The sequence below is a fragment of the Miscanthus floridulus genome, chromosome 1 (assembly GCF_019320115.1).
Source record: "Miscanthus floridulus cultivar M001 chromosome 1, ASM1932011v1, whole genome shotgun sequence".
In the NCBI taxonomy this organism is placed as follows: Eukaryota; Viridiplantae; Streptophyta; class Magnoliopsida; order Poales; family Poaceae; genus Miscanthus; species Miscanthus floridulus.
In genome coordinates this window covers 202,272,965-202,324,441 of record NC_089580.1, presented here as the reverse complement: position 1 = coordinate 202,324,441, position 51,477 = coordinate 202,272,965, and the positions used below count along the sequence as shown (strand labels likewise).

The following is a 51,477-nucleotide window of genomic DNA, read 5'->3' as shown; positions in this document are numbered from 1 at the left end:
GAACTCGGATTCATGCATTTAATTAACTGCAGGTTTTTAGTTGTTACGTTACATAGACAATGCACGGCCTGTTCGATTGACTGGTTCATATCGTTACTGGTTCGTAAAAAAATACTACTAACTAATTTATATGAAAGAAAAATACTAATTTAGTTAAAAATTTACAATCATTTACAACAAGTCACAGCCTAACCAACATGCCGTTAGTATTTCTCACGGTCCACACAGTCGATTGATCTAGGCCCAGTTTATATCTGAAAATTTTGGCAAAATAAGTACGGTAGCGTTTTTGTTGTTATTTGACAATTAATGTCCAATCATAATCTAATTAGACTTAAAAGATTCGTCTCGTGAATTTCGTCTAAACTGTGTAATTAGTTTTATTTTTTATTTATATTTAATGTTTCATGCATGCGTTTTTGTATTCGATGTGACGAGAAATCTTGAAAAATTTAATGTTTTAGAGGGAACTAAACAAGGCCCTAGCTACTAGACGTGTGTGGCCAATATATCATATCATATAGTCCAATGCATGCATAGTACGGCTCTTATAGTACAATAATAGTAGGACGTGCTATATATACTTGCGTTGGAGTCATCATACGGCTAGCAAAGAACACACATGCACCACACGATAAGGTTAATTATATTGTGGTCGGTTTATGTTGGTAGTTAGCTAGTTGACGTTGGCCGCCCCAATGCTACGCTAGACCATGTTCGCTTGTCTTAGGCCTGTTTAGCTCCTTTCTAAAATGTCAAATTTTTCAAGATTTTTGATCACATCAAATTTTTAGACGCATGTATGAAGTATTAAATATAAATAAAAAATAAAACTAATTACACAGTTTAGACGAAATCCACGAGACGAATCTTTTAAGCCTGATTAAACTATGATTGGACACTAATTGTCAAATAACAACGAAAACGCTATAGTGTCGTTTTGCCAAAAATTTCGGCAACCAAACTGGCCCTTATAATTCGTACTTTTCAGCTTGTTTTTCGGTCAGAACAGTGTTTTTTCTTCCAACAAATCAGTCGGAACAGTATTTCGACTTGTTTTTTCAGCGAAACGAACGGATCTACGTATCAATGCCTATTATCTAACTTATCTATCTAGCTATCCGGCGGCCTGCGCATAGATATTTCGCGCGCGGAAAGGACTGCCAACGGCAATGTATACTAGGGCCAATCTTGGATATATATTTGGTTTATTGCCTGGGGTCAGTTCTCTAAACACAGTGTTATAATACCAAATTAGAAGAAAATTTTGTTGATATTAAAATTAAAGTGGAACTACATTTTGGAGTCTGCAAAGGTCGGAGTTGGCTTGACGACTGAAAGCACCTAGCTCCCCGCTAATGTATACTTGCATTGTTCAATTGATTGTTGCACACGTATATGAGGCCATGTTTAGTTTTACCAAAATCCAAACTTTGACACTATACAAAAAGAAGATTCCCCATCACATCAAATTTACGGTACAGGCATGAAATACTAAATGTTGACGAAATAAAAAACTAATTACACAGTTTGGTTGTATTTTGCGAGACGAACATTTTAAACCTAATTAGTCAACGATTGGACAATTATTATTAAATACAAACGAAATACTATAGTGTGCTACAGTGCCGGGGAATTCGGGCGGCGCCGATTCTGCAAGAAAACTAAACGCGGCCTGAATATGATCTCCTGGCACAGAGATCACACGTGGTAAGGGATTTGTCTGAATTGTGCCCTGGCAGGCAGCTCGCTGTCCAGGCAAGAATCTCAAGCGAATGGAATGAAATCGAGCGCCTGATAATCGTGGCCACTGGCCAGGCGGCCTTGCCTGGGGACACAACCAAGGGCCAGTTTGGTTGCAAAAAAAATTTAGCAAAACGTCATTGTAGCGTTTTCGTTGTTATTTGGTAATTAGTGTCTAATCATAGTCTAATTAGGCTTAAAAGATTCGTCTCGTGGATTTCGTCTAAACTGTATAATTAGTTTTATTTTTTATTTATATTTAATGCTTCATGCATGCGTCCAAAAATTCGATGTAACGGAAAATCTTGAAAAATTTAGCGTTTTGGAGGGGAACTAAACAGGGCCCAAAATAAGTCCGGGCTTCTTTAGGATGGTAAAGGCAAGACGTCCGGTTTTAGAAATGACATCCGGTTTGGCCAGACAATTCTTGGCAGACTTCTATTTAAGGCCTTGTTTAGTTTCTCCTAAACTTCCAACTTTGACACTATATAAAAAAAAAAGATTCTCCGTCACATCAAACTTATGGTACATATATAAAATACTAAAAGTAGACAAAATTAAAAACTAATTACACAGTTTGGTTGTACTTTGCGAGACGAACATTTTGAGCCTAATTAGTCAACGGTTGGACAATTACTACCAAATACAAACGAAATGCTACAGTAATACTATAGTACATTTTATCAACTTTGCACATCCGGAGTTTGACAACTAAACAAGTCCTAACCATCCATGCTGGTATAACTGCACTATCAAGCTTTAGATTTTTTTTTTGTCTTGCCGGTGCATATGCAGGTCTATTACCTAGGCTACATCGCACGAGCAGGCTTGGCTCCCACGCCTCCGAAACGTGCGGGCGTGCGCCACCACCGCCGCCGTGGGCTGGAGCTGGGGCCGCCGGCCTGGCCCGCGTCCACGTTGCTCGGTTTGCTGCCAACAGCCGTGCGCAGCAATCAAAGGCAGGCAGCCTCTGCCTCCGTCGTCGTCGTCGTCGTATGTGAGTCTGTCTCTAAACAGTTATTATTGCAGCAAGCACTCCGATCTTTGGTCCTCCTTCCCCTAACACTTTTTTTTTACCGTTTGTTTGGAGGAATTTTAGAGGAATCTGAAAGAATCTAGATGAATCTGAAGGAATTTGTGAGAGAGAAATATTATTCCGAATAAAAAAAAATAGATCAAGCTGAGTTTAAGGACACGTGAACGGGGCCTTTGTCAAAATGTATGCTCAAAATAGATTAAGCTGAGTTTAAGGACACGTGAACGGGGCCTTTGTCAAAATGTATGCTCTTGTTAGTACGTTCTCACATTCTCTTGTGATTGGGATGGATCAATAACCAAGAGAAGGGGAAGGGGGTCCGAATCCGAGGGGAAGAGGCCGGGCATAGGCAACATACATGCATATTTGACAAATTATTATTGCAGCACTCCGATCCTTCGTCCTCCTCGCTCCTCCCTAACATTTTTTTTGTCAAATATAATGCTCATGTTAGTACGCTCTCACATTCTGGACTGCTGTAGCGTGTATCCTGAAGAAAGAAAGGCTATATTATATTATATAGATAGATCGAGTAAAACTAGTGACGAAGCCAGCGGTGGAGCTATGGGGCTCTAGCCCCTATTGATCCTGGGCACGTGGAGCCTTCTAAACCTCTTCTTAAAATTTTATGCATATATATATTAGATAGGGGGACTAAAGTTAAAAAAATAAAAAAAAAATCCTCTATTTTTTTTGTTTAGCTCATCCTAAAATCTTTTCTGGCTTCGTCGCTGGTGTAAAACAAAACAGAGAGTCATTGGGATCGATCAATAACCAAGAGAAGGCCGGGCATGGGCAACATGCATGCATGTGTGTCACCCATCATTAGGTAGAGGAGGAATGTCTGTCGTGCTGTGGTGTGCTAGTAAAGTTCCAAAGGGAAGCGTCAAACCAAAGCACAGTGCACGCACGCATGACACCAAACTGGCTGAAAAATACTATTTCGACTGAATTACTAAGAAAAAAAACAGTATTCAAAATAAAAAGTTGAATAAATCGAATCAAATAATATAGGGTAAGTCGAACCAGGTCAGGATCGGATCCACCACCACCACCACGCGGCGCCCCCCCTAGCGGTTACTGTTGCTATACATACATGTCCCGCGTCGCTCTCGGCAAACACTAACCACCGTACCGTCGGCCCCTAATATAATAACAACAGTTTATTAACCTTAACCCGTGGCTGATGCATGCATGGTTCCATTCCGTTATATATAATATATATAATCCATATATAGGCTCGTTCGCTTCGCTCAAAAATAAATCCAAACACTGTTTCAGTTAATTTGTTATGAGAGAAAAATACTATTTTAAAAAGATAGATTATAAGAGAAGCGAACAGTACCTGCGTAGCACGAACCTAGTAGCACGAGCACCTTCCTGATTCCTAAATAATAACATTCTTTAGTATTACTAGCTAGCTACCGTACCACTGGTGTTTACTAGAGTACTTATCACATATTTATTTAATTTACAGCATACCATGCATGCATGCATGTTCATTGTACTAGCTAGCTGGAGTATTTCTATTCCATGGTCCATACCAAACCTGGAAGGAAGGTTTGATGAATTCATGAATCCTTGGAGCTAACTACTACAGCCAGAAGCTTACTCCTAAGCAAGAAGAAGAAGAGAAGAGAAGAGAAGCTTCAGTGCAGGGCGGCGGCAATGGGGGGCAGTTGCGTTGGAGGTGGAGTCATGTGCGTGCATGTTGCCGCCCCCTCCCGGCCTCCCCCTGCTTCTTTCTTTTTCTCGCGTGCGTGCGTCCGCCATAAGATACTATTTCACGCATCCGCTCTCATGCATGGATCAACGTAACCACCCGCGTTGTTTATTTCAAGGGTGCCTAATTAAGAAATTCATTCATTCTTGTAGGATATAGTAGCTATGCATGCTGATGGCACATAGCCTTATCATGTACCCATGCGTGCGTGCGCGCTGCTACTTGTTGGCTGTGCAAGTCATTGTTCGTTCCCTGAGATAGGGCCCGTTCGCTAGTGGGTTTCAGTCAAGGTTCTAATAATATTTTTTTTCTCACAATAAAACAGCACCAGTTAAACTTATCAGCCTAGAAATCAACCAGCGAACAGACCGATAGTATATACCTTATCCCTGCCTCATGTCGCCATTAGTAGGGAAGGGGAGTAGGGCACCGGATTGATCCCCCGCTGCTTGTATCTCCTTGATATCTCTCTTTATTAGGGTCTCTTTCTCTTTGGAACTTTAGGGAAAAAACGTCGGATTAAAGTTGCATTCAATTTACAATTCTATAGGAATTCAAAATGCAGAATTTTTTTATTTATCACATTTGGACATAACACAGGGAAAATATATGAATTCTATGGGGGTGGACGCAAAGAAAAATTCACACCAAAGAGCCACGTCGAAATGGCTATATTTTCATAAATCTCGGGAAGAACTACTTCAGTTTGTCCTGCAAAGCAGGCAGGTCGTTGCAAGATCATCTTTATTTGATGTCTTTATACTGACGCGTTTGTATTTATTATATGAGGTGTAAATGCTAATGTGGGGAAAAGAAGAAATGAGAGATGAAGGAGAGATTGACTCTCATGCAAACAAGCTGGCATGTGAGTCTATGCAGTGGTGGGTATAGGCAGTGGCAGATCTAGAAAATACATTTAGGGGGGGCTGGGAACTCATCTTCAACTCGAAACTCATCTTCAACCTCTGTCGGGTACCGCGAGAAGGGGTACCCTAAGCAAGACCCAAAAAACAACTGCTTAGACTTCGTAAAGATCGAAACCAGCTAAACGCTGCCGGCCTCGGCCGATTCTCCGACTCGCCCGAGGCTCCAAGGGCCTCGGCCAATTCTCCGACTCGCCCGAGGCCCATCGCCACGGGCCTCGGCCGATTCTCCGATTCGCCCGAGGCCCCCTCACTACTGACTCCGAGCGATTCCCCGCCAAAGGCCTCGGCCGGGCCACCGACCCTCCGTCTCGCGCAAGGCAGGCTCGGCAGCACTCCGATGCCTCTTCCTTCTCCCGTCCCTCTGACAAAACGTCGTGTCGCATCAACTCAGCCAACTGCTGCCCCTGACGACAACGGCATGCTCGGCACAGTACAGCAGAATGGCCGATGGGACAGGAGGCAGGACTGGGCAGGGGTTACCCGCCACTGTACTAACCACCATGCACATGGTTGACGCCCATGCCTCACTGTGCTGCCAACTCCTGCTCCGAGGACAACGCGGCGTGGGAAGCCACGTCTGGGCTACTGTAGCCTCGGAATCAGTACCCAGGACCAATAATTCCCTCCAGGGCCTCGGCAGTTTGCTTCAGGGGCTCGACAGCCTGGGGACCCATGTCCGCCAACGCCCCCCGCGATGGCTTGGCCTCGGCACCTACAGAACCACGGCCCCCTACGACGTCATCACGCGATGACCTGCACGTCCCTCGGACTGGGCAGGGGTTACCCGTCACTGTGCTAACCACCATGCACATGGTTGACACCCATGCCTCACTGTGCTGCCAACTCCTGCTCCGAGGACAACGCGGCGTGGGAAGCCACATCTGGGCTACTGTGGCCTCGGAATCAGTACCCAGGGCCAACAACTCCCCCGAGGCCTCGGCAGTTTGCTTCACGGGCTCGGCAGCCTGAGGGTCCATGACCGCCGAGCCCCCCACGATGGCTCGGCCTCGGCATCTGCAGAGCCGCTGCCCACTACGACGTCATTATACGGTGACCAGCACGTCGCCCGCCATGTCCTGCATCAAGCTGTACTGGAGCCCCACGACGCACAAGATCGAGTATGACCGGCGCGTCACTTCTGCACGACAAGGACGGGGCCACTCCGTCGACCATGCCGCAACAGTGGCCGGCTACAGGGCTCGGACACGCCACCCCCGTTTTTAGAACGCTATGTAGCAACATATGTAGGTTCCTGGTTCTCCCTTGGAGTATAAAAGGGAAGGACCGGGGCCATTTCTAGGGGGCGACAGAAAAAAGGGGACGAACACACCGATAGAACTAGACACTTCCGCTACGCTGGTGGAGAACAACGCCTCAAGCAGCCCGCACCACCCTCGCCGAGACCTGGGGCTAGCCCCCTCTCTCACCTAGCTTGTAACCCCCTACTACGAGCACTCCGGTGCAAGGAATACAAGATCGATCTCTCGGACTGGACGTAGGGCCTCGATTGCCTGAACCAGTATAAATCTTGTGTCTCTTTGCATCACCATCCGGGATTAGGAGCACGCAGCACAAATTCACTCGTTGGTTGAGGGACCCCTGGTTCCAAAGCACCGACAACCTCCGTCGAGAGCACTACAGCACCTTCTTTCCTGTTGTTAATGGCCGAAAAAATCATAGGGGGGCTAGGGGGGGGGGGCTCCAATGGAGCTGCCAGGGTAGGGGGGCTTGAGCCCCGACAGCCCCCCTGGCAGATCCGCCCCTGGGTATAGGCATAAGTGAGTGTGAGGAGGACTAAGAGAGAAAATGTAGGACACAGATAAAAGTAATAATAAAAAAGTTTTTATAGATAAATAAGTAACAAATATCGTATAGCTTAGATTCTTTATAACTTTAATGGAAAAAACACAAGTCTCTAATAAATCAAATTGTCCTCCAACTTATTCAAAACATAACTCAATCGAAGAGATCATATACAGCTCCAGCTTATGCAAAGCGGTCATTTTGTCCACCAGTTTAGGCTTCTTCTCGTGACTAGCAACTGCAGGTCTGAAAGCTTCTAGAATTAATGGTCCCTGTATTGTAGTACTGGTTTTACGTTTGTGTGCTCTTTCTAAATTATTAGGTTGGTAATTCTATTATCTTAGCCCAACGGCCTCTCTGCTCTGAGCAAAAAAAAAAAAAACTTAATTTCTTCATCTATGGATATATAATTAACTCATTCATCGGTATAGCGGAGAAAGAAAATGCTAATATTGTGACCTATTTAAAATTATCTTGTTGCTATCACACACAACACACCGGCCTCCGGCCTCCGGAGTAGACATGTGTCTGTAGTACCTCGCAGTTCTTTCTTTGGCTTGGTTAGATGGACGAAATTTAAAATTTTGGCTATGGTAGTATTTTCATTTTTATTTAGTAATTAGTATTTAATCATGGACTAATTAGACTTAAAACGTTCGTCTCGCGATTTCCAACCAAACTATGCAATTAGTTTTTTTTTGTCTACATTTAATACTCCATGCACGTATTGCAAGATTTGATGTGATAACTACTGTAGTACTTTTTAGGAAAACTTTTTGAAACTAAACAAGTCCTTTGCTTCTCATTTAGGGCCTGTTTAGAATCCAAAAATTTTTGCGCAGTAACCGTCACATCGAATCTTGCGGCACATGCATGGAGTACTAAATGTAGACGGAAAAAAAACTAATTACACAGTTAGTCGAGAAATCGCGAGACAAAACTTTTGAACCTAATTAGTCCATAATTAAACACTAATTATTAAATACAAACGAAATGCTACAGTGAGTCAAAATCCAAAAATTTTTGGATCTAAACGGGGCCTTACGCTGGTCATCAAGTGGCAGGGGCGAGGGGGACAGTTCTGTGGCCCACATCGCAGTCCCCCCTCTGAAGATTTGCTGCCCTTGAAATTAAGAGTCTGTTATATAAGCTGAAATTATATTTTTTTTAAATATAAAATTAATTTATAGTAAATAATTCACGATCGTTTGCGATGAAAATCTCGACAGCACAGTCCGCGTACCGTCACGCCTTTGCTGGACGAGAAATCACGATACAAGGCACTGTAGCTATATAACCTTTCCCGTTACAGAGCCGGCGTCACCGCCTTTGCAGAGCGACACTGTAGTCCAGTTCAAACTGTAGCAGCGCCTTTCTTTTGCACGCTGCCGTGCCCGTGAACGGGGAAAAGGCAGCTGCAGTAAAAGGCGCCGTTTGGGAGCAAGCGAGGGCAAAGCGCAGCGCAGGTGTAGTAAAACCGTAAAAAAGCGACGCCAGGCGGCCAGGGGCTAGGCTTTCCCTTCTTTTACTGCCATACTAGCCCACAGCTGACAGGTCACTGGCCAGAGGCTGACAAGCCCGCAGCGCGCGTGCCGGCTCCGCACTCCGTGCGGGCCCCACAGGCGCCGCACGGCTGCAACGGAACGGGGGACCGTGCGGGTACGGCCGCGCCCGCCCCGTCGTCGCTACTCCCTCCGTTCAGGAAAAAAAAACACGTGTACAGATTCAAAGCAGATTGCGTTTTTTTTTTAACAGAGGGAGTACCTGCGACGCCACCGCCGTGCACCGGGTCCAGGCCCACTCCAGAGAGCGGCGCGCGCGCTGGACCACGGCTCGGGCGCTGGAACGCCGCGCCCACGCCGCCCCGACGGCGAGCAGGGGCAGCCCCGTCATTCCGCCGCTGATTTGAGCGCGGCCCCCACCCCCACCCGCGCGCTCCTCGATGCGCGCGTCCGCTTCCCGGCAGCGCGGGGCCCGCGCGCCTTCCCCCACCTCCCACCCCACGTAGACCGGGCCTCTCGTACACCCTGGCGGACCCCACCGTGTCCCGGTCCCCGCGACGTGGGCCCCCGCGCGGTTCGATCAGCCGGGAAAGCGTAGCGCAATCACGCTCCACCCCCAGGCCAACCCAACCCCCGGGCCCGCCCCGCCGGTGCACTGCACCGCGTGCACCGCCTCCGCGTCCCGTTGCGCGGCTAGGCCAGCAGGCCAACCCATCCGGCCCGGCCGGCGTCTCTCTCCTCCGTCCTCCGCTCCGCTCCTCCTGTCCGACTCCGACCGCTGGGATATACAGTACTACAGTAGGCCGTCTGCTTCGGCAGCACAGTGCTTGGCAGGCCACTGCTGCGACCGAGCGAGCCCCAGCAAGGCTATCTGCGACGACGACACCCACGGCACAAGACTCATTCGATCTTTTAGGGGTGTTTGGGACTGCTCCACAAACTCTGCTCCATAAACTTCACCGTGGAGCAGCTTCACAAAAAACTGGAGTTTGTGGAGTACCTCTTTAGGTGCTCTCACAACTACACCCTTTTTTCTGGAGCAGAGTACGTGGAGCTAAAACCGTTTGGCTAAAAAACATAGAGCGGAGCTGAAAAACGTGGAGCGGAGCAGTCCCAAACACGCCCTTAACCTCGCTATAAATAAAAAGTTTAATATTTATTCAACGTGTTCTTTTGCAGCTACTCCCTATGTCTCGATTTAATGGTTGTTTTTGGTTTTCGTGCCATAAATTTAACTTGATTTATAAAAAATACTAGCAATATTTGTATCTCTAAATAAATTTATTAAAAAACTAGATTCAAAGATCTTTCCAGTGATACTAATTATGTACCATAAATAATAATATTTTTTAATATATATTTTTGTTAAAGTGGTTTCTCGGGAAACGAAAACGACAGATATTCTGGGACGGAGGGAGTAGACTAAAAGAGAATTAGAAGAAATAATATCCATATTTGAGTTACATAAACAACATAAAAAAAGGTTTATTTTATTAATACTTTATTAAAGACTGATTTTAGATCTCTTATTATTTTACATTTAGGTGACTACGTAGATTACTTGCCGTAGAAGACAGTCTGACCACCACCGTCTCCCTCTCTCTCTCTCTCTCTCCTCTCGTCACCTCCGTTGCAAGCTGCGACTGTGCACGCTGCTACTGCTGCAGCTGCTGCCGCTGTTCCACGTCTCTGTCTCCGCTTTAAGGCTGTCACCTTTCCCCATCCCCTACGCCCTCCTGCCCTCCCCCCTCAAACTCAATCAATCACGACGCCACAACCGCACCCGCGAACCCTAGCTCCCACCGCGCGCCGGAGCCCGGAGTAGGTGCCTGCTTGCTCTCCTGCGGTGGCCGTCGCGCTAGCGTCCGCTGCCGTCGTCGCCTGAACCGATCCACCCAACCGTCAAGCGCCTCCGGCGATCGATGCGCATGCGAGGCGCCGCGGGAGGCGGCTCGGGCTCGGGCAGGCTGTGAGGCTGTCCGTCCCCTCCCCTCTTCTGCGTCGTGTGCCTGCCTGCGCGTCTGCTCCGCCGTCCGCGCCGCGCCGTTCCTCGCCGAGGGGGCCTGCCTCTCACGGTCGGTCAGTCGGCCTCGCCGCGCGTTTGCATCCCACATCCCACCCACGCAGGTCAGAGCTCCGCGCCCCAGGATCTAGCTACCTACCTACCTCGAGTTCCCGCTAGCTTTTGCACCCAAGGCTCTTGTCTCGCCTTGCCTCTGCTGTGTGGATCTGTCCCGCTTTTGGTGTTTGCGCGTGTCCACTGACGCTGCCGATTTGATCGCTTCAGGTGTCTGCCATTTCCGAATCGTTTTGGTAGAATTTCGTCTTGTTCGTTTTGGCCAAAGTCCAGTTCTAGTTTTACTACTCCATTTCGCCTTCCCTCCGTTCTCGGAAGTCGTTTCCACGATTTTATCAGCTCAACCTGCACAATTTTGTTGTGTGCATCTCGAGTCTCGACCCCCAGCATTTGTACCTTTGCAGTGAAGTTTTGATGCCCACGGCTGTCGAAGCAAAATTCGGTGCCGTAGCTCATTGCAGTCCTCCATTTCCTTTGCCTCCCAGGGATCTTCGCGTGCTAGAAGTTGAAGTGCGAGCGGGGCCGAGCTAAGAGCAGCAGCAGTTGAAGGCGGAGAGAGGGCGACGAGATTTGTGAGGCTACGCCACGATTTTGCGTTGCTGAGGGAATAAGGGAACAATGGCTGCAGCGGTGGCGATGCGAGGGGGAAGCAGCGACAGCGGAGGATTTGATAAGGTTCCCGGGATGGACTCGGGGAAATATGTGCGCTACACCCCGGAGCAAGTTGAGGTGCTCGAGCGGCTCTACATCGATTGCCCCAAGCCAAGCTCCTCACGGCGGCAGCAACTGCTGCGCGAGTGTCCTATACTCTCCAACATTGAGCCAAAGCAGATCAAAGTCTGGTTCCAGAACCGAAGGTAACCAAATCCGACAAGTCGAAGTCGAGCCACACCACAGCCCACTAGTTCTAATGGAGAATGTGTTCCGCGTTTGGATTAATGTGCCTGTCCCTTCTGTAGGTGCCGTGATAAGCAGCGGAAGGAGTCTTCGCGGCTTCAGGCTGTGAACAGAAAGCTGACGGCAATGAACAAGCTTCTTATGGAAGAGAATGAGCGTCTTCAGAAGCAAGTCTCTCAGTTGGTTCATGAAAATGCGCACATGCGGCAGCAGCTGCAGAATGTAAGTCTTCGATCAATGTGCTGGCCTTGTTGCTTACAAATCACGCTATTGCTAAAAGTCAGTTTGCTGATGCCTCATTTGTACCATGTCTGTGAAGTGGAGTCCAGTTTCCTGCAGTATTTTGTACCTTATTAGTGTTGTACTGTACTAGCATTGGATGACTTTCAAAAGTTTATAGTGCCAGCAAATTTATGCCAATGAGATGTTAAGTCCACATTATGCTGTTATTTGGGGCTGGTGCATGCAGTACCCACTGAAACCTGTTGTCCATGTGATGGTGGTGTTGAATCTATTTAATATTGAACCCTGGGATAATATAATGCCTACCGGAGTATTCTATCGCTGCAATGTCCTGATATCATCTATTGATTGGGCACAGACTTCATTGGCCAATGATACAAGCTGTGAATCAAATGTCACTACCCCTCCAAACCCTATAAGGGATGCAAGTAACCCTTCTGGGTAAGTGAATCGTTCTGGCCATCTGGAGAAGGATTCTTGTTGCATAACCTTGCCATTTTAAGACTGTCCTAATCGCAGTGTCATTTCAATTCTTGTTTCAGACTCCTTGCGATTGCAGAGGAGACCTTCACAGAGTTCCTCTCAAAGGCTACTGGGACAGCTATTGATTGGGTCCAGATGCCTGGGATGAAGGTTATATGTCAACTCTCAATTCTTGTTCTTTGGCTTAAGTTACATTTTTCTTTCACATAAGTGCTAGGTGCTAACTACATTTTGTTTTCTGATTAGCCTGGTCCGGATTCGGTTGGTATTGTGGCCATTTCGCATGGTTGCCGTGGTGTTGCTGCCCGCGCCTGTGGTTTGGTGAATCTAGAACCAACAAAAGTAAGTATTTAAATTGTTTGGGACCTTGTGCTACCTTTACGAATGTACCCATTGTTTTCTTTGTTCTAGTCTGTAAATTTGCAAGTGATTTGTGTAACTTCTGCATATGATTAGACTCTTTTATGTGTCTAATTATTTATGACATACCTCCTTACATCTGAGCAATCTCGAACAAACTCATGGATCATTTATATGATCTTACAAAGGCCCTTGGATATTTTCATATTTTGCCTATCAATCATTGATACAAATTGTAGCATTTACTTTCAAGAAGTTATTTGATCCTGATATAGCTGTGTTATGCAGGTCATAGAGATCTTGAAAGATCGTCCCTCTTGGTTCCGTGATTGTCGAAGTCTTGAAGTGTTTACAATGTTTCCAGCTGGAAATGGGGGAACAGTTGAACTTATTTACATGCAGGTGGGAAATTTTATTTTGCTTCATTGGTGATGTTTCTTTAGCATTTCTGGCGAACTGCATGACTCATTATGTCGATGGTAATATTTTTATGTTCCTGCAGATGTATGCCCCAACAACTTTAGTCCCTGCACGTGATTTTTGGACGTTACGATACACGACAACAATGGAAGATGGTAGCCTTGTGGTATGTGGTCTGAATTGCAGTTTTGTTGCTTTTATCTTTATAACGGAGGAACCAGGACACTAATATTTGCTAATCTTCATCTCCAAGGTCTGTGAGAGATCCTTGAGTGGTTCTGGAGGCGGTCCAAATGCAGCCTCTGCACAGCAATTTGTTAGGGCTGAAATGCTTCCAAGTGGGTATTTAGTTCGCCCATGCGAAGGTGGAGGTTCGATTGTGCATATAGTGGACCATCTAGATCTTGAGGTCTGGTTCCCACCTTTTATTATTATTTTAATCTTTTGATGCTGTTAGTCTGTCTGTTATCCATTAATGATTGTAGTGGGTTTCATCTCAGGCATGGAGTGTTCCTGAAGTGCTTCGACCGCTGTATGAGTCTTCTAGAGTAGTTGCTCAGAAAATGACTACAGTGGTACGTGTTTTTTTTTTGGCCCTATGGTCTTTTTAGTTTACAACTTTTGATTTTTTTTTAATAAGGTCACCAATAATCGGTTTCTATTTATTCATGAATGAAAAGGTCTGTTTTATATGTTCTAAGTAATGACTGGCTGTATACTTGGTTGCATTTAGTTCTGCGGACGTGTTTGAATAGTTCATTCTTAGCACTATACTTCATGCTAGCTGCTCTGTGTATCCAGGCACTGCGCCACCTTAGACAAATTGCTCAAGAAACAAGTGGAGAAGTAGTATACGCCTTGGGAAGGCAACCTGCAGTACTACGGACCTTTAGTCAAAGACTAAGCAGGTGATTTTTATTAAACTTTAACCGCAACTTTCATGTGCATCTTGTTGTCCAGTTTAAAACATAAAAAATTATTGTTCTTCCATTAGGGGTTTTAATGATGCCATTAGTGGTTTCAATGATGATGGCTGGTCTGTAATGGGGGGAGATGGCATTGAAGACGTTGTTGTTGCTTGCAACTCAACCAAGAAAATTAGGAATAACAGCAATGCTGGGATTACATTTGGAGCCCCTGGAGGCATTATTTGTGCGAAGGCATCCATGTTACTGCAGGTAAGGGTGATCATTATTTGTAGTGCAGTCTTCATATTTTATATTTAGAAATAAAGGGGGAAAAGCAGGAACCATTACATATTGCGTTGTGCACAGGTAAACAAATGAATAGCAGAGTTTTGTTTCATTACATTGTACCTCTTAATAAAAAACATTATATCATCATTGTTTGATTTGCACTTTATTGAATACATTTCTGGCTGTGTACCATCTATGCATTGAGACCTAACGGTTCTTGTACCACAATTAGTGTTAAGCAGAAAGAGGCACAATAGATGTCTTTCTGATTGTACATAAACATTGTACACTAGAGATTTAGGAATTCTGCTTAAATGCGGTCGTGCGTGCACATTTGACACTAGAAATTTGAGTTTCACCCCTGTAAGGTGATTGGAAGAGCTACAGCCCATTTGAAAATAAAAAATATGCTACTGGTATAAACACTTTTAACATGAACATGTTTCTTTATTGGTATTTTCTAGAGTGTCCCACCAGCAGTACTGGTCCGATTTCTGAGGGAGCATAGATCTGAATGGGCCGATTACAATATTGATGCGTATTTGGCTTCATCACTGAAGACCAGTGCGTGCTCACTTCCTGGGTTGCGACCTTTGAGATTCTCTGGGGGGCAGATGATCATGCCACTTGCTCACACAGTGGAGAACGAGGAGGTATGTTTGTAGTTATTTTGTCGAAAGCCTGTGTCTTTGTGAAGCTAATTGATTTCGTTTCCATCATTCGCTCTCTCATTGTTACCTTAGTTATATTAGATGTACCATGTGACTTATAATTACTGTCATTGACTGTTGAATAACAGATTCTTGAAGTTGTCCGCCTTGAAGGACAACCTCTTACTCATGATGAAGCTCTTCTTTCAAGAGACATCCACCTTCTCCAGGTAAATATTTGAGTTCCATATATTCTTTTGTTTTGAAGTCCTGCATTGCCTCACTGAACCAAAAGGTTAGCAAGATCAATGTCTTTTAACTAACAGGATGATTATTCTATAACTCTTATGACGTAGTCGCTTCTCAAAGTTACGCTTATAGGCTCTTTGACATTTAAATTGTCCTGTAGGCTCAGAAATGAGCCTTGTTGATATTTGGTTAATTGTCTCGTTTTACTGTACATGAAATGAGATCTGGCTACTGATTTTGGTTTAACAACAGGCACATGTCTGTTTAACAATACTAATTGGGTTCTTGAATAAAGAAATAGATCAAGGTTCTAAAAGAGAGTATCTTGAGCAATTCGTTTTAAGACCATGCATTGCTAATCATTCCTTTGTTTCAATTTTCAGCTTTGCACTGGAATAGATGAGAAATCTGTGGGTTCCTCCTTCCAGCTTGTGTTTGCACCAATTGATGAGCACTTCCCGGATGATGCTTCATTGATTTCTTCTGGCTTTCGTGTTATACCACTTGATATGAAAACAGTTAAGCATTGCCAACAACATAACCTTTTCCTTTTTTTCCTTGTTTGGGCAGTTGCTTCATTTCCTTGTCTACTATGTTTATAATTACCCTTAACATGTCACTTGATTTGGATCGAGAGTATAAGTGTTCATCTGACAGTTTACATTCTGTTAGAATGATAGTTTGTTAGCCACATTATCATACATTCAGGACTTTTGTTTGTTTCTTTCTTTTTCCGGCACATCTTATTTTTCCCTTTTGAAACAACGCTCACATTTCCGTCATGGCCTACTGTATGTAGGATTGTGATATTTTTAACAAACATATTGCGTTCTGTTCTAGCTTGCTATAATTTGTTACCTAGTCATTTGTCTGTCTGCTGCTAAAATTTGTATTCTCAAATGCAGTTATTGACCATCTAGTCATTTGGCTCTCATGCAGGATGGTGTATCCTCTGGCAGGACGCTAGATTTGGCATCCAGTCTTGATGTGGGTTCCGCTGCACCCCAAGCCTCAGGGGATGCCGCGTAGCCGGTTGAGATGGAGAAGGTCCGGAGGATCCCGGCCACGTGCGAGCGACCAGAGCAGCGCGCTCCACGATGGACATGGCCGTGCCACCGCGTCGCTCGGTGAGGAACCTGGCGAAAACCGGTGAGCACCCAATAGAGGGGAACAAATTACGACAACCGGTGCCATCAATTGAACCTCTGCCGAAGGTTCAGACCTTGCCCCCCAACCGTGCTCTGTTCTAGAGAGAAACAGCACGGCGGCGACGGCTATGCTTCGCGCGTGGCCGCTGGTGGATGATTCCCACCACGATTGGCTACAGGGGTAAGCCTAAGACCTCGGGCACCAGGGCACGCGAGGAATTGGAGGGAAACGCTCTGTGCCCGATGAATTAGGAAGGGAAGGAAAAGCGGCCATGGCGACTGGCGACTACGAGACGGCTTAAAAACATAGAGCAGAGCGGGTCGGCAAGCCGACCGAGTGATCAGGGCATGGTGGGGGGGGGGTAGGACGGTCGTGGCACATGTGACCGACAAGGCACGTCGGCTAGCACGGATGGCACCAAAGGCAGTGCATGCGCACGGTCAATGGCAACAGCGCCGCGTCTGCCTAGCCTGCGCACAACAGGGAGCGAGTGTGACCTTAACGGGCCCGGCGTGCGGTCGACGTTCACAGACTGGCCAGCGAGGCAAGGCATGGCAGACGGCACCCAAGCGCGTGGGGACAAGCGAGGCAGGGGCATCCCATCGCCATTGATACCGGGCCCTCGACCAGCCGTGCTGCAGCAGCACATGCTAAAGGGCTTGACGTGGTTGCTAAGACAAGAGGCGATGAAACACCTTGCCGACCACACCACGGCAGCCACGGCCTCGGTTTGGACCTGCGCGTGGCGCCGCGGCCGGCCCCACGCGCATGACGTGCACACTACGGCGGGAGCCTGGCCGCAGCCAGTCGGGACTGACCAACACTAGGCTAGGGTGTAGCGCGGCACCCTCCCAGACGCTCAAGCCGGCCAGCGGCAACTGGCCTACCACGGCCTGTGCTGGCGACAGCGGTGCCCGCGCGTGGTGACCGGGCCCTAGGGGCCAAGCGGTCGGAACAGTGACCAACACGATTTTTAAAACGTCGACCAAAGCCAAACAAGTAAGACAACTTATTATATGTTTCCTATTAGGATCTCATTAGCATGTTTTCACATAACATAAACTCACCTACAATGTTCGTTTAGTTTTTCTTAACCGCAAAAGTGACTCATGTAAGGTTTGTTTTATCATTGCATGTGAGTTTAAAATTTAAAATCCGTGGAACTCGTGTTGATAATTTCTCTTAAGCCTAGATCGTGGTGCTAAGTAAGCTCGTAACACCAGAGGTGTTACAGCAGCGGCGTGTGTGAGAGGAGGTCAGGGCTTCCTTTTATAGGCGGAGAAGAAGAGGAGGGACAAATCGCGGTGAGCTCGATGGCCATGTCGTCAATGGCGGCCGAGATACACATACGGGGTATGGAGAGAGTGAAAGCTCTAAGTGAATATGAGATAGGTTAAGTACATTCCAAGTGGTAGAGCAAATGATGAAGATCTTGACGGTGGTGATAGCCATGGTGACGATAAAGAGCTCGGGCTTGGAAAAGAAGAAAGAAAAAAACAAAATGGGCTCAAGGCAAAGGTGAATTTGATAGGGCCATTTTATTTTAGTGATCAAGACACCTAGTGGGTGTGATCACATTTAGGATAGATAGTCGTACTATTAAGAGGGGTGAAACTCATATCGAAATGCGGTTATCAAAGTGCCACTAGATATTCTAACTCATTGCATATGCATTTAGATTCTAGTGAGTGCTAACACCCTCGAAAATGTTTGTGAAAATATGCTAACACACGTGCACAAGGTGATGCACTTGGTGGTTGGCACATTTGAGCAAGGGTGGTGAAGTTTGGAGTTGAGAAGGGGTTGTCTCGAGGTGACCGAACGCTGCTCTGGCGGCGACCGGACTCAGCAGCCGCGTCCAGTTAGTGGCTTGATGTGGAGGCCGCCCTCGGTCCTTTGACCAGATGATGAACAGTAAAAGTGACTAGGTGCGTAGGGCCTGTGTTCGGTCAGGTGGTGACGTACGCTGACGCAAACAGTTGAGCGAGGCAGTGAAGATCGGACTCACCGGTGCGTCCGGTCATGCGTGACCTAACGCGTTTGGTCATCTAAAAGCCGCTTGGGAACCTTACTATAAATGATCTGATGCTGCGCGGGCTCGGCATCAGGTGAGTGGAGCAGCACGTCCGGTCAGCGCTTGGTGGCATTGGCGTGAGCAGGATCGGACGCTGGGCGGCCACGTCTGTTCGGTGTAGCAGCGCATCCGGTCATCACTTGACCATTGTTGCGACTGAGCTAGCCGTTGGAGATTAGCAGCTGTGGTTGAATCTCATGGACGCGTGGCAGCAGATTAGCGACCGGACGCTGAAGGTGGTACATCCGGTCACATTGATCGGCGCAGCCGGTCATGTCGATCTCTGCCCAAACTGAGAGCCAACGACTCTATTTATGCGAGGGCCTTATAAAAAGCCCTTGGCCGACTGTTGCTCACTCTCTTAGCCATTTTTAATGACATAGCAATCTAGTGAGCTAAGCCAAAGCCCTCCCACTCATCTCTATCATTGATTTATCATCTTTGTGAGATTGGGAGTAAATCCAAGTGCGTTGCTTGAGTGATTACCTCTAGAGACATTTGGTGATTGTGTTTCGCTGCGGGATTCGCTTGTTTTTTTTGGTGGTTGTCGCCATCTAGATGGCTTGGTGCAGCGAGGATTGTCGAGCGGAGGAATGTACTTGTTTCTGGCTCCGATCGTGATGATTATGAGGGGTTTTTGACCTTTTCTCGATGGAGAGCCAAAAAATACTCTAGTGGATTGCTTACAACTTGTGTGATCCTCATTTTGTGTTGGTTGTGCGGCACCCGATTGTGGGTTAGGCGTATAATGCCTATAAGCGCGTGAACCTCTAAGTGAGTGAATCGCTACAACGGAGACTAGCTTATCGGTAAGCAAGTGAACCTGAGTAAAAAATCTTGTGTCATCATTGTCTCCGAGGATTTTATTGGTATTCATTGTGATTGATTGATTGTCACTTGCCACGGCGGTATAAACATCATCCCCTTTCTTGTTTTTATATTGTGTAGCTAAGCTCTTTAGTGTAATTAGTTTTGAGAGCTAGCTTGTGTCTTGTCTAGTGGTTAATGAGGTTCTTTAGTTAGTTTTTGAGAGCTCACTAACTTAGTGGTAGTGACATAGCCTCTTATGTGTGAATTAAAGATCATAGCAACTAGAATTATAGATAGAAGGCTTGTATTTTTAGTAGACTAGCGCAACACTTGCTTTGCTTTATAATTGTCTAACCTCTTGGCTTGAGTGTTGTTATAGAAACTTTTATAGGCTATTCACCCCCCTCTAACCATTAGGACCTTTCGGAGGGGGGAGACTGGGTCCTTGCGAGGGACAGGTCTTGCGGTGCGCGCGCTCGGTGAAGGCAACGACACCTAGTCCACGTGGTGGCCAGGCTGCAGCGGCCGACGGGAGGAGCTGGAGGTGGGAGGAGCTAGAGGTAGGAGATGATAGGTGGGGCCCATCTGTCTGTGAGAGGACCTGTTACTTACAAGCGGGGCCCACTTGTCAATCATCCACATCAGCATCAGAATCTACTTCAGCACGCCAGCAAGCAAAACAACTGCCACATACGCAAAACCGCCTAGCAAAACCACACCCAGGGAGTAAAATGACCGATTTTGTAAACTTTAATGTGTTCGATATCTAATTTATACTTGAGGTGGTTAAGTAGACACCTCTCCAACTCCAAACATTCTCTAGGGCTGTCTACAGCTGCCCAAACAAAGAGACCCGTAGGTTCACTCCACCTCCAAGGCGATGCATGACTAATTACTCCACCTTGCTAGCTGGGCGGCCTTTTATTTGGCAGTTTTTTTACCCTGTTTAATTAATCGTCGGAGCTGGATCAAATATGCTACTTTTGAACTCGGATTCATGCATTTAATTAACTGCAGGTTTTTAGTTGTTACGTTACATAGACAATGCACGGCCTGTTCGATTGACTGGTTCATATCGTTACTGGTTCGTAAAAAAATACTACTAACTAATTTATATGAAAGAAAAATACTAATTTAGTTAAAAATTTACAATCATTTACAACAAGTCACAGCCTAACCAACATGCCGTTAGTATTTCTCACGGTCCACACAGTCGATTGATCTAGGCCCAGTTTATATCTGAAAATTTTGGCAAAATAAGTACGGTAGCGTTTTTGTTGTTATTTGACAATTAATGTCCAATCATAATCTAATTAGACTTAAAAGATTCGTCTCGTGAATTTCGTCTAAACTGTGTAATTAGTTTTATTTTTTATTTATATTTAATGTTTCATGCATGCGTTTTTGTATTCGATGTGACGAGAAATCTTGAAAAATTTAATGTTTTAGAGGGAACTAAACAAGGCCCTAGCTACTAGACGTGTGTGGCCAATATATCATATCATATAGTCCAATGCATGCATAGTACGGCTCTTATAGTACAATAATAGTAGGACGTGCTATATATACTTGCGTTGGAGTCATCATACGGCTAGCAAAGAACACACATGCACCACACGATAAGGTTAATTATATTGTGGTCGGTTTATGTTGGTAGTTAGCTAGTTGACGTTGGCCGCCCCAATGCTACGCTAGACCATGTTCGCTTGTCTTAGGCCTGTTTAGCTCCTTTCTAAAATGTCAAATTTTTCAAGATTTTTGATCACATCAAATTTTTAGACGCATGTATGAAGTATTAAATATAAATAAAAAATAAAACTAATTACACAGTTTAGACGAAATCCACGAGACGAATCTTTTAAGCCTGATTAAACTATGATTGGACACTAATTGTCAAATAACAACGAAAACGCTATAGTGTCGTTTTGCCAAAAATTTCGGCAACCAAACTGGCCCTTATAATTCGTACTTTTCAGCTTGTTTTTCGGTCAGAACAGTGTTTTTTCTTCCAACAAATTAGTCGGAACAGTATTTCGACTTGTTTTTTCAGCGAAACGAACGGATCTACGTATCAATGCCTATTATCTAACTTATCTATCTAGCTATCCGGCGGCCTGCGCATAGATATTTCGCGCGCGGAAAGGACTGCCAACGGCAATGTATACTAGGGCCAATCTTGGATATATATTTGGTTTATTGCCTGGGGTCAGTTCTCTAAACACAGTGTTATAATACCAAATTAGAAGAAAATTTTGTTGATATTAAAATTAAAGTGGAACTACATTTTGGAGTCTGCAAAGGTCGGAGTTGGCTTGACGACTGAAAGCACCTAGCTCCCCGCTAATGTATACTTGCATTGTTCAATTGATTGTTGCACACGTATATGAGGCCATGTTTAGTTTTACCAAAATCCAAACTTTGACACTATACAAAAAGAAGATTCCCCATCACATCAAATTTACGGTACAGGCATGAAATACTAAATGTTGACGAAATAAAAAACTAATTACACAGTTTGGTTGTATTTTGCGAGACGAACATTTTAAACCTAATTAGTCAACGATTGGACAATTATTATTAAATACAAACGAAATACTATAGTGTGCTACAGTGCCGGGGAATTCGGGCGGCGCCGATTCTGCAAGAAAACTAAACGCGGCCTGAATATGATCTCCTGGCACAGAGATCACACGTGGTAAGGGATTTGTCTGAATTGTGCCCTGGCAGGCAGCTCGCTGTCCAGGCAAGAATCTCAAGCGAATGGAATGAAATCGAGCGCCTGATAATCGTGGCCACTGGCCAGGCGGCCTTGCCTGGGGACACAACCAAGGGCCAGTTTGGTTGCAAAAAAAATTTAGCAAAACGTCATTGTAGCGTTTTCGTTGTTATTTGGTAATTAGTGTCTAATCATAGTCTAATTAGGCTTAAAAGATTCGTCTCGTGGATTTCGTCTAAACTGTATAATTAGTTTTATTTTTTATTTATATTTAATGCTTCATGCATGCGTCCAAAAATTCGATGTAACGGAAAATCTTGAAAAATTTAGCGTTTTGGAGGGGAACTAAACAGGGCCCAAAATAAGTCCGGGCTTCTTTAGGATGGTAAAGGCAAGACGTCCGGTTTTAGAAATGACATCCGGTTTGGCCAGACAATTCTTGGCAGACTTCTATTTAAGGCCTTGTTTAGTTTCTCCTAAACTTCCAACTTTGACACTATATAAAAAAAAAAGATTCTCCGTCACATCAAACTTATGGTACATATATAAAATACTAAAAGTAGACAAAATTAAAAACTAATTACACAGTTTGGTTGTACTTTGCGAGACGAACATTTTAAGCCTAATTAGTCAACGGTTGGACAATTACTACCAAATACAAACGAAATGCTACAGTAATACTATAGTACATTTTATCAACTTTGCACATCCGGAGTTTGACAACTAAACAAGTCCTAACCATCCATGCTGGTATAACTGCACTATCAAGCTTTAGATTTTTTTTTTGTCTTGCCGGTGCATATGCAGGTCTATTACCTAGGCTACATCGCACGAGCAGGCTTGGCTCCCACGCCTCCGAAACGTGCGGGCGTGCGCCACCACCGCCGCCGTGGGCTGGAGCTGGGGCCGCCGGCCTGGCCCGCGTCCACGTTGCTCGGTTTGCTGCCAACAGCCGTGCGCAGCAATCAAAGGCAGGCAGCCTCTGCCTCCGTCGTCGTCGTCGTCGTATGTGAGTCTGTCTCTAAACAGTTATTATTGCAGCAAGCACTCCGATCTTTGGTCCTCCTTCCCCTAACACTTTTTTTTTACCGTTTGTTTGGAGTAATTTTAGAGGAATCTGAAAGAATCTAGATGAATCTGAAGGAATTTGTGAGAGAGAAATATTATTCCGAATAAAAAAAAAATGGATCAAGCTGAGTTTAAGGACACGTGAACGGGGCCTTTGTCAAAATGTATGCTCTTGTTAGTACGTTCTCACATTCTCTTGTGATTGGGATGGATCAATAACCAAGAGAAGGGGAAGGGGGTCCGAATCCGAGGGGAAGAGGCCGGGCATAGGCAACATACATGCATATTTGACAAATTATTATTGCAGCACTCCGATCCTTCGTCCTCCTCGCTCCTCCCTAACATTTTTTTTGTCAAATATAATGCTCATGTTAGTACGCTCTCACATTCTGGACTGCTGTAGCGTGTATCCTGAAGAAAGAAAGGCTATATTATATTATATAGATAGATCGAGTAAAACTAGTGACGAAGCCAGCGGTGGAGCTAGGGGGCTCTAGCCCCTATTGATCCTGGGCACGTGGAGCCTTCTAAACCTCTTTTTAAAATTTTATGCATATATATATTAGATAGGGGGACTAAAGTTAAAAAAATAAAAAAAAATCCTCTATTTTTTTTGTTTAGCTCATCCTAAAATCTTTTCTGGCTTCGTCGCTGGTGTAAAACAAAACAGAGTCATTGGGATCGATCAATAACCAAGAGAAGGCCGGGCATGGGCAACATGCATGCATGTGTGTCACCCATCATTAGGTAGAGGAGGAATGTCTGTCGTGCTGTGGTGTGCTAGTAAAGTTCCAAAGGGAAGCGTCAAACCAAAGCACAGTGCACGCACGCATGACACCAAACTGGCTGAAAAATACTATTTCGACTGAATTACTAAGAGAAAAAAACAGTATTCAAAATAAAAAGTTGAATAAATCGAATCAAATAATATAGGGTAAGTCGAACCAGGTCAGGATCGGATCCACCACCACCACCACGCGGCGCCCCCCCTAGCGGTTACTGTTGCTATACATACATGTCCCGCGTCGCTCTCGGCAAACACTAACCACCGTACCGTCGGCCCCTAATATAATAACAACAGTTTATTAACCTTAACCCGTGGCTGATGCATGCATGGTTCCATTCCGTTATATATAATATATATAATCCATATATAGGCCCGTTCGCTTCGCTCAAAAATAAATCCAAACACTATTTCAGTTGATTTGTTATGAGAGAAAAATACTATTTTAAAAAGATAGATTATAAGAGAAGTGAACAGTACCTACGTAGCACGAACCTAGTAGCACGAGCACCTTCCTAATTCCTAAATAATAACATTCTTTAGTATTACTAGCTAGCTACCGTACCACTGGTGTTTACTAGAGTACTTATCACATATTTATTTAATTTACAGCATACCATGCATGCATGCATGTTCATTGTACTAGCTAGCTGGAGTATTTCTATTCCATGGTCCATACCAAACCTGGAAGGAAGGTTTGATGAATTCATGAATCCTTGGAGCTAACTACTACAGCCAGAAGCTTACTCCTAAGCAAGAAGAAGAAGAGAAGAGAAGCTTCAGTGCAGGGCGGCGGCAATGGGGGGCAGTTGCGTTGGAGGTGGAGTCATGTGCGTGCATGTTGCCGCCCCCTCCCGGCCTCCCCTGCTTCTTTCTTTTTCTCGCGTGCGTGCGTCCGCCATAAGATACTATTTCACGCATCCGCTCTCATGCATGGATCAACGTAACCACCCGCGTTGTTTATTTCAAGGGTGCCTAATTAAGAAATTCATTCATTCTTGTAGGATATAGTAGCTATGCATGCTGATGGCACATAGCCTTATCATGTACCCATGCGTGCGTGCGCGCTGCTACTTGTTGGCTGTGCAAGTCATTGTTCGTTCCCTGAGATAGGGCCCGTTCGCTAGTGGGTTTCAGTCAAGGTTTCAATAATATTTTTTTCTCACAATAAACTAGCACCAGCTAAACTTATCAGTCTAGAAATCAACCAGCGAACAGACCAATAGTATATACCTTATCCCTGCCTCATGTCGCCATTAGTAGGGAAGGGGAGTAGGGCACCGGATTGATCCCCCGCTGCTTGTACCTCCTTGATATCTCTCTTTATTAGGGTCTCTTTCTCTTTGGAACTTTAGGGAAAAAACGTCGGATTAAAGTTGCATTCAATTTACAATTCTATAGGAATTCCAAATGCAGAATTTTTTTATTTATCACATTTGGACACAACACAGGGAAAATATATGAATTCTATGGACGCAAAGAAAAATTCACACCAAAGAGCCACGTCGAAATGGCTATATTTTCATAAATCTCGGGAAGAACTACTTCAGTTTGTCCTGCAAAGCAGGCAGGTCGTTGCAAGATCATCTTTATTTGATGTCTTTATACTGACGCGTTTGTATTTATTATATGAGGTGTAAATGCTAATGTGGGGAAAAGAAGAAATGAGAGATGAAGGAGAGATTGACTCTCATGCAAACAAGCTGGGCATGTGAGTCTATGCAGTGGTGGGTATAGGCAGTGGCGGATCTAGAAAATACATTTAGGGGGGCTGGGAACTCATCTTCAACCTCCGTCGGGAGCACTACAGCACCTTCTTTCCTGTTGTTAATGGCCGAAAAAATCATAGGGGGGCTAGGGGGGGGGGCTCCAATGGAGCTGCTAGGGTAGGGGGGCTTGAGCCCCGACAGCCCCCCTGGCAGATCCGCCCCTGGGTATAGGCATAAGTGAGTGTGAGGAGGATTAAGAGAGAAAATGTAGGACACAGATAAAAATAATAATAAAAAGTTTTTATAGATAAATAAGTAACAAATATCGTATAGCTTAGATTCTTTATAACTTTAATGGAAAAAACACAAGTCTCTAATAAATCAAATTGTCCTCCAACTTATTCAAAACATAACTCAATCGAAGAGATCATATACAGCTCCAGCTTATGCAAAGCGGTCATTTTGTCCACCAGTTTAGGCTTCTTCTCGTGACTAGCAACTGCAGGTCTGAAAGCTTCTAGAATTAATGATCCCTGTATTGTAGTACTAGGTTTTACGTTTGTGTGCTCTTTCTAAATTATTAGGTTGGTAATTCTATTATCTTAGCCCAACGGCCTCTCTGCTCTGAGCAAGAAGCAAAAAAAAAACTTAATTTCTTCATCTATGGATATATAATTAACTCATTCATCGGTATAGCGGAGAAAGAAAATGCTAATATTGTGACCTATTTAAAATTATCTTGTTGCTATCACACACACAACACACCGGCCTCCGGCCTCCGGCCTCCGGAGTAGACATGTGTCTGTAGTACCTTGCAGTTCTTTCTTTGTGCAATTAGTTTTTTTTTATCTACATTTAATACTTCATGCACGTATCGCAAGATTTAATGTGATAACTACTGTAGTACTTTTTAGAAAAACTTTTTGAAGCTAAACAAGTCCTTTGCTTCTCATTTACTAATGCTGGTCATCAAGTGGAAAAACTTTTTGAAGCTAAACAAGTCCTTTGCTTCTCATTTACTAATGCTGGTCATCAAGTGGCAGGGGCGAGGGGGACAGTTCTGTGGCCCACATCGCAGTCCCCCCTCTGAAGATTTGCTGCCCTTGAAATTAAGAGTCTGTTATATAAGCTGAAATTATATTTTTTTTAAACATAAAATTAATTTATAGTAAATAAGTCACGATCGTTTGCGACGGGACAGCACAGTCCGCGTACCGTCACGCCTTTGCTGGACGAGAAATCACGATACAAGGCACTGTAGCTATATAACCTTTCCCGTTACAGAGCCGGCGTCACCGCCTTTGCAGGGCGACACTGTAGTCCAGTTCAAACTGTAGCAGCGCCTTTCTTTTGCACGCTGCCGTGCCCGTGAACGGGGAAAAGGCAGCTGCAGTAAAAGGCGCCGTTTGGGAGCAAGCGAGGGCAAAGCGCAGCGCAGGTGTAGTAAAACCGTAAAAAAGCGACGCCAGGCGGCCAGGGGCTAGGCTTTCCCTTCTTTTACTGCCATACTAGCCCACAGCTGACAGGTCACTGGCCAGAGGCTGACAAGCCCGCAGCGCGCGTGCCGGCTCCGCACTCCGTGCGGGCCCCACAGGCGCCGCACGGCTGCAACGGAACGGGGGACCGTGCGGGTACGGCCGCGCCCGTCCCGTCGTCGTTACTCACTCCGTCCAGGAAAAAAAACACGTGTACAGATTCAAAGCAGATTGCGTTTTTTTTTAACAGAGGGAGTACCTGCGACGCCACCGCTGTGCACCGGGTCCAGGCCCACTCCAGAGAGCGGCGCGCGCGCTGGACCACGGCTCGGGCGCTGGAACGCCGCGCCCACGCCGCCCCGACGGCGAGCAGGGGCAGCCCCGTCATTCCGCCGCTGATTTGAGCGCGGCCCCCACCCCCACCCGCGCGCTCCTCGATGCGCGCGTCCGCTTCCCGGCAGCGCGGGGCCCGCGCGCCTTCCCCCACCTCCCACCCCACGTAGACCGGGCCTCTCGTACACCCTGGCGGACCCCACCGTGTCCCGGTCCCCGCGACGTGGGCCCCCGCGCGGTTCAATCAGCCGGGAAAGCGTAGCGCAATCACGCGCCACCCCCCAGGCCAACCCAACCCCCGGGCCCGCCCCGCCTGTGCACTGCACCGCGTGCACCGCCTCCGCGTCCCGTTGCGCGGCTAGGCCAGCAGGCCAACCCATCCGGCCCGGCCGGCGTCTCTCCGTTCTCCGCTCCGCTCCTCCTGTCCGACTCCGACCGCTGAGATATACAGTACTACAGTAGGTCGTCTGCTTCGGCAGCACAGTGCTTGGCAGGCCACTGCTGCGACCGAGCGAGCCCCAGCCCTGAGGTATCTGCGACGACGACACCCACGTACAAGACTCATTCTATTTTTTAACAGCCCTATAAATAAAAGGTTTAATATTTATTCAACATATTCTTTCACAACCAGGCTACTTTCTGTAGATGAGTTTTCAAAAAAAATAATATCCATATTTGAGTTACATAGACAATCTAAAATATGTCTCTCCGGTTAATATTCTGTTAAAGACTCATTTTAGATCTTTTACTATTTATTTTAGGTTAGGTAGGGCTAGGGAGCTTCAACCCTCCTACCCATTCTGAGCACGTGAAATTTTCCTAAATTTTCTCTTAAAATTTTATATATACATATATTAAATAGAAGAAACTAAAATTAAGAGAGATAAAAAAACTCTATTCATTTTGTTCGGCCTCTTCTAATTTTTTTTTCACCGGGTAGATTACTTGTCGTAGAAGACAGTCTGACCACCACCGTCTCCCCCTCTCTCTCCTCTCGTCACCTCCGTTGCAAGCTGCGACTGTGCACGCTGCTACTGCTGCAGCTGCTGCCGCTGTTCCACGTCTCTGTCTCCGCTTTAAGGCTGTCACCTTTCCCCAACCCCTACGCCCTCCTGCCCTCCCCCTCAAACTCAATCAATCACGACGCCACAACCGCACCCGCGAACCCTAGCTAGCACCGCGCGCCGGAGCCCGGAGTAGGTGCCTGCTTGCTCTCCTGCGTTGGCCGTCGCGCTGGCGTCCGCTGCCATCGTCGCCTGAACCGATCCACCCAACCGTCAAGCGCCTCCGGCGATCGATGCGCATGCGAGGCGCCGCGGGAGGCGGCTCGGGCTCGGGCAGGCTGTGAGGCTGTCCGTCCCCTCCCCTCTTCTGCGTCGTGTGCCTGCCTGCGCGTCTGCTCCGCCGTCCGCGCCGCGCCGTTCCTCGCCGAGGGGGCCTGCCTCTCACGGTCGGTCAGTCGGCCTCGCCGCGCGTTTGCTTCCCACATCCCACCCACGCAGGTCAGAGCTCCGCGCCCCAGGATCTAGCTATCTACCTACCTCGAGTTCCCGCTAGCTTTTGCACCCAAGGCTCTTGTCTCGCCTTGCCTCTGCTGTGTGGATCTGTCCCGCTTTTGGTGTTTGCGCGTGTCCACTGACGCTGCCGATTTGATCGCTTCAGGTGTCTCTGCCATTTCCGAATCGTTTTGGTATAATTTCGTCTTGTTCGTTTTGGCCAAAGTCCAGTTCTAGTTTTACTACTCCATTTCGCCTTCCCTCCGTTCTCGGAAGTCGTTTCCACGATTTTATCAGCTCAACCTGCACAATTTTGTTGTGTGCATCTCGAGTCTCGACCCCCAGCATTTGTACCTTTGCAGTGAAGTTTTGATGCCCACGGCTGTCGAAGCAAAATTCGGTGCCGTAGCTCATTGCAGTCCTCCATTTCCTTTGCCTCCCAGGGATCTTCGCGTGCTAGAAGTTGAAGTGCGAGCGGGGCTGAGCTAAGAGCAGCAGCAGTTGGAGGCGGAGAGAGGGCGACGAGATTTGTGAGGCTACGCCACGATTTTGCGTTGCTGAGGGAATAAGGGAACAATGGCTGCAGCGGTGGCGATGCGAGGGGGAAGCAGCGACAGCGGAGGATTTGATAAGGTTCCCGGGATGGACTCGGGGAAATATGTGCGCTACACCCCGGAGCAAGTTGAGGTGCTCGAGCGGCTCTACATCGATTGCCCCAAGCCAAGCTCCTCACGGCGGCAGCAACTGCTGCGCGAGTGTCCTATACTCTCCAACATTGAGCCAAAGCAGATCAAAGTCTGGTTCCAGAACCGAAGGTAACCAAATCCGACAAGTCAAAGTCGAGGCACACCACAGCCCACTAGTTCTAATGGAGAATGTGTTCCGCGTTTGGATTAATGTGCCTGTCCCTTCTGTAGGTGCCGTGATAAGCAGCGGAAGGAGTCTTCGCGGCTTCAGGCTGTGAACAGAAAGCTGACGGCAATGAACAAGCTTCTTATGGAAGAGAATGAGCGTCTTCAGAAGCAAGTCTCTCAGTTGGTTCATGAAAATGCGCACATGCGGCAGCAGCTGCAGAATGTAAGTCTTCGATCAATGTGCTGGCCTTGTTGCTTACAAATCACGCTATTGCTAAAAGTCAGTTTGCTGATGCCTCATTTGTACCATGTCTGTGAAGTGGAGTCCAGTTTCCTGCAGTATTTTGTACCTTATTAGTGTTGTACTGTACTAGCATTGGATGACTTTCAAAAGTTTATAGTGCCAGCAAATTTATGCCAATGAGATGTTAAGTCCACATTATGCTGTTATTTGGGGCTGGTGCATGCAGTACCCACTGAAACCTGTTGTCCATGTGATGGTGGTGTTGAATCTATTTAATATTGAACCCTGGGATAATATAATGCCTACCGGAGTATTCTATCGCTGCAATGTCCTGATATCATCTATTGATTGGGCACAGACTTCATTGGCCAATGATACAAGCTGTGAATCAAATGTCACTACCCCTCCAAACCCTATAAGGGATGCAAGTAACCCTTCTGGGTAAGTGAATCGTTCTGGCCATCTGGAGAAGGATTCTTGTTGCATAACCTTGCCATTTTAAGACTGTCCTAATCGCAGTGTCATTTCAATTCTTGTTTCAGACTCCTTGCGATTGCAGAGGAGACCTTCACAGAGTTCCTCTCAAAGGCTACTGGGACAGCTATTGATTGGGTCCAGATGCCTGGGATGAAGGTTATATGTCAACTCTCAATTCTTGTTCTTTGGCTTAAGTTACATTTTTCTTTCACATAAGTGCTAGGTGCTAACTACATTTTGTTTTCTGATTAGCCTGGTCCGGATTCGGTTGGTATCGTGGCCATTTCGCATGGTTGCCGTGGTGTTGCTGCCCGCGCCTGTGGTTTGGTGAATCTAGAACCAACAAAAGTAAGTATTTAAATTGTTTGGGACCTTGTGCTACCTTTACGAATGTACCCATTGTTTTCTTTGTTCTAGTCTGTAAATTTGCAAGTGATTTGTGTAACTTCTGCATATGATTAGACTCTTTTATGTGTCTAATTATTTATGACATACCTCCTTACATCTGAGCAATCTCGAACAAACTCATGGATCATTTATATGATCTTACAAAGGCCCTTGGATATTTTCATATTTTGCCTATCAATCATTGATACAAATTGTAGCATTTACTTTCAAGAAGTTATTTGATCCTGATATAGCTGTGTTATGCAGGTCATAGAGATCTTGAAAGATCGTCCCTCTTGGTTCCGTGATTGTCGAAGTCTTGAAGTGTTTACAATGTTTCCAGCTGGAAATGGGGGAACAGTTGAACTTATTTACATGCAGGTGGGAAATTTTATTTTGCTTCATTGGTGATGTTTCTTTAGCATTTCTGGCGAACTGCATGACTCATTATGTCGATGGTAATATTTTTATGTTCCTGCAGATGTATGCCCCAACAACTTTAGTCCCTGCACGTGATTTTTGGACGTTACGATACACGACAACAATGGAAGATGGTAGCCTTGTGGTATGTGGTCTGAATTGCAGTTTTGTTGCTTTTATCTTTATAACGGAGGAACCAGGACACTAATATTTGCTAATCTTCATCTCCAAGGTCTGTGAGAGATCCTTGAGTGGTTCTGGAGGCGGTCCAAATGCAGCCTCTGCACAGCAATTTGTTAGGGCTGAAATGCTTCCAAGTGGGTATTTAGTTCGCCCATGCGAAGGTGGAGGTTCGATTGTGCATATAGTGGACCATCTAGATCTTGAGGTCTGGTTCCCACCTTTTATTATTATTTTAATCTTTTGATGCTGTTAGTCTGTCTGTTATCCATTAATGATTGTAGTGGGTTTCATCTCAGGCATGGAGTGTTCCTGAAGTGCTTCGACCGCTGTATGAGTCTTCTAGAGTAGTTGCTCAGAAAATGACTACAGTGGTACGTGCTTTTTTTTTGGCCCTATGGTCTTTTTAGTTTACAACTTTTGATTTTTTTTAATAAGGTCACCAATAATCGGTTTCTATTTATTCATGAATGAAAAGGTCTGTTTTATATGTTCTAAGTGATGACTGGCTGTATACTTGGTTGCATTTAGTTCTGCGGACGTGTTTGAATAGTTCATTCTTAGCACTATACTTCATGCTAGCTGCTCTGTGTATCCAGGCACTGCGCCACCTTAGACAAATTGCTCAAGAAACAAGTGGAGAAGTAGTATACGCCTTGGGAAGGCAACCTGCAGTACTACGGACCTTTAGTCAAAGACTAAGCAGGTGATTTTTATTAAACTTTAACCGCAACTTTCATGTGCATCTTGTTGTCCAGTTTAAAACATAAAAAATTATTGTTCTTCCATTAGGGGTTTTAATGATGCCATTAGTGGTTTCAATGATGATGGCTGGTCTGTAATGGGGGGAGATGGCATTGAAGACGTTGTTGTTGCTTGCAACTCAACCAAGAAAATTAGGAATAACAGCAATGCTGGGATTACATTTGGAGCCCCTGGAGGCATTATTTGTGCGAAGGCATCCATGTTACTGCAGGTAAGGGTGATCATTATTTGTAGTGCAGTCTTCATATTTTATATTTAGAAATAAAGGGGGAAAAGCAGGAACCATTACATATTGCGTTGTGCACAGGTAAACAAATGAATAGCAGAGTTTTGTTTCATTACATTGTACCTCTTAATAAAAAACATTATATCATCATTGTTTGATTTGCACTTTATTGAATACATTTCTGGCTGTGTACCATCTATGCATTGAGACCTAACGGTTCTTGTACCACAATTAGTGTTAAGCAGAAAGAGGCACAATAGATGTCTTTCTGATTGTACATAAACATTGTACACTAGAGATTTAGGAATTCTGCTTAAATGCGGTCGCTGCGTGCACATTTGACACTAGAAATTTGAGTTTCACCCCTGTAAGGTGATTGGAAGAGCTACAGCCCATTTGAAAATAAAAAATATGCTACTGGTATAAACACTTTTAACATGAACATGTTTCTTTATTGGTATTTTCTAGAGTGTCCCACCAGCAGTACTGGTCCGATTTCTGAGGGAGCATAGATCTGAATGGGCCGATTACAATATTGATGCGTATTTGGCTTCATCACTGAAGACCAGTGCGTGCTCACTTCCTGGGTTGCGACCTTTGAGATTTTCTGGGGGGCAGATGATCATGCCACTTGCTCACACAGTGGAGAACGAGGAGGTATGTTTGCAGTTATTTTGTCGAAAGCCTGTGTCTTTGTGAAGCTAATTGATTTCGTTTCCATCATTCGCTCTCTCATTGTTACCTTAGTTATATTAGATGTACCATGTGACTTATAATTACTGTCATTGACTGTTGAATAACAGATTCTTGAAGTTGTCCGCCTTGAAGGACAACCTCTTACTCATGATGAAGCTCTTCTTTCAAGAGACATCCACCTTCTCCAGGTAAATATTTGAGTTCCATATATTCTTTTGTTTTGAAGTCCTGCATTGCCTCACTGAACCAAAAGGTTAGCAAGATCAATGTCTTTTAACTAACAGGATGATTATTCTATAACTCTTATGACGTAGTCGCTTCTCAAAGTTACGCTTATAGGCTCTTTGACATTTAAATTGTCCTGTAGGCTCAGAAATGAGCCTTGTTGATATTTGGTTAATTGTCTCGTTTTACTGTACATGAAATGAGATGTGGCTACTGATTTTGGTTTAACAACAGGCACATGTCTGTTTAACAATACTAATTGGGTTCTTGAATAAAGAAATAGATCAAGGTTCTAAAAGAGAGTATCTTGAGCAATTCGTTTTAAGACCATGCATTGCTAATCATTCCTTTGTTTCAATTTTCAGCTTTGCACTGGAATAGATGAGAAATCTGTGGGTTCCTCCTTCCAGCTTGTGTTTGCACCAATTGATGAGCACTTCCCGGATGATGCTTCATTGATTTCTTCTGGCTTTCGTGTTATACCACTTGATATGAAAACAGTTAAGCATTGCCAACAACATTACCTTTTCCTTTTTTTCCTTGTTTGGGCAGTTGCTTCATTTCCTTGTCTACTATGTTTATAATTACCCTTAACATGTCACTTGATTTGGATCGAGAGTATAAGTGTTCATCTGACAGTTTACATTCTGTTAGAATGATAGTTTGTTAGCCACATTATCATACATTCAGGACTTTTGTTTGTTTCTTTTTCCGGCACATCTTATTTTTCCCTTTTGAAACAACGCTCACATTTCCGTCATGGCCTACTGTATGTAGGATTGTGATATTTTTAACAAACATATTGCGTTCTGTTCTAGCTGCTATAATTTGTTACCTAGTCATTTGTCTGTCTGCTGCTAAAATTTGTATTCTCGAATGCAGTTATTGACCATCTAGTCATTTGGCTCTCATGCAGGATGGTGTATCCTCTGGCAGGACGCTAGATTTGGCATCCAGTCTTGATGTGGGTTCCGCTGCACCCCAAGCCTCAGGGGATGCATCTCCAGATGACTGTAATTTGAGATCTGTGCTGACAATCGCCTTTCAATTCCCTTATGAGATGCACCTTCAGGACAGTGTTGCAACTATGGCCCGTCAATATGTTCGTAGTGTTGTTTCTGCTGTGCAAAGAGTGTCGATGGCTATATCTCCCTCCCAATCTGGTTTAAATGCTGGGCAGAGGATGCTTTCTGGCTTCCCTGAAGCTGCCACACTTGCTAGATGGGTTTGCCAGAGTTATCAGTAAGTGAACTTGTAATTTTCTTCCTGTCCTGTTTCTGATATCTCACCTAAATGGTTTGATTCTTTTTTATTGTAATTTCACGGCTATTCTTTTGGGCCCCGATACAGCTACCATCTAGGTGTGGAATTACTTAATCAATCAGATGAAGCTGGCGAAGCATTGTTGAAAATGCTCTGGCATCATCCAGACGCTGTTCTGTGCTGCTCTTTTAAGGTATCAGAAGAGTTTTACTCAAGTCTGCAATATTCTGATCTGTTTAACAAACTTCTAAAGTAGAGGCAGATTCCTCTGCCCATGTTAAATCTTTTGCAGTAAAATTTTCGTGCTGCCTTTTGTGCCTAATAATAAATTATATATGGATTATGCATGAGAGCATATGAGCCTGCACCCTACTTGCTGAATGATGCAGTTTAGTATACCTTTTTCTGTATTTCTTAAGCTCATGCTGCACCTTCTATGAATGCTTTGAAATTACATTTTGCTATCATGTGAGAATCATCTATACTACTAGTGATTTTATTAAGTGTATAGTTTTTTTATAATCATGCTGGGGTCTGCTTTATTGTTTCAGGAGAAACCTATGTTTACGTTTGCAAACAAGGCAGGGCTTGACATGTTAGAAACATCTCTTATTGCCCTGCAAGACCTGACACTAGACAAGATTTTTGACGAGTCACGAAGGAAAGCAATGTTCTCAGATATCTCAAAACTAATGGAACAGGTTAGAAGCCAAAACACAACCATCCTTGAGACTGAATCTGAGATGTGCGTACATGCCCAACAGCTAACATTCTTCCTCGTTTTAGGGCTACGCATACCTGCCGTCAGGTGTGTGCATGTCAGGAATGGGTCGCCATGTTTCTTTTGACCAAGCTGTGGCGTGGAAGGTGCTCGGTGAGGACAGCAACGTGCACTGCCTGGCTTTCTGCTTCGTCAACTGGTCCTTCGTGTAACGCTAACCCATCAGATGGGATGGCGAGCTGGTCGGTCTGTGATGAGCAGGCCCATTTTTGTATGATGATCCTGATAAGGTAAATCATCAGCTGTGGCAAAATGCTTATGTTGCATGCACTAGTTGTAGGTCTTGAATCCAGTGTATTTAAGAAACTGGAGATTATGCCGAGTCTTGTCCCACTTCCGTTTGACTACCCGACCAAAGGCTGTTTGTCAATCTCGTTTGGCAAGGCAACCGAAACGATGCTGGCAGTTTTGGTTCGTCGTTCCATTCAGATGTTACTTGCTGATGTTATGGTGTCGCTGATGTTAAGGTCTGGATCAAGCCAGGTACCAACAAAAGCATGCTGTTCCCAAATAGTGCAATGGCGCACAATGGAGCAATAGCGATGCACGCTACAAATTCATAATGGCTCAGCATTACCCAAACAACCGCGCCCCAGTATCTATTCAATCAGAGAACTACAGGGTAAAACCAAGCCCAGTTTTTCCGACACTAGTGATTGGCCTTGCGTTGAAAATCTTTATCGTTTCGCTTTTGCAAAATTTGGTATGTATAAGGAACTACTGCTGGACGCCGGGAAAACAAACATTCGCTGAAACTCACTCTGGCTCGAGGAAAATATATGCTGGCCTGGCCTACACTGTCTTCAGAAAACATAATTATACTGCAGTAATGCTTTTGGAACCAGAAACACACTCCAGGTAAGAAACTGAAAACCTGGAGCACATGTAAACGAATGAGGCATGTCAGATGAGCAGGTCTCTCACATAGCTAACGGAAACGCTTAAACCAACGACCCTTCACAACAATGGATATGAGACAGCAAAATTACGATTCTTTCTTCTCTTCCGGTTCTGGTTCAGGCACCTTCTCTTCTGCAGCCTCCTCAAATGTCTCTCCTGGGACAAGCTCAGGGACATCGTCATCATCCTGTGCAGCTGCACCGGCGCTAGCTTCAGCGCCAGGTACCTGCTTCTGGAAATGCTCAGCAAGCCTCTTAAGGTTGTCCAGGTTATCAGGGCCTGAAGACAAAGCTAAGGTTAGGCAAGCAATAACAATTGTTGTTTCTCAGGAAGCAAATAATCAGAGTGCAACCGACAAAACAATGTGAAAAGTGCCATACCCAGTTGGTTGATAATTGATGGCAGAAGGTCTTGCAGACCTGTTCAAATAAGAAAAAGCCAATGAGAAACCAGTTTCTTATCTTATACTCCCTCCGTTCCAAATTATAAGTCGCTTTGACTTTTTTAGTACATCTATTTTGCTATGTATCTAGATATTATTATATCTAGATACATAGCATATCTAGATACATAGCAAAATAGATGTACTAAAAAAGTCAAAGCGACTTATAATTTGGAACGGAGGGAGTATAAAAGAGAGAGGAAGCAGTTACATCATGTTGAGAAATTATAATGGAGTAACAAAATCATCTATACCTCAGGTTGCATTAAACATTAAACATTAAGAAAGGTTGCTTTAGAAAAAGGGTTTTATACAACATAATTTAATTTAATGTTGTGAGGATCATGGAGAATATATAAAAGGAACTAACACTGTTGCATTTAGAGAACAGAAGCAATTCAGATTCACACCATTAATTAGTTGCAACCCTTACATTTACAGCATGTCAAGAATAATTAAAGTACGAAGGTAAGCATAGTCCAGCATTTAACCATTGGATATCGACAAATACTATTAGCCTATGAGGCTACGGGTGAATAACAGACATAAGAACCAAGACTGCATGATAGAAAAACAGCAAACCGTGTATCAAGCATCAGCTAAGTATCTGTACTACTGCTTAAACAAAAAGGGTACTTGAGCAATGATCAGGCATGCACAGGTTGAAAAGTAAATGATCCACTCACTCTTTGTCTGGGGTACTCCACTGACTACCCATGTATTTGCAGGAATGGATGCTTGCACTGCAGGTAATAGAGAAAGATTGACAGTGTTAGACAAAGTCAATAATCTGTGGAGGTAAAGTATTAGTGTGGTGAGATTTTACCTTTGGGGTTCTGAAATTGGATAACAACATCATCCTTGAAGATGTTGACCTCCTCAATACCAGGAATAGTGTTCACTCCAATTCTTTTCAACGTGCTCTGAAGCCGCTTGTCATCGGTGGTTGTGGTCTTGTGAACTGCCTTCTTCTTCCTGTCAGCATTTTTTCCTCATAAATTGTTAGCATGGGACTATGGGTCCAGAAGCAACTCTATGAACAGATCGTATCACAAACACAAAAGGCTTAAGTGCTTAGATATCCGCAATTTGTATGTAAACAACTACGACAGGATGTGTTGGCACACAACTTGCCACAAAAAGACAGCATCTATGTCTTTGGCAGAACGGCATACATGTGGATGGCAAAGATGCTAGTTAGCAAAAATTAAAGCTCCATACAGCCTACCTGCAATTTTGCACAATAGCACGTGCAAAACGTTTTTGCAAAACGGTATACATGTGGATGGCAAAGATGCTAGTTAGCAAAAATTAAAGCTCAATACAACCTACCTGCCGTTTTGCACAATAGCAATGCACAAAACGACAATCACAGTTTCATATTACCTTTTTCCAATCATATGTTAACAAAAACACACAGTTTAATATTACCTTTTCTATCGTACTTAACCAGAAGGGCGGGCCTGGTGCAAGCGGTAGAGTCTTACCGCCTGTGACCGGAAGGTCCCTCGCGGTCTCCTCGCATTGCACAGGTGAGGGTAAGGCTTGCCATTGACACCCTTCCCCAGACCCTGCACGGAGCGGGAGCTCTCTGGGTACTCCCTTTTTCTTATCGTACTTTACCAAAAACTATGTGAACTGTAACAACACCAAGATACTTGTGATGATGAATATAGCAGAGCCATTCCCAAGTGACGAATCTAAACGCTTTTATTGATGTGTAGGCTTGGATCAAAGTAACGTACGAAAACTACACGGAAGGTAGAAGCATTAATAAGTGCTACCACCGCAGCACATGTGGAAGGCAAGAGGAGGATGCACCTGCGCATGCTGCCCTTTCCTCCTGTGCGCACAGCACCCGCCATCTTCTTGAGCTTCTCCACATTCATCTGCGTGAGGACAAAAAAAAAAGGTCACGAACCGTGAGCGGGTGAGTCGAAGGAGCCACACACATGCAGTACGTCGCTGGCGAGAACACAACCATGCGAATCCAGACGGCACGAGTCCAGAAACCGAGTGGAGCGATCTCCAAATCGCACACCTGAGTACACCGAAACGGCAGAGACAGGCAGGGCGGGCTGCTAAACCGAATCTCACAAGCAAGCCGCCCCTCGGTGCTTGCGGGAGAGATAAATCTAGTCTAGTCTAGGCCACGAAACAACGGGAGAAAGCGCAGCCCAGATTGAACGCGCAGCCAACACAACGTCGAACGGCGATACCAGTAGCAAGCAATCGAGCAATGCATCTGGATCGACGGAACCTCGCTCGTATCAGCAGCGGGCCAGCCCTAGCCTAGCCTAGCAAACGAGGCAAAAGAAACCGCGGACCTCGCGAGGCAGCCAGCCCAGGGTACGCGGGGAGGAGAGAGGGGAGGGAGGGGCAGGCTCACCTTGGACAGACGCGGCGGCCGGCGGCGGGGGTGGAATGGGGGACGGGGGGAGACGGGAGGGGATTTCCTGAGCTCAGCAGGAAGCAGATAGAGATAGGGGGGGGGGTCGGGAGGCCAGCAACGGGGAGCACGAGACGGGGGTTTTCTTCGAACTTTTCCTGTCTGCTACGATGCTCCTTTCTATTGCCAAAAGCGAGTATAGGCACAAAACGGTGGATCTGGTGCCACGCGCTATTTTTTTTGTTCAATACATTATTCTGTTCAGTTTTATTACTAGCGTCCTTCAGGTTTAAAAGGGTAGTAGTTGTTTTTCTGTGCATTCGCCCAGCCGTCTTATTTCTTGTTTAGATACCAAAAACTAAATTTTTAAGATTCCTGTCACACAACATTGCGGCACATGCATGGAGATAAAACGTAGAAAAAGAAATAATTAGTTGCCTTTAATTGCAGACGAATCTTTAAGCCTAATAGTCTATAATTGGAACAGTTTTTGCCAATACAACGATAGTGCTTCCAAAGCCAAATTTTTTCGGAACTACGCGCCTTAGTCCTGAGTGTTTTGACGCCAAAGCCAAAGTTATTGGCGCCAACTGAGCCCCTGAGCTTCTCCTCCTATATATAGGTCCTCAGCCCTATGTGTATATGTGAGTAGTCATGGATGAATGGATGTATGAATGGACGAATGAATGAATAAATGTTGAATGATGAATATGAAGATTGTTCATTTGTCCAGAATGCAACAACATATGAGAACAATATAACAATAATTAGAGTACTGCAACAGTAAATAAGCATTCATCACATAACAGCAGCTACCTTACTGTTTTCATCACAAAGATTTCATGGCACCAGCATGTCACCAACATTCATCACATAGCAGCTAAGTTATTGGTTTTCATCTACAGCTAAGTATTGTCATGCCATCATAGAACATTCATCACAGAGCAAAGGAACATGTTCTGTCTGGTAGGCTGACCACAAACCTGAAGCCACTACCTCCCTTAGCACACAGTTCTGCCACACCATCAGGAGAGGTTGTGATCACTTCAATGTTCAGGTTGTAACTGTCTTCTCTTAGCTTCTGCAGGATGTGAGGTAGAATCTTTCCTTCTAACTTCTTGGCTACCTTCTTCCTATGGTTTCATTTGATCAAAATGTTCTGTCTTATAGTGTCCAGCAAGTCATCCAGGTGTTTTACCTTCTAAGGCTTGATCCAATTATTGAATGACTTAGACAAATTATTAGTCACATAATTAACCTTTGACAATATCTTTGTCGGTGCAGAAAGTGACCAACACGTAAATATTTATAGTTTTATCGTACGTTGTGATCGAAGGTGGCCTAGCACTCAATGACACATGGCTTATACTGGTTCAGACAACGTACCCTACGTCCAGTTTAAGTCGGTCGGTGACTTTATTCCTGAGCCTAGGTGTTCGAAGTTTGCAGTGGGGTTACAAATGAGAAAAGGAAAGATGGGGTACAAGAGGTCCGATCGAACTCTGGTCAGAGGGACCAAGAGCGACAGGAGCTCCGCTATATGCTAAGTGTTAGAGTGTGTGCTCGTGGTTTGAACCTGGTAGTTCTGCTATTGTGTACTAGTGAACTTGATCGATCTGAATCAATCTACCTGTTGGGAGAGGGTGCATCCCCTTTTATAGATGAAGGGGATAGCCTTACAAGTAAGATGGAGAGAGTACGTATGCTACTGAGCCTTGTTGCCCACGTTGGCGGGTATCAGCGCCCACAATACCGTTGAATGTCAGATGCACATGGAAGGTTGTGTTGTCTTCTTCGGGTATGCTAGACGTCGACGCATGCCACACTGTTGATACCTGAAGGCATACAAGGGGTTTTACCATGTTCGTCTGGTATGGTAAATGCCAGCGCCCACGACACTGTCGATGACCAGAGACATGTGGAGGGAGCCTTACCGTATGGGAGTTAATGGGGCCTACATTACTGTAAGGGAAAATATCGGCGCCTAGAAAACTGCTTGGGTTCTATCGTGTCAGGGAGGTCACAAAGTACTATTTCTGTAGGTATATAGGGTACGGTCCCCGATATTACGGTTTGACTTGTGTGCCCTGCCTTACCTACTTCGTCTGTTTCTTAGTCCTTATCGAGCGAGCGTTCCCGGTCAGTTGGTCCTAGTCGGCTCTGATCGCGCCAGTCGGAGAAGATTAGTAAGCAGGGGTTTGCTGCATCCATGGTCGGAGACGCGGGTTGTAGTCATAAGCGGTGTTTGGCCAGGCCTTCCGGTCAGAGAGGCCATACGAAGGCGGGCTAGAGACCGAAGCGAGCGCTCCGGTCAGAGAGGCGGGCTGGAGTCGGAAGCGGGTATCATTCCTCCTCGGGCAGGCCTTCTGGTCGGAGATTGGATCGCCCCTCTGGCCTATCATTTAGGTACTTGGACCGGCCCATGATTTGCGCGTTGTCTGCTTGGGCCGAGCCTTTGTTGGGAAGCCGGTCCACGAGGGACCGTGGGTTTATGAACCCGATAGGAGCCCCCGAACCCCCGGGTGATTCAGGTAGAATCGTCTGGGGGATTTTTATCTTGTTGGTGGATGCGCGCGAGCGCACCCGCGGTGGTAGCCCCCGAGCCCCTAGGCGATTAGGGTAGAATTGTCTGGGAATTTTTTGTGTTGCTAGCGGGGGAGGTTTCATTTTTTCAGCGGGTGCACGCGAGGGCACCCACGGGTGTAGCCCCCGAGCCCTAGGTGATCCGAGTAGGATCGCCTGGGGGTTTTGTTAGCGGGCGTGTGTGGGTGTTTTTAGTTAAGACGGAGTCGTCAACCAAGGCTTCATTACGCAGCTGAAAGCTCTAGTTTGGTTTTGGTGAATTGATGAAACCCTAAGTGCTAACCTAGTTTATCAAGTGATCATGAGATAGGTAGCACACTTCAAGTAGAGAAGCTAATGAAGATCATAACATGACAATGGTGATGGCATGGCGATGATCAAGGGCTTAAACTTGAAAAGAAGAAAGAGAAAAACAAAAAACTCAAGGCAAAGGTATAACTTATAAGAGCTATTTTGTTTTGGTGATCAAGACACTTAGAGAGTGTGATCACATTTAGGTTTGATAGCCGTACTATTAAGAGGAGTGAAACTCGTATCGGAATACGGTTATCAAAGTGCCACTAGATGCTCTAACTTATTGCATATGCATTTATGATCTAGTAGAATGCTAACACCCTTGAAAATGTTTGTGAAAATATACTAACACAGGTGCACAAGGTGATACACTTGGTGGTTGGCACATTTGAGCAAGGGTGAAGAAGATAGAGGTGAAATAGAGTTGGTCGCAATGATGCTGGCGTCGCTCTATGACCGGACACTGAAGGGCTACGTCCGGTCATGTTGTCGGTCGACACAGTGATTAGGGTTAAGCACCGGACGATGGGCTATGTCCGGTCAAGCATGACCGGACACGTCTGGTCGGCAAAAACTCGTTTTGGACCCTTACTGTAAATGACCGGATGCTGGGGGTCCAGCGTCCGGTCAGCTCTATCGGAGCGTTCGGTCAACATGTCGACCGTTGAGATCAAACGTTCACTGTTGAACATAGGGGACACGTGGATGCCATCGGGCGACCGGATGCTGAGGAGCAGCGTCCGGTCAGTTGGACCAGAGCGTCCGATCAGCCCATGTTATGCCCAGTGAAGGGGTATAGCGGCTCTATTTCGTGGGGGCTTCTATTTAAGCTCTATGGCCGGCTATAGCTCATAATCTTTGGCCATTTTCATTGACATAGCAACCTTATGAGCTTAGCCAAAGCCCTCCCACTCATCTTCATCATTGATTCATCATCATAGTGAGATTAGGAGTGAATCCAAGTGCATTGCTTGAGTGATTGCATCTAGAGGCACTTGGTGTTCGTGTTTCACTACGGATTTCACTTGTTACTCTTGGTAGTTGTTGCCACCTAGATGGCTTGGAGCAATAAGGATCGTTGAGCGGAGGGTGGTGATTGTCTCCAGCTCCGATCGTGGTGATTGTGAGGGGTTCTTGACATTTCCCCGACAGAGAGCCAAAAGGTACTCTAGTGGATTGCTCGTGGCTTGTGTGATCCTTATCTTATATTGGTTGTGCGGCACCCTATTGAGAGTTTGGCGTGTGAAGCCAATTAGCGCGTGAACCTCTAAGTGAGTGAATCGCCACAACGAGGAGTAGCTTGCCGGCAAGCAAGTGAACCTCGGTAAAAAATCATTGTGTTCATCCTTTGATTCCGAGGTGATTGGTCTTCATTGTTATTCATCCTTGTGACTGATTGGTTCACTCCTCAACATGGCGGTATAACTATCTTGATCACTCTCTTTACTTTACCATAAACTAATTGACAAGCTCTTTAGTGTAGCTAGTTGTGAGAGCTTGCTTGCTTGGTTAGTGTGGCTCTTTAGTTAGTCTTTGAGAGCACACTAACATAGGGTAGTGTCATAGCTCTTATGTGAATCGACACTATCTAAACTAGAATTGTGGTAGGTGGCTTGCATTTTGAGTAGGCTAGCGCAATACTTGCTTTGCCTCATAATTGTCTAACGATTTTGTTAAGTGCTGTTGTAGAAATTTTATTAGGCTATTCACCCCACTCTAGCCATTAGGACCTTTCATCAGCCGAGGTGGTTAGTTTTAGGGATCAGGCGAGACGGAGGTCATGGATCCTAGCATCGATGCGCGCCGTGGGATCAAGGCAGTTAGTTTAGGGATCGGACAAGATGGAGCTCGCGGATCCTAGCGTCGGTGCGCATCGTAGGATCGGGCGAGTTGGAGTCATGGATCCTGATGGCGCAAGTTCAGGGTCATAGACCTAGACATTTGGTGTGCAGTCGAGGCGTAGCCGAGGGATGGGGCGAGTTCGGGGTCACACACCTAAGTGTTTGGTGTGCAGTCAAGGCATAGCCATGGGATGGGGCGAGTTCGGGGTCGCAGACCTAGGTGTTGGTGTGCAGTTGATGCGCAGCCAAGGGATGGGGTGAGTTTAGGGTCATAGACCCAGGCATTTTGGGTGTCTTGAGCCCCCGAGCCCCGTTTGGGCTTTGGTAGGGGTCGGTTTGAGTTGTGTGCGTTACCCCATCCTCGGTTTCTCACAACCGGAGGGGCTAAGCTTTATCGCTTGCCTCGATCACTTGGGCTTGAGTGACTCGCTCGGTGAGCTCGCTAACGGGTATGATCGAGTGGAATCCGGGTCTGTCGTTCGTGACGGGGTCGGCATAGCCCTCTTTGTGACATTCCACTGCTCCTTTACCTATAACCCGACAGATGCCTGGGTCATTCTGGAGACTGACCTAGGTGGCCCGCTGGCCTCCCCTTCGATGGAGATTATGTGGGTTTGGCAAAGGCTTAGGATCGAACGAGAAGGTTGAGATGACCCTGTCTGCTTTGGGACAGACTGGGCGAGGGCCACACGGGGCTAATTTGTGTTTTCTCCCTTGGCTCTGTTTGACGTGGGGTAGCCTCAAGCCCTTCGTGGGCCAGACTTTGAACCCTAGTCAGTCATTGCTTATGTTGAATGAGGCAACTGCCGCTTCGTGACGCAACACGGTGTATTGTGATGCATTTCGCTGCATGTGCGATGCTTTAGTTCCCGAGCCCCCAAGCGATTTAGGGCCTGAATCGTCCGAGGGGCACGGGCGTATGGAATGAATGCGTGTATGAATGTATGAATGAATATATAAAGAAAAGCTAGGGTCGGTAGTGTTACCTTGATGGCTCGAGTGACGAGGTTTAAAGAGCTCCAATCGAAAATGTCCAACCAGGACCTGTGCTCATCGCTCGTAACGGAGTCGGCATGGCCTACATGGGGCATCCCTTTGCTTCTTACCTGGCACAGATCCCATTGTTTGGGTTTTTCCAAGTCCTGCCTGGGAAGGCGGAGAGCCGCCTGCGCATGGTGACGCTTTGATTTTTGCGCCCGACGTGCGGTAGTGGTGGGCCATACCCAGGCCATGTCTTGTTCGACCAGGCGTCATTGCGTCTGACCAGGCGTCATTCCGTCGGTCAGTGTGCGTCCCATCATTTCTGAAGGGGACCATGACGCCTAAGAGGGGGGTGAATGAGGCAACTTAAAAATTTAACTCTAAACTATGTCCTCTTTTTTAACCTTAGAAAAACATATGCAAAAGATAAACTATTTAAATGTGCAACTACGGTTTTACTAGTGTGTTGCTATCTCTACCGCAAAAGGAGTAATACAATCAATGTAAATGTGGAAGCTAAAGAGCAAGGTAGAGACATGCAAACTCCCATCGATGACTCCGGTATTTTTACCGAGGTATCGAGAAGCGCACAACCTTCCCCCAAGTCCTCGTTGGAGCCCCTCGCAAGGAATCCCCCACAAGGGCCAAGCTCTCGGTCAGGTAACTCCGTGGATAGCCTCGAGCCTTCCCCACGCGCAAGTAGGTCTTCGACGTGCCTTCCGGCAAGCCTCTCCTGGATGCTCCCCGCCATCTTCTCTATCAAGCTTATGGCAGAAACGCCGTGGGCCTTGTTCCCTACGGTACACGATGGCGGCCACACCATAAATGTGGTTGGAGTGATCCCACAAGACTACAAGCCCCTTCGATGTACAATAATAGTGCGCACAAGCACCAAGTGGACGCTACCAGCGTCCGGTCACATGCCACCGGACGCGTCCGGTTGTATTTTTGCCGCTCCGGATCCTCTCTGTACTCGACCGGACTCTGTTGTCCTATGTTCGATTGATCTGCTGCTAGCGTCCAGTCGCTGCTACTGACGCCTATTGCCGAGCCTTTTGATCGGAGCGTCTAGTTGCTTTCCGCCAGCGTCCGGTCACCTTTGTGAGCTCGTTTCTTCGCGATCTTACGTACGGCTTGGTTCCTATCTTCATGCTTGGACTTTGCTTGATATTTTAGGTCTTCTCTTGTGCTTCTAAGTTCTTGTTTATGGTGTTGATCATCGGATCATCATGTCGCCTTTGTCTAAGTCACGTCTTGCACCCTATTGAGCTACAAAACAATCACTTGCAAATTCATTAGTCCAATTTGGTAGTGTTGGTCATCAAACACCAAAATCCAAAATAAATGGGCCTAGGGTCTATTTTTCTTACAATCTCTCCCTTTTTGGTGATTGATGACAACACGACCAAAGCAAGCAAAAAATAAAAAATTGGAATTTAAAAATTATCTACTTGCTAGGATATAATGCAAGGGGCAAGGTTATATGATGCTAAAAGATACTACTTGTAAGAATAAAAGATACTATATAAAAACTTATCTTGCCCTTACAAATGTCACCATGTGGTATTATGGATTTAAGCCTTACTTTCTATGAATTCTCCCCATTGCATAGGTAATCCATAATCCACTATCCTCCCTTTCTCGGACCATTATCACTTGTAGACCATTACCACTTGTAAATTATTATGATCTAGCTTTTGGTCCTATAAATTTATGCTTACTTTTGGTCCTCTAAATTCTCTCCCTTTGGAATAAAACACCAAAAAGGAAGATATTAGTAGCACAAGGGAGGGTTAAACTTTATGATCCTTTGTATGTAGTATGAAATTGGTCACAAAATTTGACTCTCACATTATATAGACTAAGCTCCCCCTAAATATATGCATACATATGGTAGAAAGCAAGTCATATGCATATTTGGCAAAATATTACTCAAGGGAATTTAATCTATATAATGCATGGAGAAACCATATAAATATCAAAATAAAATCAACATGATGATATCGGTTTAGAAATACCACATGTGGAAACCAATTTGATTTCTACCACTTGCAATAGGTGGTGGATATTTGAAGTATGATGCTTAACTCCGGGGACTCCATTTTTCTTGCAATGAGACTACTACACACATGATAAGCTTAAAAATGTGTTTGTCTCAAAGCATCCAATTTGTAGAGTAACATCTCCCTAAATTTGTGCACACAAGTATGGGATACTTGTAAAAGTAATGCACATTGATTTTAGAATCAATAATACCACTTGAAAGATGACATCTCATCAATGTGAGAATTTTTGAAGATGATATTCAAGAGAAATTATTAACAATTTGGACTTTGGCACATACTAGATGAACAATCAAAAGACAAGCTATGTGCCGTGCTCCTAAACAATTTTAAACTATGTAGGTTTGCTCCAAGGGTTAAGAAAGAAACCGAGCAAGCCTACCATAAGATATACCTAGTGTATGCATGATAAAAGATATAAGCATGCAAATGCAAATATAGGCATGAAAAGTAACTAGATGCTTAAAGATACCAATTTGTAAGAAATGTCACTTGTAGGAAATGCAAATTGATACTAATTGAAAGGAATTAAATCTAGTTACCTAACATGGGAAGGAGAATTTGGGTCCATAGTATTCACTAACCCACTTGGCAATGATTTTGTCTATCATGATGCACCCCATGAAATGCATCCATACTTTGACAAGTCTCTAAATTCCCCGCCAGTCCATCGAACTTCTCACTTCCCTTTCGGGATCCAAACCTTCTTGGTGCTCTTCATGTTGGAAATAATTTCCTTTGGCACCCAAAAGCGTTTGACCCCATTGTTGGCTTACTTATTCACCTTGATGGCCACCACCTTGTCATTTTTCTTCTTCTTTAACAAGTATGGTGTGGAGGCCTTCTTGTCCACCTTGTTGGTGTGGGTGTTGGAGAGCTTACTTGTTTGCTTTTTCTCTTTTTTCTTTGCTCCTCCCCCATTCTTCACCTTGCACTCATAGGACTTGTGCCCTTCCTTATGGCATACATAGCAAAACCATGGTTTATCCTTCATCAAGCTTCTTCACTCCCTTGACGGTGTTATCTTGATGAAGTTGGGCTTGCTTTGCCTTGCCTTTTACTTGAGTCAAATCCTTGGTGAGGCGAGCTACTTCTTGCTTGAGTTGCTCATTCTCCTTTGCAACCTCTTGTGTGCATGTATCTACAACAACTTTCTCAACACAAACTTGGTTGCACAAAGATGAGTCTAAACATAAATCATTATAAGAAGTAGAGGCATCCTTTTTAGACATGTTAAAGATAGAACTTTTCTTTTTAGATGCCTTGATGGGGGTTATACTAATGGCTTCAAGATTAGCAACTTTATTAGTTAGCTCATCACAATGTTTGCACATGGTTTCTATTTTAGCAAGTAAACTTTTATAAGCATCTTGTGAGCTAGCTAACTTTTCTTTTAATCTTTCATTTTTCTTTACAAGTTGCTCATCATTGATTGTGCATGCATTTGTTGTTGCACAAGCCTTAAGTTGCTCAATTTTAGTAGATAGTTCAACATTGAGATTAGCAAAGTTCTCATATTGTTCAAGCAAAGTTTTGTATGCTTCTTATGAACTATTTAGCTTTTCTTTTAATTTTTTGAGCTTCTTTTGTTGACTAGTGCAAACTTTAGCATAATTAAGATTTTGTTGCACAATTTCATCAAAAGAAGGTATTTCATCATCACTATCACTCTTACTAGAGGGTGAGCTTTCGTTACCTCATGCCATAAGGCACATACGAGAAGAGCTTGATGATGAGTGCTTGCGCCCTCACCTCTTGTGATGGTGTTCTTCTTCACTTGAAGAATCATCCCATGACCTTATTGATGTGAAGGCTTGGTTCTTACATGCCTTCTTCTTTGTCTTGGGTGTGGACTTGTTTGGACAAACTTCCACAAAGTGTCCCAACTCGCCGCATCCATAGCATCCTCTCTTTCTTTGCTCATTTCTTTGATTGGTAAAAATGAGATCTTAGATTTGGATGGGCACACCCTTGACATTGAGCCTTTGGATCATCTTCTCCACCTTGTTGATTAGTTTGATTGATTCTTCATCAAAGTCAGAGGTGGAGGAGGAAGATTGATCATCTTCACTTGAATCTTTATCATCATCATCATCGTCCTCATCTTCTTCTTCTTCACTTAAGGAGCTTGAGCTTGAGCTTGTCTCAACTTGCTTGCTCTTCATCTTCTTTTTCTCGCTACATGCGAGAGCTTTGCCTTTGCTTGATGAAGAGGCTTTGTCTTGACCCATCTTACGTGATATTTCAAATGTCACTATCTTACCAATGACTATGTCTGGGGTCATGGTGCTCAAGTTCTTCATGTTGTGAAAGGTGGTGATGATGCTTGCATATTTCTTTTATGGTAGCATGGAGATGATCTTCCTCATGATGTCTGTATCATCTAGCTTTGTTAATCCTATTGAATAGAGCTCATTGATAATTAGATTCAAACGAGAATACATATCACGAACAAGCTCATCATCATTCATTATAAAGGAATCATAATTTTATTTAGCTAGACAATATTTTTGCTCGTGGACATTAGATGTGTCATCATGGAGCTCTTGAAGTTTTAACCAAGTTTCATGTGTTGTATTTAAAGTGAACACTTGGTTAAACACATCCATACTAAATGATTCAAACAAGTAATTTTTAGCTCTAGCATTGAAATGTATTTCTTTTTCATCACTCTTTGTGGGTTTTTCAGGATTCTTAATGTGTTTCGTCCTGTCACGAGTGACTCTCCAAACACCCAAATCAACCGCCTCAAGGTGGCAAGCCATTCTAGCCTTATAATAAGGGAAGTTAGTGCCATCAAAGTGCGGAGTCCTAGAGTATCCATCACAACCACTCTAAATAACGTCTGCTCAATGGTGGTTAAGCCAAAGGTCCAAATTAAGCCAACCGGCTCTGATACCAATTGAAGGGGACCGTGACACCTAAGGTGGTGAATTAGGCAACTTAAAATCTAACTCTAAAATATGGCCTCTTTTTTTAACCTTAGCAAAACCTATGCAAAAGATAAACTATCTAAATGTGCAACTACGGTTTTGCTAGTGTGTTGCTTCTCTACCGCAAAAGGAGTAATACAATCAATGTAAATGCGGAAGCTAAAGAGTAAGGTAGAGATATGTAAACTCCTGTCGATGACTCCGGTATTTTTACCAAGGTATCGAGAAGCGCACAAGCTTTCCCCTAGTCCTCATTGGAGCCCCTCACAAGGAATCCCCCGCAAGGGCCAAGCTCCCGGTCGGGTAACTCCGTGGATAGCCTTGGGCCTTCCCCACGTGCAAGTGGGTCTCTGACGTGCCTTCCGGTAAGCCTCTCCCGGATGCTCCCTGCTGTCTTCACTATCAAGCTTTCGGTCGAAACGCCGCAGGCCTTGTTCCCTCTGATACACGGTGGTGCCCATGCCACAAATGTGGTTGGTGTGATCTCGCAAGACTATAAGCCCCTCTGATGTACAATAATGGTGCGCGCAAGCACCGAGTGGTAAGAGGTATGTAAACCTCACTAAACACAAGGCCTAAACCTAGAGCAAGTGCATAAGCGGTGGTCTAATCAACCTAAGCACTTCGCAAAGTACCTACGCTAATCACCTAATGAATCACTAAGCACTATACAAGTGGAGATCACTAAAATAGTGTATCAACACCCTAGATATGTTTCCTCAGCTCCACACCTCTCAAATGGCCGGTTGGAGGTCTATTTATAAGCCCCACTGATAAAGTAGCCATTGGGGATGAAATTCTGCTTTTCTGCTACTGACCAAACGCTGATTATGTCCTAACTGGATGTGTCCGGTCGTATCGACTATTGGAGCCATGATCCACTGATCGGACGCTACCAGCGTCTGTTCACATGCCACCGAACGTGTCCGGTCCTATTTTTGCCACTCTGGAACCTCTCTGTACTCGATCAGACTCTATTGTCCAGCGTCTAGTCGATCTGCCACCAGCGTCCGGTCTAGAGTCCAGTCGCTGTTGCTGACGCCTGTTGTCGAGCCTTTTGATTAGAGCATCCAGTTGCTTTCCGCCAGCGTCCAGTCACCTCTGTGAGCTCGTTTCTTCGCGATCTTGCATACGGCTTGGTTCCTATCTTTATGCTTGGACTTTGCTTGATATCTTGGATCTTCTCTTGTGCTTCTAAGGTCTTATTTATGATATTGATCATCGAATCATCATGTTGCCTTTGTCCATGTCATGTCTTGCACCCTATTAAACTATAAAACAATCACTTGCAAATTTATTAGTCTAATTTGGTAGTGTTGGTCATCAAACACTAAAATCTAAAGTAAATGGGCCTAGGGTCCATTTTCCTTACAGTTTCCCATCCGCATCGAATAGGGGAAGGGAGAGAGTTTTTCGCTCTGATCCTTTGCCCTTCTTCAGCTGTCGTGTTTCCTCTTTAAATAGGGGGAGCGAGAGGGCTTTTCATCGCAGTCCTTTGCCTGTTCTCCAACTATTGCCTCTCCTCCTTCTTCCTCCTCACCAAGAGTGCCTGTATGTCATGGCGGTTCCTAAGTGAGAGAGAGAGCAAGCGAGAGGGGGGACTTATAGATC

The 51,477-nt window shown here is 45.2% G+C and overlaps 3 protein-coding genes across 5 annotated transcripts; 2 read left to right on the top strand and 1 right to left on the bottom strand.

Annotated features, from left to right (window-relative positions):
• Positions 1 to 10,438: 10,438 nt before the first annotated feature.
• Positions 10,439 to 20,210, top strand: LOC136450784 (homeobox-leucine zipper protein HOX10-like). Of its 2 annotated transcripts, none has more exons than XM_066451403.1 (16): positions 10,439 to 10,860; positions 11,296 to 11,667; positions 11,770 to 11,929; positions 12,309 to 12,391; positions 12,493 to 12,583; positions 12,680 to 12,775; positions 13,082 to 13,195; positions 13,296 to 13,379; positions 13,467 to 13,622; positions 13,714 to 13,788; positions 14,015 to 14,121; positions 14,208 to 14,391; positions 14,874 to 15,062; positions 15,209 to 15,289; positions 15,692 to 15,826; positions 16,248 to 20,210. In XM_066451403.1, exons 2-16 carry the CDS (start codon positions 11,429 to 11,431, stop codon positions 16,335 to 16,337), a joined length of 1,884 nt encoding a protein of 627 aa, XP_066307500.1. In that variant the 5' UTR covers positions 10,439 to 10,860; positions 11,296 to 11,428; the 3' UTR covers positions 16,338 to 20,210. The 2 variants fall into 2 exon arrangements, with proteins under 2 accessions (XP_066307500.1, XP_066307507.1); XM_066451410.1 differs by lacking the exon at positions 10,439 to 10,860 and adding an exon at positions 10,896 to 11,020.
• An 8,289-nt stretch (positions 20,211 to 28,499) lies between these two features.
• LOC136450770 (homeobox-leucine zipper protein HOX10) lies at positions 28,500 to 35,760 on the top strand. Its single transcript, XM_066451373.1, has 19 exons — positions 28,500 to 28,928; positions 29,366 to 29,737; positions 29,840 to 29,999; positions 30,379 to 30,461; positions 30,563 to 30,653; positions 30,750 to 30,845; positions 31,152 to 31,265; positions 31,366 to 31,449; positions 31,537 to 31,692; positions 31,784 to 31,858; positions 32,084 to 32,190; positions 32,277 to 32,460; positions 32,944 to 33,132; positions 33,279 to 33,359; positions 33,762 to 33,896; positions 34,313 to 34,638; positions 34,747 to 34,852; positions 35,211 to 35,360; positions 35,446 to 35,760. Exons 2-19 carry the CDS (start codon positions 29,499 to 29,501, stop codon positions 35,590 to 35,592), a joined length of 2,523 nt encoding a protein of 840 aa, XP_066307470.1. The 5' UTR covers positions 28,500 to 28,928; positions 29,366 to 29,498; the 3' UTR covers positions 35,593 to 35,760.
• A 442-nt stretch (positions 35,761 to 36,202) lies between these two features.
• On the bottom strand, positions 36,203 to 39,267 carry LOC136450774 (basic transcription factor 3-like). 2 transcript variants are annotated; one of them, XM_066451387.1, is made up of 6 exons: positions 39,172 to 39,267; positions 38,604 to 38,671; positions 37,609 to 37,757; positions 37,469 to 37,525; positions 36,721 to 36,759; positions 36,203 to 36,619 (listed from the first exon to the last, which is right to left on the bottom strand). In XM_066451387.1, the coding sequence occupies exons 2-6, from the start codon at positions 38,669 to 38,671 to the stop codon at positions 36,426 to 36,428; spliced, it is 507 nt and encodes a 168-aa protein (XP_066307484.1). In that variant the 5' UTR covers positions 39,172 to 39,267; the 3' UTR covers positions 36,203 to 36,425. The 2 variants fall into 2 exon arrangements, with proteins under 2 accessions (XP_066307484.1, XP_066307489.1); XM_066451392.1 differs by lacking the exons at positions 38,604 to 38,671; positions 39,172 to 39,267 and adding an exon at positions 38,270 to 38,543.
• Between the last annotated feature and the right edge of the window lie 12,210 nt (positions 39,268 to 51,477).

Coding starts and splice junctions, on each gene's coding strand:
- LOC136450784 (XM_066451403.1), top strand. CDS start 11,429: ATGGCTGCAGCGGTGGCGATGCGAGGGGGAAGCAGCGACAGCGGAGGA. Junction 13,789..14,014: donor CTCAGAAAATGACTACAGTG/GTACGTGTTTTT, acceptor CTGTGTATCCAG/GCACTGCGCCACCTTAGACA. Junction 14,392..14,873: donor AGGCATCCATGTTACTGCAG/GTAAGGGTGATC, acceptor GGTATTTTCTAG/AGTGTCCCACCAGCAGTACT.
- LOC136450774 (XM_066451387.1), bottom strand. CDS start 38,671: ATGAATGTGGAGAAGCTCAAGAAGATGGCGGGTGCTGTGCGCACAGGA. Junction 37,526..37,608: donor CCAATTTCAGAACCCCAAAG/GTAAAATCTCAC, acceptor TATTACCTGCAG/TGCAAGCATCCATTCCTGCA. Junction 36,620..36,720: donor ATCAATTATCAACCAACTGG/GTATGGCACTTT, acceptor CTTTGTCTTCAG/GCCCTGATAACCTGGACAAC.
- LOC136450770 (XM_066451373.1), top strand. CDS start 29,499: ATGGCTGCAGCGGTGGCGATGCGAGGGGGAAGCAGCGACAGCGGAGGA. Junction 31,450..31,536: donor TGGAAGATGGTAGCCTTGTG/GTATGTGGTCTG, acceptor TTCATCTCCAAG/GTCTGTGAGAGATCCTTGAG. Junction 33,133..33,278: donor ACACAGTGGAGAACGAGGAG/GTATGTTTGCAG, acceptor GTTGAATAACAG/ATTCTTGAAGTTGTCCGCCT.